This window comes from Lutra lutra, chromosome 11 (genome assembly GCF_902655055.1).
Source record: "Lutra lutra chromosome 11, mLutLut1.2, whole genome shotgun sequence".
NCBI classification, from domain to species: Eukaryota; Metazoa; Chordata; class Mammalia; order Carnivora; family Mustelidae; genus Lutra; species Lutra lutra.
The window spans coordinates 890953-962605 of NC_062288.1; the positions used below are offsets into that span (position 1 = coordinate 890953).

Consider the following 71653-nt stretch of genomic DNA (forward strand, 5'->3'; position numbering starts at 1 on the left):
AAAGAACCAAGATACCCTTCAACGGACGAATGGATAAGGAAGATGTGGTCCATATACACTATGGAGTATGATGCCTCTATCAGAAAGGATGAATACCCAACTTTTGTAGCAACATGGACGGGACTGGAGGAGATTATGCTGAGTGAAATAAGTCAAGCAGAGAGAGTCAATTATCATATGGTTTCACTTATTTGTGGAGCGTAAGGAATAACATGGAGGACATGGGGAGATGGAGAGAAGTGAGTTGAAAGAAATCTGAGGGGGAAGTGAACCATGAGAGACTGTGGACTCTGAGAAACAAACTTTGAGGGTTTTAGAAGGGGGGGTGGGGTGAGCCTGTTGGTGGGTATTATGGAGGGCATGTATTGCATGGAGCACTGAGTGGTGCATAAACTGTGAATTCTTGAACACTGAAAAGAAGTTAAATAAAAATTTTTAAAAATAGAATACATGTGGAAACAAAATGTATTATAATAGCACAAAAGTTTGGAGAGGGAGATGGAATGAATTGTTACAGGTTTTTACAATATAGGCAAACTGGTATCATTTCAGGGTGGATAGTGGTAAGTTAAAGATGCATACTTATGATACTGTGATTTATATTAAGAGATTTATATTTGGTCTTTGTCCCATTTCTTCCACCAAGCTTCTAAAATCCTTGGAATTTCCTAAGTGTTGAGAGTGATAAAGGTGTCTATTGTTATATTAAATCAGGTGACTTTAGAAAGAACCTAAGAATGGGGGCTGGTTGCCAAGAAACCCAGCTCTGTGATTAGAAGGTTTGAATTGACAGTTCCACTCTCCTCAACCTCTGGAGAAGGATGAAGTGCTGGAAGTTAAATACATTACCAATGACCATTTGATATAATGTCTGTGTCATGAAGCCTCCACAGAAACCCAGAAGGAGAATGTTCAGGGAGATGCTGGGCTTGGAGGGAAACCCTGTTCCCTTTCCATATAACTTGTCCAATTTCTCCCATTTGGGTGTTCCTGAGTTCCTTTTATAATAAACCAATGATAAGTAAGATGTTTCTCTGAGTTCTGTGAGCCACTCTAGCAAGTTACTTGAACCCTAGGAGGGAGTTGTTGGAGTCTCTGATCTATACCCTGTATGTCAAAACTACAGGTGACAACCTAGGCTTGAGACTTGTCTGAAGTGGAGGGGAGTGGTCAGTCTTTGGGGACTGAGCTTTTAACAGGTGGAACCTGACACTATCTCCAGGGTGTGTCAAGGATACCCAGCTAGTGTGAGAATTTCTTGGTGATGTTGAAAAATTCACATATCTTAATTGGTATCAACTGTAATAATCTAAATTGGAAAGCAACCCAAAAAATGGTATAAATAATAATTATAACAGAAAAAATGGATAATAAAGTATTCAAAAGAATACAGGAACAAAGAAGAAAGAAAAACAGATAGGACAAAGAAAGATGATATACTTAAAATCAGACATGTCGATGTATTTATATTAAATGTAAGTGTTCTAAATACTCCCAATTAAAACATGGACAACATGAGACTTAATGAAAATCAGAACCTATCCATATATATAGGAAATGCATTTTAAATCATTTGACACATGTAGGTTAAGATTGAAGGATGGATGGGGCACCTGGGTGGCTCAGTGGGTTGAGCCCCTGCCTTCGGCTCAAGTCGAGATCTCAGCATCTTGGGATCCGGCCCCTCATTGGGCTCTCTGCTCGGCAGGGAGCCTGCTTCCCCCTCTCTCTGTCTCTCTCTACGTCCTTGTGATCTCTCTCTGTGTCAAATAAACAAATAAATCTTTAAGGAAGAAAAAAAAAGACTGAAGGATGGAAAAGAAGATAAACCATGCAGATTCTAAAGTAAGATAAGCTAGAGTGGCTTAAATGGATATTGGACCAAGGAGTCTGCTTGATACGGAATACTACTAAAGAGAAAGACAAAATGTTCATAATGATAAGATCAGTTATCTTATCTAACATAACCTAAATGCATGTGAATCCAATAACAAAAACTTCAAAAATATATGAAACCAAAATTGTTGATGTGAAAGGAAAAAATAGAAAAATCCACACTTAGGATTCAAGATTTTAACAGTTCTCGCTTCTTTCGGAAAAGACTTGAAGATTTGAAACTTGAAAAACTTAAAAGTTTTTGGTAGAAATACTGCCTTAAACAGCCACAGACATCAAAGAAGCTCTGCCATAGTGTATATTTTTCATGTGATTATGGTTCTTTTGAAAGAATTTGCACCACTTTAGAAATGTTTTAATTTGCAATCCAAAGACCAGCTTATTTTTCAGCCTATTCAGTTACAGAGATTATTGCCAAGTAGTGCTTCATTACCAAAGATTATCCTAAAGTCAAAGCAATACACACCCAGAGTCAGAGAGCAATCAATCTACATGCGTACACAGTACTATTTATTTGTTTACAAATGTGTGTACACATTTGTTCTCTATGTTATGTGGAGGCTTACATACTGAATTTCAGTTATTTCACACTCACAGAGAAATGAATCAACATTACACTTCCATTTATACTTACTACATAAAGGTTTTTTTGAAGTTTCACAGAGAAATAAACATAACACTGATGTGAACAGAGATTTCTGCCCGAGTTTCAGAGATTTATTTCTTTTTCTTCCAAATAACATCAAACAACATGTGGTTCTGGAGTGCTCCCTCTGGCCCACATGTGAAGGAAGGGTGGTGATCACAGCCCTATGGGCAGACGCCCCTTCCTTCTGGGAACTCTGAAGGAATATCGCCGCTTCCTGTGGAGGTGCTGGACCATTTGTTTCTGATGATTATCTGATATTTCAGAAGATACCATCTCTTCTCCATCCGCACAAATTTTTAAACAAATAAAGCAACAGCATCCTTTAAACTGTTAAAATGCATTCCCGTCCATTAATTTCACATTAATCTTGCAATTAAAGATCTGTACAAATGTACTACTCTAATTTTTAAAAGTTGAAACTGGATGCTTATGGCTTCCATTATCCATTATCAGGAATATGAAGGGAGCATTAATGAACAGAATTTAATGTTCAGTTTAACCAATAACTGAAGAATAAATCTGCGCTGACTCATATCTGTAAAGCAACATGGCTTCTTTAGAAGGAGGGATCCGTTGCTTTGGTGTCTTTCCACTTTGATTGGCCTTCACATGTCTGCGCTGTTTTCCTCCTACCACATTTTTGTGGTGTAAGGGCATTAGAATATTCTGTTGTGCTGTAGGGTAAAATGTAAAGGGTGAGTCTGTCTATAAATAAAAACAATTACTGTAAAAAAAGCCAAGCTTTTCTGAGGCCTACAATAGGAGGAAGAGGTACAGAGGTGGGGTAAACCCCCCCTCCTGCCCCCAGCCCACCTCCCCTCTACTGGAGGTAAGAATCCGCCTCTGCTCTCTCTCTGTTCTAAACCTGGCGGAGGATGCAACCCTTCGAGACCAGGGCCTATCCTATTTTAGTTCCTAATATCTAGAAGTAAATAAACTGTCACCCAGAAACCATCAAATAGAAAATAGGAAAGCTTGTTACACATTAAATTGAGGCTCCTTCTGAAAGATATTAAATGTCCTAATCTCCAATACCTGTGAATATGACCTTATTTGGAAATAGGATATTTACAGATGATCAAGTTAAGATGAGGTCATTGCCATGACCAACCTGGAGCAGGTTGTCTCTCAACAGCCTTCAAAAGGAACAGACCCTGCTGACACCCTGATCTTAAACTTGTGGCCTCCAGGACTGCAAACCAGTACATTTCTGTGGTTTAAGCTACCTACTCTGTGATACTTGGTCATGGTAGTCCTAGCAAACTGATACTTAGCTACATGATGCATTCCATCCTACCAGTAAAATAGGAAAAAAATAAATTAATCCATATGGCTTTTTTCTTACTGCAAACCTAGAGTCTAAAAATACAGTGGGGGAAGCTGACGTAGGCTTGGGGAGTGGGAGGGAGGATGCTACATCGGCTTTCAGCACCTGAACTGTAGCTTGTTAGAGAGTGAGTGAGTCTGCACAGTGAATACTATAAACGGGGATTACATTGTTTACAGGTGCTTATGTCCAACCGTGCCTCCATCAGTCCCACTCGAAAATAACAAGTGTGCCTAGAGTAAATGTTGTGTCTATACAGATATGCAACCATGACAGACAGTCACTCTTTGCCACCAGCACAGCGAATCAATGTCAGATCTTCTCCACTCGTTTGTTCTCTGACCTTGGGAAGTCAGCTAGAGACATGATCTCTTAGAAGTAGTTCTAAGAGGAAGAAGAAGTTGTTTCTTACATGTCATCTTCTTTTTGAAATATATTAATCTTTTTGTCTCTGAAAGTAAAATATTTAAGGATCCTTCACTATTTAGGGGTCGAACCTAAAATAATAAAAAACAAGATTACCGTCTCAACGAATACTTTTTAAAATTAAGCTGTAAATCTGTTTGCTTATATATAAAGCATTAGTTATTAAAATATTCTAAGCGCTCCCCTCAAAATATTCTCAAAAACCAACGAAACAAGTAAAAAAAAAAAAAAAAACAGAAAAATACCAGTCGAAGGGATAAAATTTCAGAAATATGAGTATCACAGATTAAAGAAATCTGAATATTGGTAACGTAGAAATACATTCAATTTTTAAGCTAACTTTTTAGAAGTTATTAGTATTAAGGTTATCTTCAGAAGATTCATCTGCCTAAATAAATTCATTTTATCAAATAGTTAATGTTACTCATTCACATTTAGAATGCTAAAAAATTTTCATGTTTTATGTAGTCAGGTAGTCCTTGTAAAAGCTTTTCCCACAGCTGATACTGTTTAAAGCAGGACAAAATCTCACATAATTTGGACTACTTTCTTCATCCTATTCCTATATAAACTTTTTTTGATACATAGCTCATCTTATGTATAAATATCCCCAAATTTATTCTTTAATCTTCAGTGACCTTTTCTTACAAAATGGCAGTCTTTTATGTTTAAATTTTTATTTGTGTTTGAGATTATTTGTAGTAGAAATATACTTTTTTATTATGAATTTATAAAATTCTAATTGAGAATCTTAAACAGAGCTTTGGTTTTGGGGTTTTTTTTTCTTGGTCTGTAAAATTTTCTTTTTCAGGATACACAAGTATACTAAGTGAAAATTAATAACAAGTAAAAGTAAGTAAATTGAATGTGGGTTGTAGCATCTATAGCATATGATATAAATGAGTACATATAAATGTACTGTTTGATCATAACAATGCTACTTTAAGTATGAATCACAAAATACTTTCGTACTAATAATTAAATTAACCATTTGGGGTTTTGATGAGGATTTTCTACTCTCAGTTCAGCCCCCAAATTAGCAGATGTACAAATGAATATTCCTGCTTCCATTTTCAGTCAATAATTTTCATTAGTCACATGATCTCAATGTCAAATCACCTTCTTGAGAGGGACAGTCTGGATCCATTCCATGGAGTTCACATTAAAGATGTCCACTGCATTTTCACTGTACACGGAGAGATATGGGGCATTGTAACCTGGGAGATGGGGAGCAGGTGACAGCAAGTGTGGGCTTCAGGATTCACTTTTTAACTGGGTTTTTTATTAAGATAATTATAAATTCACATGCAGTTTTAAGAATACAGAAAGATCTCTTGCACGCTCTGTCTAGTTCAGCCCAGTGTAACATTTTGCAAAACTAGGATACTGACATTGATAGCATCAGCCTACTCATCCTGGGCAGATCTCCCCAGTGTGTGTGTGTGTGTGTGTGTGTGTTTGTGTAGGTCTGTACAATGTTATCACCTGTGTAGGTTCATGTATCTATAACTATAGTCAAGATACAGACTATTTACACCACCACAAGTATCCCTCAGGGTTCCCTTTTATAATCCCACCCACATCCCCCTCCTTCCCTCACTCCTGAGAATCAATAACTTGTCTTCCGTTTCTAAAATTTTGTCATTTCAAAAATGTTGTATGAGTGGAATCACACAGCATTCATGATAAATTTTATCTGCTAAGCCTTAATACATTTAAAGAAAAAGAATCCTTCAAATTGGAAACCTAAGAGAATCTCATACCATTATAATAGTCTAATTATCATATTGCTGCCTCAAATATTTTTAATATGGTTAAGTAAAAATATAAATGCTGATGTATATGGTTTACATTTTAGAATACGACACAGTGAAAGTCTGACAAAATGCTTTCTAACATTTTCATCTAATGGAAGCTTTACTAAGTAATTGCATAACATTTCAAAATCTGTGGCTCCTAAACTAATTGAGCTCACAGCAAGAATATAGTAGAAGATAAGAAAAGTATATGTGGAGAATGATGTTAATGAACAAAGCAGTGAACACTTGCAGCCACTGTTTTTGGAACTTTCTACATTACTAAAAATAATTTACAATTATGAAATTTTCATATGAACGTCTCTCCATGAAAACAACAGCAATGTAACAACCCTTCCTCTGCTGCAGTTGTGCCATCCTTCTCCCTTTTCTTAGAGCCGTGCTCTTAAGAGTGCCAGCCACTTTTCTTCCCCACTTCCACACCTCAGTCCAAGCAGTCTGACTTGGGCCCTCACTCCTGCATTAAACTGCTCTCATAGCAAGTCATCAACCACCAGTCATTGCTGAAGCCAACACACAGGTTTTAGTCTCTCTTACTTGACTGCTCAGTGATGCTTGCCTCCCAGGATTCTCCTGTGTGGGCTTCTTGCCTCCTGACCATCCTTCTGATATTTGTGCTGCTTGGTTTTCTAACCTGTGCCCTCTTACCTATTTACTGTCCCACTGGTGGTACACACTCAGCATGTCCAGGGAATCAGGCTGACAACATCAGAAAACCAGGAACCCATTTTAGCGTTGCCATGAGTAGCTGAGCAGACATCACGTGCCCGAATGTGCTTCAGTGGGACATGTACAACACTATTAATGAAGTGTTCTTCATAATAGTCTTTAGAGCTCATTTTCAGTTACAGGAAATTTAGAATATAAAGGAAGAAGCAAAGCACCATGAGGAAGCATCCAGATTGTGGAATATGCTGCAGGACAGCAAGTCAGCGGCATGGAAGACCACTCAAGATTAGACAATATCTAAGATGTAGCAATAACAAGGAATATGTGGACCTTCTTCAAATTTTGATTCCAAGAAATGCATTGTCAAAAGAGACATCTTTGTGATAATCAGGAATGTTTGAATATGCATTTGATGATAATAAGAACCATGGGTAACTTCTTCAGGGGTGATAATAGCAATGTGGTTTTATGAAAATGTCCATATTTTTAGAGGTGTAATGTAAAATATATAAAGGTGGAATGATAGTGACTTCTGGGATCTGATTTAAAATATTTCCACACAACAAAAAAGAAAGAAGTTGAATGAGCATAACCTTCTTCCTGTCAGAATCCACTCTTCCTTTGGTTTTATTAGGAAATATTGGCATCCACTCATTTGCTCAAGTTCGACATCTGAGAATCATTGCTGATTCTCTTGACCCTCAGCTTCCACTTCCAACCAAGTGTAAATTTTGTCAGTTATATCTTCAGTATCCCTCAGATTCTCTCCTCTCCACCGTAACTGCCTCTGCCTTACACAGTTTTAATCCACAATTTCTACAATGACCTCCAAGTTGGTCTCTTGGCCTCCAGTCTCACCTTGCATCATCTTTAATCTAACCATTGGAATCTAGGGGTTTTTCCGAAATTGCAAATCTAACCCTGTGCCTACAGAACACCTTCCATGGTGTGGCTCATGAAGACCCCTCCAGCCCTGTCTCTTGAACTGTCATCTTGAACTCCATATCTGAAACACTGAACTTAGAGTTCTTCACAAGTGCAGTGTGGATGGCCTGTTCCAATTAAGACAGAGCAGCTGATACTGGACATACCCTGCCACCATCAATAATTATAAAACTGGAAAAATATATATAAAAAGTAACTTTTTAGGTATTAGAATACAGCACAAGATTGCCATTCCTAAAAAAAAAGAGAAAGATGTGAGGTAGATCCTACATTCCCCTAGCTTTCTACTAGGGAAAATTTCCAAACTGCTATGCAGAAAAAATGGAGCCCAAGCAGAGAGTGAAGTTTTGCTGGGCAGAGGAAACAGATACTAATGTGTCTGGAATTTGCAAGGCAGGATACACAGAGGAAAGAGCCACAGAAAAGTTGTCACAGGTATGTGTACTCTGTTTCCCTCAAAGTCCCTGGCCAAATCCAAAGCTGCTCATGGACAGAGCAAAACTCCTTGAGACCTGCTCAGAGTCTTGAGGGATGAACAAAAATGTTGTAAGTAGTACTGTGCTGAAGAGACATTAGATTTCTGACATAGACAAAGTGGAGAGACAGTGGCAGAAACCCTGGGCACTCAGTTGAGACCCCCAAAAGGCCATTATTTAGGAGTAAGGACTAAAAGGCCAAAATAGGTCCATCCTAAGAAAGTCTAAAGTCAATCCTCAGCAAAAGCAGGGTGACTCGTCCATCAGATTAATTGCCTGTCAGAACAAAACACAGCCCTCCATGTTATGCATAGTACAGTCCAGAGTCCCTGTGTCATAGCATCCATAACATCCAGCAAAGGACAAAAAAAATAAGATGTAAAAAGGCAGGAAGATATCCTTAATCCAGAAGGGAAAAAAAGTCAACAGAAACACCCTCAGAGGAGCCATATGTTGGAATAATTATAAATAATTATTGTAAGTAGTTCAGGACTTCATGAAAACATAAACGTATTAGAAGATAGGACAATTTCACTAACTGGAAATTTCAAAAAAAGTTGAAATTATAAACAGAAGAATACAGTATCTGAAATGCTTAATTCCTGGATAAACTAGGGAGAAAAGGTCAGTGAAATTGAAGATTGGGGGGTCAGTAGAAATTATCCAAACTAAAGGAGAGAAAAAAAATATTTTTAAAAAAGTCTCAGTGACCTATGAAACAAAATCAAGAGGTCTGGGCACACCTGTGTGGCTTAGTCAGTTAAGCTTCTGCCTTTGGCTCAGGTCATGATATCGGGGTTCTGAGATCCAGCCCCGATTCAGGCTCCCTGCTCAGTGGTGAGCCTCCCCCACCCCACCCTGTTGGTACATGTGCGTGCATGCTCTCTTGCTCTAAATAAATCCTATTTAAAAAATGAAGAGGTCTGATAAACATGTATTTTGATCTGCAGAAAAGAGAGTAAGTTAGAAAAATTTGCAGAAATTTAATGCCTAAAAATTTTCCAAAATTAATGAGAGATATCAATCTTCAGATCCCAAAAGTTCTGAAAACCCCAAGGAGAATAAAAAACAAAAAAACTGCATGTAAGCCCATCATAGTCAAATTGCTGAAAACCAAAGATAATGAGAAAATCTTAAAAACAGCTAAATAGAAGACATGGAGGGAACAACAATGAAAATGGTTGCTTTCTCATCAGGAACAGTAGAAGTCAGAAAACAGTGGAATGTGTTTTTGAAGAGTTGAAAGACAAAAACACTTTTTATTTCTTTAGCTGGCCTTCCCTGACCTACTGTGTTAGATTAGGCATCCCTCCTGTGTGCTCTTGTAGACTGGTCTGCTCCCCTGTCACAGCACTTGCTTGATTATTGGTCTCATGTCATGAGTATAATCTCCATATGGACACAGACCAGCCTGTTTTATGTTTAATACTGTGCCCTTAACCCTTAGAAGAGTAAGTTGCTTACATTAAGTTCTCTGTACTATTCTCTAAGTGAATCAAAAGGCTGTATTTAATTTATAAAATGATGGCCTGTACCAATAAAATATGAAATAAGCTAAAATTATTTAGGAGCATTACAGGTACACTTTACATAAACTAAATCCAAAAAGCAAAAGATAGTAACTGTTTCTTATGGCTTATTAATGTGTATGTGATTTTCAGTTACCATGAAGATAACCTGTTTAGGAGCTTACAGAAAACAACAATTTGGATTAAGGATATAAGCAGCGTAAATTTTCCTATGAAAAAGTAAAAGATAAAGGCTAAGTTATCACATGTATGACCTAGATATAACTTCATTACAGCTGTTCTACTTGAAAAGACTTAGAAAAATCAGCAAATATCTTCAGTGATGTTGTTTTCAAAAATAAAACCTGTCACTAACAACAGTTAGCGGAAATAGAAGTAGAATTAAAAAGGCAAGAAAGATACAGAAAGACAAGGGAACAAATTGTAAGATAGCCTTATGGCAGTAAGTTGGAGCTGCTGGCCACATCAGTTCAACCGACCTAGATCGGAGGCCCCTGCTGTCAGTGTAAATGCCAATGCTCTTAAAACAGAGCAGATATTCAATACTGGAGATCTCGACAGCACAGAGAGCGTCCACAGGCTTGTGTGCAATAAACGATAGTGTCGGGTCCTGTGAGTGGAGCATCCTGTATGGGACTCCTTCTGTCCTCAAGGGGCATCTCAGGAACCCCGACTGGAATCCTACACAAAGCTGCTTGTTGAAGATGGCCATCCACTGGACATTGGTTGGGATCTGGAGCTCTTTAAATTTTCTGTGAGAAATTTTCTTGCTCTGAAACAGCTCATAACAAAAGACTTGGCTTTTCCTTGCTACACAGAGGCACGTGTGGGCCCCTTGGCACACTGTTCTGGAAGTCATTGTCTGACACCCTTTTGTTTCTGCTAGCTTGTGAATGTCAGTCTTCCGTCCATCCAAAGCTGACATAGGAAACAGCCACACGTGATGACTTCTCACGGAGATCACTGCAACCATCTGGCCATGGGGAATGAGCTCAATCTGATGAATCTTCTTCGTGTCACCAACCCGAATAATTTCTACAAAAATCAACATGGTTATAAGTCATTGTCAAGTTCAGAATAATCTCTGTTTATTTTGAATGTTCTTTTCAGTTTTACATAAAAACAATTGAAAAAGGTCAATAAAAATTATCTAATAAATATTAATGTTCTGTGAATACATTCTTTACAAATAAAATGGCCACTCACCTGCAAATTAGCAATGTAACTTATTTTTTTAAAAATTTTAATGAGTTATAATTGAGGTATACCATTATATTTCATGTGTACAATAGAATGATTCAGTATTTGTATAAACTGCAAAATGATCACCATAATAAGCCTAGTTAACGTCCAGCACCATACATAGTTAACATTTTTGTTCTTATGATGAGAACTGCTGAGATCTCTCAGCAACTTTCAAGTATACAGTAAACTATTATTAACTATAGTCACTGTGCTATACATCATGCCTCCAAAACTTATTTATTTTAGAACTGGAAACCTGTACCTTTAGACCCCATACATCCATTTTCACCCTCTATTCCTCGCCTCTAGCAACCACCAATCTGTTCTGTTATCCATGAGCTGCTTTGTGTGTGTGTGTGTGTGTGTGTGTGTGTGTGGTTTTCTTGGCTTGTTTTTTTTTAGATTCCACATTAAAGAGCCATCAAAATTGATCTTTGTCTGATTTATTTCACTTAGCATAATACCCTTGAGGTCCATCCATGTTGTCACAGATGGAAAGATGTTCTTTTTATGGCTAAATAATATTTCATTGTATAGAATACCACATTTTTTAATCAATCCATCCATTGATGGACACTTAGGTTGTTTCATATCTTGATTACTGCAAATAATTCTGCAGTGAACGTGAGGGTGTAGATATCTTTTCTAGTTAGTATTTTTTTTTCCTTTGGATAAATCACCAGAACTAGAATTGCTAAGTCATATAGTAATTTGAGGAACTTCCATACTGTTTTCTACAGAGGCTGAACTAGATTAGATTACATCCCCAGCAATACAGTATGTGAGTTCTCTTTTTTCCACATTCTTGCCAACACTTGTTATTCCTTGTCTTTCTGATAATAGCCATTCTAACAGTTAAGAATGATATCTTATTGTAGTTTTTATTTGCATTTCCCTGACGATTCAGGATGTTAAGAACCTTTTCATGTCATGTTGCTGTTGGCCATCTATATGTCTTTTTGGAGGAAAAAATGTCTATTCAAATCCCCTGACCATTTTTAAATTAGACGGGAGATTCTTTTTTGCTAGTGAGTTGTAGGATTTCTTTATATATTTTATATATACCCTTATAAGATATGATTTTGCAAATATTCTCTCATAATTCAGTAAATTGCCTTTTCATTTTCTTGAAAATGAAGACTTTTGAAAAATGGTTACCTTTACTGTAAGGAGAATGTTTTCTTATTTTTAAATTCTCTCCCAATTACTATTCTAATGGATCTAAGTCAGGCTCTAATAAAGTCACAGACATAATCTCAGGATAGATTTGAGAGGGCTAGAAAAGGATAGGAAGGAAAGGATAAGAGATCAAAAATCATATAGGTTCAAAAAAGTAATTACTCCAAAGATAACAAAATTACCTTAATAATAAAGTTAACATAATAAAGCATAATAAATAATTATTTATTTATCTTATTCAATAAATTAGCTTAATAAACTTAAACCCTGATATTCTAGGCAGCAGGCCAAACACCATTCAATGTCCAACAAATGCTAACATACTACTTTTTTAGGGGGGAAAAAGTGTCCTTTTTTCTTCTGGCACTACATTGAGTCCTTGATTACACAACTATGTGTCGAGTGGCTCCTGTGTGCCCAGCACTGTTCTAGGTGCATGGAGTGCATTGCCACACAAAAAAGAGACCCGTTCCTGTTCTCATGCTGGACTCCTGCTTTCATGGCCCTCCTTGGCAGGACTGAGTCACCCACACAGCACGGGAGGCCTTCAACGCAGGACACAGTTGATGTCCTTCAAATGTGGGTTCTCCTCTAGCTAAGCCACCAGACAGGCACCAGACATTCACGGGGACAGTGATATAGAACAACTGTTTAACTTCATCTAGTCCTTCATGTCCCCTTCAAACAACCCTGAGCACCCAGACGAGGACAAAGAACTCTGCTGTCTTCTCCAGGAAATACCCAGTTATATGCTGTTGCTCACTGTGGTGCCAGCGGGGGTGGGGCAGGGTAGCAAGCAGAACCATGTTTTGGGTTTTTTTTCGTGTGCCAATTTGAAGACAGTAAACTGAGTTCTTACAGTAGACTCATTACATAAAATCACCCGTGAAGATACTTAGACTCTGGGAAGATTATGGATCTCCAGATATTAGAAAAGTCATCATTTGACTTAAAAATATATCAAACCAGATCTGGAAGATTTCTTTTACAGAATGAAAGGACAAATCTGATACTGTATTTTCAGAGCTACGGCAGAACAGTAAAGACTCTCCTTACCACCGATGGTGACATGCACGACAAAGAACCCTTCTTCATTTCCCAGAGCGATTCTTCTGTGATCTGTGTTTGACACATACATATAACGTCAGGGTTTTTTTTTGGGGGGGGGGGTGAACATTAAGTAAAGCTATTAGAATAAACTGGACAACTTTATCAGTATGAAAAAAGTTTTAAAAAGTCAAATTAGATACATATTTAGCATATATAAAAATGAAAAACATAATTTGCACCATTTTGCTTTCAGCTTGTAGAAGTAAAAATAAAACACGACTTTTCTCAACAGAAAGATCATTACCTTTATGAATACTTGAAAATATAGTATTTAAGTCATGGTATATTTTTAAATTTGCTCTCAATAAGTAACTGTCTCATGAATGAAACAAACTGTGCATTTAATTTATCAGTGCTCCTAGCCTGAACTGTAACGCAGCGGTATGCGTCAGGACGTAGCTAGGACTAAGATTCAGAGCGGAAGGTCAGCACTTACTGAGCAACTGCCTTGAGTGCAAAGCACAGAACTACACACCGGCTCACTTAATCCCCTTCATAGCTGGAAAACAGGAACCGTGTACCCTTCACGCCTGGGCACGGTGGTAATGGGTTCCCTCTTACACAGCAGTAAATAGCAAGGTGGCTCTAAGGCAAAAGAACTCTTTGGGCAATAAAAATATCCTTGTTTATTCAGTATTGATCTTGGCAATTCATTCATTTGCTCACTTATTTTTCATTTGTTTACTGAGTTCTGGGCATTGGGAATGCAGACGCGAAAGACAGTCTCTGCCCTCGAGGTAGGTGGTAGTGCGCAGTGAGTACACAGGCTCACGCTGTTGGTGTGTTGGTGCCAGCTGGGTTTGGGAACTCAGAATTATTCAGACTCAGGAGAGGTATTACTGAATATTAAAGAGACATCATTTCGCACGGGGCCTGGGGAACCATCATAGAATCAAGTATACTAATGTGTTTGCAGAGTATTAACAGCAGATGGGCTGTGGGGAGACCCCCCCAGCCTTGGTCAGGTTTGGCTAACACATGAGTCGTGAATAAAGTTACGGTTTTCGGATCTCGAGCTGGACACTGGGGTGAGGCGCCCGTGTGGCAGGTCCGTACCGACGATCGCAGCCGTCCGGCTGGTTCTGATCAAGGGCAGGCTGCTGTCGCAAGCCTCGTCCAGCACATGGACTGAGCGGTCTCTGAAGGGGCTTTTTCTCAGCATCTTGTGCAGGTCCCTCAGCACTCCCACCCACTCTCACTTGTCGTTCTCACTGTATGCTAGGATGGGCACTGGGTACGGGTTACCAGGCACCAAGAGCTGCGAAGCCGTGACCTGCCATGATTTAAGGAACATCTCAGTTATCGAAAGCAGAACTCTTCATGCCAGCCCGTTCAGCATTTTTCATCAAAATCACCATTGGTAGATGTCACTTCTAATACCGTTACCATCTCCCTGGTTAGTAGAATAAATGATGTGAGCATCAGAACCCAGGCCAAAAGCAAAATGTCAGAATCACCTCTACTGTGATCCTCATAAGAACACTGGATACTCTGTCTAAATAATACTGAATTTCATGAGTGATAATAGTACTGTTTATTGAGTGTTGACTCCACTGGGAACTGCTCTAAGAAATCCACACGTGTTAACTGATCTAATCCCCATGGAAAAACTCAGCAGGTAGACACCACCGCTCTGCCCATTTTCCAGGTGAGAAGACAGGCACAGTGGGGAAAACTGCTAGCAGTGTGATGCCAGAACCCCCACTCTGAGCCTCTCTGCTTCTTCACTCCAGACATAACTTTGTACATTTTGGTGTCTTCTTAATTGCAGTGAGGCAATGTGTCTTAATCGCAGTCATCATAATCAATTCTGCTATTATGCAGCATTCAGGGGATCTTTGTTGTTAAGTCGCAGATACTTAGAAGCGCTTATGCTTTGCTGGCTGCTGCGTGCCTGTAGCGTACATCATTACTAGTGAATGGCAAATAAAATTTAAACTTAAAAATACATACTTAGCCTAGCAGCGCTCTAAATTTATATGTAAAACCTGCTTTTGTAAACATCAATTAAGCAGCAGTAGCGTGATAAATTCCTGCTTCCTAAGTCAGTGCCAATGGCCAGGCCATTGTAGGGTTTCTTGGTGGCTGAGTAGAGTCTGCATGGACGTCTCTCCCAGGACTAAGGAACCAGGAACACCTTTGTGCAGCCTTCGTTGAATACAAGAGTCATGGATTGACTGTAATCACCTGGGCCACAAGGGGACTGCAGTCCTTTCCTTTCTCTGTCATTTTATGGATAAAGAATCACTTCCAAGATCACTTTAATTTTTTATATGAATTCTAAAGAGCAGAGTGTTCATTTTTTAAGAGATTGCAGGGGCAACATGTGTTGGAGGGGATATGGAGAAAGGGGAACCCTCTTACACTGTTGGTGGGAATGCAAGTTGGTGCAGCCACTTTAGAGAACAGTGTGGAGATTCCTCAAGAAATTAAAAATAGAGCTTCCCTATGACCCTGCAATTGCACTACTGGGTATTTACCCCAAAGATACAGATGTAGTGGAAAAAAGGGCCATCTGTACCCCAATGTTCATAGCAGCAATGGCCACAGTCGCCAAACTGTGGAAAGAACCAAGATGCCCTTCAACGGACGAATGGATAAGGAAGATGTGGTCCATATACACTATAGAGTATGATGCCTCCATCAGAAAGGATGAATCCCCAACTTTTGTAGCAACATGGACGGGACTGGAAGAGATGATGCTGAGTGAAATAAGTCAAGCAGAGAGAGTCAATTATCATATGGTTTCACTTATTTGTGGAGCATAACAAATAGCATGGAGGACATGGGGAGTTAGGAGAAGGCAGTTGGGGGAAATTGGAAGGGGAGGTGAACCATGAGAGACTGTGGACTCTGAAAAACAATCTGAAGGGTTTGAAGAGGTGGGGGGTGGGAGGTTGGGGGAACCAGGTGGTGGGTATTGGAGAGGGCACGGATTGCATGGAGCACTGGGTGTGGTGCAAAAACAATGAATACTGTTACGCTGAAAATAAATTTTAAAAAAATGATTTAAAAAAAAAAAAAGATTGCAGGGGCGCCTGGGCGGCACCGTTGGCTGAGCATTGGGCTCTTGGTTTTGGCTCAGGTCATAGTGTCGGGGTTGTAAGATGGAGCCCCGAGTCGGGCTCCCCGCACTCAGCAGGGAATCTCCATGTCTCGCTTCCTCTCCCGCTGCCCTCCCAGGTGCAAGCACTTTCTCTCTCTCCCGCTAAAATCGATCTGTTTTAAAAAGAGAGATTGCAAAAGGACATTCTTGCTTTTATATTTTGTACTCTTGGTTTGAATTTAAATGGACTTCAAAAGGTTGCCTCAAAGGAACAGTTTTACAAAGTGCTGCTTGTCTCTAGTTTGGGAAGCTGCACACTCCACTGCTGCAGGTCCACGACGAACCACTGGTCATGATGACCTTGGAGGAGGTCATCTCTCTTTCTCTGTCACTGTTCCCCCTCTTCATTCGTACTCTCAGTACCGCTCCGCTTAGCCTCTGTTTCAGCCACAGACCTGACACCTGTCCTGTTGGCTTACACTGTAGAGTAAATGGGCCTCCTCGGGAACATCTGCGTTTTCAGGCTCAGATTTAACTGTGGGGTGAAACGCTGTGGCTCCTGTAAAAAGCCCTTTCTGTTATCCCCAAATAGAAATAGGGGAATAGATTCACTGTGGCCAGTGGGAGGTAGGAAGGGGGACATGGTCCCCCAGCACGTCTGAAACCTCAGCCTGCAGGGACCTTCCGCAGCGCACAGGCTGGAACAAGGGTCACCCCCTGGAGACCCAGGGCAGTGGTCGCTTACGGTAAACACACGAGGCATTTCCTTTTCTCCTCACAGGAATAAAGTCAGAAGGGCAGGCAGAGCTGACAGAAACCGCTCCATCCCTGAAGGAAAGTCAAGACACCAACAGTGAGTGGAATCACCTGCAAGTAGGAATATATAAACGTAATCATCCATTTTAATTTCGTCGATTTTTTATTTTCTCTCCTGCAGTAAATGATCGCACTCAGATTGTCGCATCAGCAGTGCTTGGCCAGAGCGTACTGGAAAACCCAGGCAGGGGCAGCCGGTGGCTCAGGTGGCTGAGTGCTCTCTTTTGGGTTTGGTTTAGGTTGTGATCTCAGGCTTGTGGGATTGAGCCCCACAGCAGGCTCCCCTCGCAGCAGGGAGTCTGCCTCTTCTCTCCTCTGTCTTTCTCCCACTCACACACTCTCTCTCTCTCTGTCTCTCTCAAATAAATAAATCTTTAGAAAAAAAAAAGAAAACCTCAGTAAACTCTAAGTTTGACCCCAATTCAGACAGTCCTTAGGACTGGAATGGGAGCACCTACTGGCTCCAAAGCCAGGGCCTAGAGTAAGGGCCTTGTGCCCTCAGGGTTGCTGATTGGGTAGTTTTTTTACCTTTTACCTGGCCTGGAACTGCACATGTGTTCAAGTGGACAATGAGAAAAGTTTGGTGTGTGTGTACACCTGTGACGCCATCACCACAGTGAGGAGCATGCCCGTCGCCCGAAGAAGGCTCCTGGGACTGCTTTGTAATCCCTCCCCAGTCAGCCTCTGATCTCCCTCCTTGTTGCGGCCGGCGTGACGACACGAGCAGGGTCGAGAGGGTAAGAGAATGGAAAAAGAATAAGACTTGTAAAGAAATGAGGACAGGAGGGACACAGTGGATGATGTCCAAGCAGTGCCAATTTTATTCAAGGCTGTGAGGCATAATATAGCTAACAGAAACAATTATAAGGAAGGATCTATTTTCGGTTGATTGCTCATACACAGGTAACATTCACCTGAAACCCCTCAAGCTTTTACGAAGCCCATTTCCCAAGCGCTGGAAGCGGATCTTCTGACACCAGTAACTTTTGTCTACTTCGCTAATCTTTAACTAGCAATTCACGAGCTTACAATGGTGCAATTTATAATCCGTGCGAGTACAGGGTAATCTTGTAATAGTTAAATGTACAACCCAGTTTTGCCTCCTAATACATGCAGGCAGTCACGTCAGTGAGTCTTCAGGTCCATGGCTCAGGCTCTTTCTCAAGCGCAGCTCAACTGATATTCAGGAGTCAGGGCCTGGTTTGATCCCTCGCTTCTAGCTGGGTCCGTGGCTGCCTACTCCTCCTGCTGCTGTAGTTGGAATTTTCTAGCATTTTCTATAAATGGAGACACACGATATGTAGTTTTCGCGTGGCTGTCGCTCATGTTGTTGCATGGATGAGTCTGCGTTTCCTTCGCGGGTGAGCAGTATTCCGTGGTGTGGCCAGGCCACGATGTACCCACTGTCCCCGTGCTGGCGTCGGGGGGCTCTCAAATGTGGGGCTGTTGTAGGTACAGCAGTTGTGACTATCCAGGGACGTGTGATTTCTCTTGGGGAAAAAAATTCCCCGGGGATATTTCCAGGTATTCAGCCTCCCCGGAGAGATGGGATGCTGTAGTAGGCGTGCGGTTAACTTCACGAGGAGCCGCCAAACGCTTTTCCAAAGTGGTTACTCGATTTCCAAAGCAGAGCAAGAATGTTCCAGGTCCCCACATTCTGCCAGCACTGGAAATGCTCAGGGTTTTCAGTGTTAGCCTTTCTTATGGATGTGTGATGGCATCACGTGGTGGTTTTATTTGAATTTCCCTAATAATTACGGATGTTAAATATTTGTTCACCTGTTTACTTGCCGTGTGTGTATCTTCCTTGTTAAAGTATCTTTTCAAATTTTTGCCCATTTTTTGAAAGTTGAGCTATTTACTCTCTTATATTGAGTTTTAAGAATTCTTTGTAGCTTGTGGACATGCGTCCTTGTCAGGGCTGTGATCGCCCCCACGCCGCAGCTCATTGCTTCTCACAACAGCGGACTTCAAGAAGCCGAAGTCTTAAATTTTGGTGTCATCCAATTTATCAATTTTTTTTTCTCATACGTGTTGTGCTTTGGTGTTATATCTAAAAATTCTTTGACTTATCCAAGATCAGAAAGGTTTTCTCTTATGTCTCCTTCTGGGTACTTTATAGTTCTAGGTTCTCCATTTGGTTCTGTGATCTATTTTCAGTTAATTTTTGTATATGGTAAAAAGTATGGATCAAATGGTTTTTTTGCATAAATATCTAAAATTCCAGTACCTTTTGTTGATAGACTTGGCAACTGTTAGAAAATATTGTATATAGTTCACCCATGAACAATGTGGGAGTTAGGGGCACTGACTATCCCTGTGCAGTCAGAAATCCCTATGTAACTTTTAACTCCCCTAAAACTTCATTGCCAGTAGCCTACTGTTGATTAGAAGTCTTACTGATAACAGAAACAAATAGATTAGCACATATTCTGTATTTTATAAATGTTATATACTACATTCTTACAATAAGAGAAAAGAAAATGTTATTAAAATCATAAGGAAAAGCAAATTCATTTATAATACCGTATGCTGGACTCTTCTATTTATCAAAAAAAATTTGTGTGTAAGTAGACTGCATAGTTCCCACCTATATCGTGTCAGGATCAGCTGTCTATTCATAGGATAGAGAATCCAGAAATATACACACAAACCTATTGTGTACACATATGTAAGTATATCTTGTATATTTGCAAATACATTTTGTATGTATGTTACAAATGTTTTATATATGTATGTATTTGTGTGTGTATTTCTGGATTTGTTCTTCTTTTCAAAGTTGTTTCATCTCTTCAACCTCTTGGCATTTCCCTATGAATTTTAAAATTAACTTGTCAATTTCTACCAAAAGTGAAAATGCCGGCTGGGATTTTGATTAAGATTGTGTTGAAAATATAGATCAACTTTGGGAACACTCACATTTTAAAATACTGACCTTTCCAGTGCATGAACACAGTCACTCTCCGTTTATTTAGGTCTTGGTTAATTCTTTAATCAATATTTTATAGTTTCAGTGTACAAGTCTTACACATCTTTTATCAGATTGATTACTAACTTTTAATATGTTCTGGTGCTATTGCAAATGCTCTTGCTTATTTAATTTCAGTTTCTGATTACTTGTCCTTGTACAACGAAGTGCATCCATTTTCGTATGTTGATCATGCGTCCTGCCAACTGGCCAAATTCGTGTGTTAGTTCTAAGAGCTATTGATGGGTTTGGATTTTCTTCATAGATGTTCATTTTGTCTGTGAATAACTTTGCCTCCGTTTTTTCCAACCTGGATGTCTTTTATTTCTTTTCCTTCCCTGGCTGGGATTTCCAGTACAATGTTAAAGAAACCAGGGTGGTGAGAGTAAACGTCGTCGTGCTTCTGCTCTTGGAGAGAAAGCCCTGAGTCTTTTGCCGCTGATTATGATATTAACAAGGTTTGCGTAGATACTCTTAGCAGGATGAGGAAGCTCCCTTGTTAAGAGTTCATCAAGAATAAGTGTGATTTTGTCCAGCACGTTTACTGTATCTGTTGACATGATCCTTTTTCATTAGTTAAAGTAGTAAATTGATTTTGGAACATAATCCGGCCTTCCTGAGATACACCACGCCTGTTCATAATGCGGTGTGATTTTTACGTAACACTGAATTCGATTTACTAACGTTTTGTAAGACTTCTTGCACCTAAGTTTACAATCAAAGAATATTGGTTTGTGTTTTTTTAATATTTTATTTTATTTTATTTCATCATGTAAGTGTACTCTTAAATCCCCATCCCCCATTTCCCCCATCCTCCCACCCTCCTCCCCTCTGGTAACCGTCAGTCGGTAGCTAGGGTCTCGATCTTGATTTCTCTCTCTTTCCCTTTGCTCATTAGTTTCTTAAATTCCACATATAAGTGAGATCATATGGATTTGTCTTTCTCTGACTGACTTCGAGCTCTGACCATATTGTTGCAAATGGCAAGATTTCATTCTTTTTTATAGCTGAGCAGTGTGCATGTGTGTGCACGCACACCACATCTTCCTTATCCATTCATCTATTTGGGCCGCTTTCATAGTCGGGCTATTGTAAATAATGTGGCAGTAAACATAGGCATGCGTGTATCCCTTTGAATAAGTGTTTTGGGGTAAATACCCAGTAGTGCAATTACTGGATTGTAGGATAATTCTATTTTTAACTTTTTGAGGAACCTTCATGCTCTTTTCCACAGTGACTGTACCAATTTGCATTCCCATCAACAGTGTAAGATGGGTCCTTTTTCTCCACATCCTTGACAACACTTGTGGTTTCTTGTGTTTTTTATTTTAGCCATTCCGACTGGTGTGAGGTGGGATCTTTAGACTTGCATCTTCCTGGTGATGGGTGACGTTGAGCATCTTTTCATGTGTCTGTTGGCCACCCGAATATGTCTCTGGAGAAATGGCTGTTCATGTCTTCTGCCCATTTTTAAATTGGATTATTTGATTTTGAGGGGTTGAATTGTATTAGTTCTTTATATGTTTTGGATACTAACCCTTTATCACATGTGCCATTTGCAGATATCTTCTGTTCAGCAGATTGCCTTTCAGTTTTGTTGACTGTTGCTCTTGCCATGCAGAAACAATTTCTATAACAGTTTGTTTTTGCTTTTACTTCCCTTGCCTCAGGAGACATAGCTAAAAAAGAGTTACTTCAGCTGACAGCAGAGAAATAATTGCCTATGCTCTCCTTGAGGATTTTTATGGCTTCTGGTCTCATGTTGAGGTCTTACATCCATCTTGATTTTACTTTTGCAGATGGTGAAAGAAAGTGGCTCATTTTTATTCACTTTTCCCAACCCCATTTTTTGAACAGTCTTTTTCCTGTTGTATATTCTTTCCTACCTTGTCAGAGTTTAATTGGCCATATAATTATGGGTTTATTTCTGGGTTTTCTGTTCTATTGATCTGTGTGCCTATTTTTATGCCAGTACCATACTGTTTTAATTACTACTATCTTGTAGTATAACTTAAATTCTGAAATTGTGATACTTCCAATTTTTTTCTTTTTCAAGATTGATTTGGCTATTTGAGGTCTTTTGTGGTTCAAATTGTAATATTGTTCTGGTTCTGTGAAGAATGCTGTTGGCATTTTGATAGGGATTGCATTAAATCTGGATTGCTTTGGGTAGTATAGGCATTTTAACAATATTTGTTCTTCAGTCCAAAAGCATGGAGTATCTTCCATTTCTTTGCATTGTCTTGAATTTCTTTCATCAGTGTTTTTTCTAAGGGTACAGGTCTTTTACTTCTTTGAATAAGCTTGTTCCTAGATATTTTCTTGTTTTTGGTGTAATTGTAAATGGGGTTATTTTTTTTCATTTCACTTTCTACTGCTTCATTTTTAGTGTATAGGAATGCAACAGATTTCTGTACATTGATTTTGTATCCTGTGACTTTACCGGATTCATTTTTGAACTCGACCAGTTTTTTGGTGGAGTCTTTAGGGCTTTCTATATATAGCATCATGTCTTGTGCAGATAGTGAGGGTTTCACTTCTTCCTTACCAGCTTGGACAGCTTCTACGTCTTTATGCCATCTCATCGCTGTGGCGGGGACTTGCAGTGCTGCGTGGAGTAGCCGTGGTGAGAGTGGACGTCCTCGTCTTGGTCCAGGCCTTAGGGGAGAAGCTCTCTGTTTTTCACCATTGAGTGCGATGTTGGTCATGAGTTTTCCATATAAGGCTTTTACTCTGTTGCACTATGTTCCCTCCAGACGTATTTTGCAGAGTGTTTTTTTATCACGAATGGACATAGTACTTTGTCAGATGCTTTTTCCGCACCTATTGAAATGATCATATGGTTTTTACCCTGTTAGTGATGTGACATATCATGTTGGTTGCTTTGTGAATATTGAACCACAGTTGTGTCCCGGAAATAAATCCTACTTGATGTGTACTGTATGATTTTTTAATGTATTATTGGATTTGATTTGCTAATATTTTGTTGAAGAATTTTGCATCTATGTTTGTGAGAGATATTGGCCTGTAATTCTCTTTTTTTGTGGTGTCTTTGTCTGGTTTTGGTATCAGGGTGGTACTAGCCTCGTAGAATGAATTTGGAAGTTTTCCTTCCTCTTGTATTTTTTGGAACAGTTTGAGAAGAAGGGTTTGTACTTTTCTTGTAATGTCTTTGTCTGGCTTCAGTATCAAGGTGATGCAGGTCCCATAGAACGAGTTAGGATCCTGCTCCTCAGTTTCCTGGAAAAAGTTATGTAGAATTGGTATTGCATGTTCCTTAGACGGTCAATCATTAGGAAAAAGATACCTTGGTGAAACTATTTGGACTTGGAATTTTCTTTGTGGGATCATGTTTTATTAAAATTCCACTACGTAACAGATATGGAGTTACTCAGTTATCTCAAGGTTTGCGTTCAGCTGGTTGGCACAGACACTCTTCTCTCCAACCCTTCAGGTGGTTCTCTCACTGGCCTCTGGCGGTTTCCTCACATACATACGCTGACCGGTCATCTGCTGACTCCTTGAATGAGGTCTCCTCCAGATCCCCAGGGAGGTCTCTCTCTGACTCGGCGCCATGTCTTCAACCCTAGGAGTCCACCTGGCTCTGCCTGGAATTCCACTTCCTGTGCCATGTCCCTGAAACTCTCACAAGGCAGTAATTTGAGGCGAATATACAGATCACCTCATTTGTTTCCACCTTTTAGGGATCACTGCCTTTTATTATCTGATGTCCAGCACCTTAAATCAGTTTCTTGGTTGTTTCAGAGGGAAACTCCCTGTTACTCCATGTTTAAAAAAAAAAAAAGTTATTTCTAATAATGTTTACACCTAATATAGGGCTCAAACTCACAACCTGAGAGCGAGTCCCGTGCTCTTCTGCCTGAGCCAGTCCTGCACCCTGAGCCCCTGTTACTGCATTTTGGTTGAAAGTAGAAGTCTGTGGGATCCAGCTCACTTGCTGAGTTTCTGCTTCCTCAGCATCTAGAACACACTTACATCTTCCCCGGTATGATGGTTCTCCCTTACAACTTACTGCCGTTCCCCTTTCTTAGTCTTCACGACTGAAAACCTCAGAACATCTACTCTTGTTACCCTTTTCTTCACTTTCCTTTCTCTGTGCGAGCACCTCGGGCAGGGTTTCTTGTGCTATCTCTTCTTCTGTAATTCCCAGAGCCGTCGCACGAGTGCAGACACTCATTGAGGCTGAAGAGTGCACGACTGCCAGCGGGACTCGACGGCAGCATTGCTTTCATTTCCTGTCCCCACCACCCAACGCGCTCACTCTCTCCCTCCCTCGCATAAACAAATGTCTACTGCCAGACTCATCTTTCAGAGTCCCCTTCAAGGTCACCTGGTTTCCTGTACCAGTTGCTCAGGTACCATCACATTTCTGACAAGGGTGACACTCACCAGTACGGAGAATATCGAACAGAGTTTTTGGGCAACGTATCAAAATACGATAGGATGACATGGAGACCCAAATAACCTGTGATAGAACGTTCAGGCAGGGCACGTCGTCATGGTGCAGGGGACACCTGGAGCCACGGGAAATGATGGGAAATGACGAGATCACACTGGGTGTGTGCAGAAGGGGGAGGAGTAAAAGGCCAAGGACAGTTGCCCAGATACACCAGGAGGGATGTGTAAAGGGGCTTAAAAGATTCAGAACAGGCAGGGGCGAGGAGAGAACATATTACTACATTTCTTTCAGTAAGATACACTTGCTCCAAGTTCACTGATTCAGTGTTACTTAATAGTAAACGCTTAGAGAGAGAGAGACATCTGCAAAAATGGCAGAGTAAGGACCTCTGAGGATTCTCTCCTTCATAAAAAAAAAAGGGGGGGGGACAGTAAAATTCAGCAAAATCAACTTTTTAAGAACTGTACGAACTAACCAAAGTTTGTGGCAATCCAAGGAGGATTTATTCAGGAGAAACAGCTAAATCTTGGCAGGAACCATGAGCTTGTGCTGATCTGACTTGCCCTGGTTGCACGCTCCATTTTCTAACTCCTCAACAGCCTTGAAAATGGCAGCCTGCACTTACAGAGCGTCCTAGAAGCCAGGGGCCGCTGGGGAGCGGAAAAGAGGAGGAGGTGCGGGAAAGAAACTGCCCTATTGGACTTAACTCAGAACTCCCACGTTTGAAAAATCTTTCCCCAGGGGGCATTTATAGAAAACAACAGCCTGGAAGTATCTCAGCCACACAGCTGCCTCGGCTGCGTTTCACAATTGGGGGAAAAAAGAGATAAGTCACAAATGTTGAAAAGATAAGATAGGATGTGAGATGTCCATAGGGCCTTTGAGCAGCCTGGGCATGCTGCTAGGAGTCAAGAAGTCGATGCACACGTGCAGGCCTGTGAACATTCCTGGGGCTGTGCTGTTCTCAGGAAAGACCTGAGAAGGCCCTAAGTGCTCCCTTCTTGCTGACGTGGATGTGTAGATTAATGTTTTACATTAAATTGGGAAAGTTTCCAGCTATTACTTCTTCCCTTGTTCTTGAGGACTTGCACGGGTAGAAAGTAAAGGCTAAGACAGTGTTGTCAGCTGCTTGAGTGAGTGCTGAAGGAGCGCCCCAATTTGCACACAAGCCCTTCAGCAGAGACTGGGAGATATACCCCATCCAGATGCTTAAAAAAAAACCTCTGTACAATCATTAGGTGGCCACTAAGCTAACGAGGTAGAGACTTCAGTGACCTCATAGGACCAAGAGTAAAGACTTTACAGATGAGTTCAGAAAAGTCACCAAAGAAACAAACAACAATTACAAGTGACATCATCAACAAATCCTGGAGAGGAGGTGGGATTTGATTACCGGAGCCACCAGTTTCATTATTTGAAATGTCCAGAGTTTTTTGGTTTGTTTTTTTTTTTAAGATTTTATTTATTTATTTGAGAGACAGAGATCACAAGCAGGCAGAGAAGCAGGCAGAGAGAGGGGGGCGGGGAGTAGGCAGAGAGCCTGAAGCGGGGCTCGATCCCAGGACCCTGAGACCATGACCCGAGCTGAAGGCAGAGGCTTAAACCACTGAGCCACCCAGGCGCCCCAGAATGTCCACTTTTTAAGAAAAATTTGTAAGACATGGAAAGAAACACAAAAGTATGAAAAATACACAGGAAAAACATAGCCAGTAGAAACTGTTCCCCAGGAAACCCAGATGTTGAATTTATTGAACAAAGATTTAAGTCATCCATTTTGAATATGTTTGAAGACCTAAAGGAAGCCATGGCTAAAGAACTAAAGAAAATTATAAGGATGTGGGATGCCTGGGGGGCTCAGTCATTAAGCGTCTGTCTTTGACTCAGGTTATGATCTAGCGTCCTGCAATCGAGCCCTGCATCTTGGGCTCTCTGCTCAGTGGGGAGCCTGCTTCTCCCTCTCCAGCTCCCCCTGCTTGTGTTCCCTCTTTCGCTGGGTCTCTGTCATAAATAAACAAAACCTTTTTTAAAAATTATGAGAATGATGTCTCACCAAATAGAAAGTATCAGTAACGAATTTGAAATGGTAAAAACGGAACCAAATAGAAATTCTGAAGTTGAAGAGTGAAATAATTGAAATGAATAATTCACTAGTGGGGCTCGAAAATAGTTTTGAGTAGGCAGAAGACCAAATCACTGACCTTGAAGATGGGCCGATTAGTATGATCCAGTCTGAGAAAAGGAAAGAAAGAACAACGAAGGAAAACGAACAGAGCCTCAGAGACCTGTGGGGCACCATAAACAGTGCTAAGATACACATCGTGGGAGCCCTAAGCAAGGGAAAGGACGAAAGGGGACAAAAGAAATAATTGAGGATCTCAACTCAATAACCTAACTTTCCACCTTAGTAAACTAGAAAAAAAGAAGAGCAAACTAACCCAGAATTAGCAGAAGGAAGGAAGTGACAAAGAATGGAGTGTGGGAATTAAAGAAACAATGTAGAAAAAGAAGAGAAAACCAAGAAAAGCAAAAGTTGGTCCTTTAAGAAGATTAACAAAATTGGTAAGCTTTAGCTAAACCAAGAAAAAAATTAGAAAAGATTCAAATTACTAAAATCAGAAATGAGAGAGGGCACATAACTAACTGACCTCTCAGAAATTAGAAGTGTAAGAGAATATTATGAGCAATCACTTGCCAAAAAAATTAGAAAATCTCAAGGAATAGAAAATTTCCTAGGAAACACAAAACATTAAAGCTGACTTAGGAGGGTATGGAAATCTGAGTGGATTTATAACAAGTAGGGACTGAGACAGGAATCAGAAAACTTCCCTTTAATAGAAGTTCAAGACCAGATGGCTCTGTTGGTGAATTCTACCAAACATATTTAATACCAACCCTTCACAAACTCTTCCAAAATAATAAGAGGGGAAAGAGTACTTTCCAACTCATTCTGAGGCCATTATTACTCTAACACCAAAGCCAGGCAAAAATATATAGTGAAAGAAAACTATAGACCAATATTCTGTATTAATACAGACAGAAAAATCCTCAATAAATTCCAGCAAATCCAATCCAGCAGCATTTAAAAAGGATATTCCTATTTTTTCCCACACCATAACCAAGTGGGATTTATCCCAGGAATGTAAGGTAGGTTCTGTATCCTAAAAAAATCAGTGTAATACAACATGCTAATGAAGGAGGGACCATATGATCCCCTCAACAGTCACAGCAAAAGAATTTGCCAAAACCCAACACCTGATAAAAACACTTAACTAGAAATAGAAGGGAATTTCCTCAACCCAAAGAAGGGCATAAGCCATGAAAAGTAATGAAATAGGCTACAGGCGACGTGGAGGAGGCTGGCAGACAGCACGCTCAGTGCGGGAGGCCTGGCAGGCTGCCCGTGTGAGTGCAGTTACATGCCATAGCCGGGGCGGCGGATCCAGACACGCAGAACTAGCTCCCCGCTTGTGGGAGGCTTGGGGCAAGGGAGAATGGAGATAAGGCAAATATGGTTTGTTTTTGGCCTGACGAAAATGCTCTAAAATTAGATGGTGGTGGTGGATGTATGAGCTTGTGAACATGGGAAAACCAGCGAACAGCACACTTTAAAATGGTGACATTTATGGTGTGTGAATTACATCTCACAGGAAGTGTCTGGTTCTGAGATGCTGTCTCTTCCCTTGCCACACGTGCGCACACACACACGTGCACGTGCGCACACACACGCACACACCCACACACACTAAGATAACTTCTGAGTAAAAACCTTACAAATACCACACTGAATTATCTATACCTTAGGGCTGGTGATATAAACTTTGGCAAAAATCTTCTGTTTTGAAGTTTACATGGCAATGGAGAAAATTAGGAAGTTTAACATAAAGTTAAATGTTAATGACAGCATTTTTTAAAGAAAATATCAGAAGCCATCTTTATTCCCATTTTTTTAATTAAAAAATTCTCTCTTTCAAAGTTTACCTCATGTCAATCACTTGACTCACGACAACGTTGGGTTTGGAGTCTTTTTCTTCATCCATGTTGTACAGGAAGAGCTTGAAGTCACAGATGACAGCCAGGGCTCTCTGCCATCCCTTCCTCGCCTCTGCCTTCTTTGGGATCTTTAGTTTGGATTTAAAAACATCAACAAATAAAAACAGTATGAGCTAAAACATCACATGCTATCCAATTATTACACACACAATTAAAATAATAAACATGTTATAAATTGTCACTTTTCTTATTAAAGATGTGGGACAGAGCTGTATATTGAAATTGCAAAATAACAGGGGATTCCTGTGAAGACTGAGCATCTCTTCTAACATAAGACGTGCCATTTCAGTTCACACTCGCAATATAGTCAAATAATTTCTTTGTCCCTGGCAACATTAAATTCAAACTTGGTAACACCATGCCTCAAATTCAACTCAACTTTAAATATTTGTCAAAAAAGTTATTTTATTTTAGTGTTAAAATTTGTAATTGCGGACTGGAATTCAAAGTTCCATCACTAGTTTCCAACATTTATTCATCACAGGGTGAGGTTTGAACAGAAAACTTTGAGACATTTAAAAATATCCTACTGACGGGGCGCCTGGGTGGCTCAGTGGGTTAAAGCCTCAGCCTTCGGCTCAGGTCATGATCTCAGGGTCCTGGGATCGAGCCCCACATCAGGCTCTCTGCTCAGCGGGGAGCCTGCTTCCCCCTCTCTCTCTCTCTCTGCCTGCCTCTCTGTCTACTTGTGATCTCTCTGTCAAATAAATAAATAAAATCTTTTAAAATAATAATATCCTACTTGGGACAACTGAATTTTGTTCTCAAACTGTCTTCTCAGGATGGAACAAATGTTCATTTGCACATAATTTGCATTGCATAATGTTATAGATATTATATATATATATATAATATTTTTTCCGAATGTGCTCACAGAGTGCGAGGTGATTGATAAACTTAACGAGAGTTCATCTAAACCCCAAATATCGACACTTACCCAGACACGGCCTTCATAGGCTGTTCCCATGCCTGCCGGTGCGTCTAGACAGAGGGCACCTTTCTTCTGCTGAGAAGGCACTGGACAAGCTCTGGGAGCCTTTTCTACACAGCTTGTGTGACATGAGAACCCACATGCTTTTTGGAGGGAATAAAGAGACGTGACGGCAGGAGACACATGGTTTCCCTCCCTCACCCTCCTCTGCAGTTCGGTCCGCTCTCAGAGCATCAGCAGGATGACAGTTGCACTTCCAGCCTCCCTTGCAGCGGAGCTGGGCCTGCTGGAAGTTCCACCAGCAAGAGGACAAGAGGACATCCTGTGAGACTGAGCTGAGCAGGCTGGCTGGGAGCGGTGCCGGCTGCCGACCGCCCGCTGGACTGCGTGGACCCTGCCTCAATGGGGGTGAGGTGCCAGCTGCAGGACGGAGGCTTTATTCTGAGGGTGTCCTGGTGCTGCAGACAGGGCAGGGCCTTTCCTGATCCTGGCAGAAGCAGCGGGCGCGGGGAGTGCCGCCGTGGTGGCCACTTGCTGATCCTGACCTCTTTTCTGACCCCGAGAGCCGCTGAAGCACTCTGCTCAGAGCCTGCCCCATCACCCCGCCCTGGGAGGATATTATAAGCCCCGAATTCCCCATTTTAGATCCCGTTTTGTCTCATGCACCAGGTTGCATTTATGGTGAAGGGGGCTGCGATCGTGGCAGCACTGAGGGCAGGAAAGTTGTCCCGCTCAGCACCGTGTCCTGCAGTGAGCGCTGGACAGTGCTGGCAAGGGAACCCGCCACGGCACAGGGTCTATTGCCTAGAAGTTTCCCTCATTCCTTGTCCTAGAGCACAGTGACCCACGGTCTGATATTTCCAAAATGCAACAGATTCCAAGAGATTTTTAGCAAAGGGATCCCTTTCCTGCCATGCTTCTGCAATTCAGAGACAACAGAATGTTTGCTTAATAATGTATTGCGATGGTCTTCCATCTTTTTGTGTCTTCTTCAGTTTCTTTCATGAGTGTTCTGTAGTTCCTCAAGTAGGATCCTTTACCTCTTTGGTTAGGTTTATTCCCAGGTATCTTATGGTTCTTGGTGCTATAGTAAATGGAACCGATTCTCTAATTTCCCTTTCTGTATTTTCATTGTTAGTGTATAAGAAAGCCACTGATTTCTATACATAGACTTTGTATCCTGCCACGTTACTGAATTGCTATATGAGTTCTAGTAGTTTGGGGGTGGATTCTTTTGGGTTTTCCATATAAAGAATCATGTCATCTGCGAAGAGAGAGAGTTTGACTTCTTCATTGCCAATTTGGCATTCCATGCTCTTGGATTGGAAGAATAAACATTGTTAAAATGTCTATACTGCCTAGAGCAATCTATACTTTTAATGCCATTCCAATCAAAATTCCACCAGTATTCTTCGAAGAGCTGGAGCAAATAATCCAAAAATTTGTATGGAACCAGAAGAGACCCCGATCACTACGGAAATGTTGAAAAACAAAACTGGAGGCATCACGTTACCTGATTTCAAGCTTTACTACAAAGCTGTGATCACCAAGACAGCATGGTACTGGCATAAAAACAGACACATAGACCAGTGGGACAGAGTAGAGAGCCCAGATATGGACCCTCAACTCTATGGTCAGTTAATCTTCGACAAAACAGGAAAAAATATACAGTGGAAAAAAGACAGTCTCTTCAATAAATGGTGCTGGGAAAACTGGACAGCTATATGTAGAAGAATTAAACTCGACCATTCTCTTACACTGTACACAAAGATAAACTCAAAATGGATAAAAGACCTCAACGTGAGACAGGAATCCATCAGAATCCTAGAGGAGAACATAGGCAGTAATCTCTTCGATATCAGCCACAGCAACTTCTTTCAAGATATGTCTCCAAAGGCAAAGGAAACAAAAGCAAAAATAAACTTTTGGGACTTCATCAAGATCAAAAGCTTCTGCACAGCAAAGGAAACAGTCAAGAAAACAAAGAGGCAACCCACGGAATAGGAGAAGATATTTGCAAATGACAGTACAGACAAAAGGCTGATATCCAGGATTTATAAAGAACTCCTCAAACTCAATACACACAAAACAGATAATCATATCAAAAAATGGGCAGAAGATATGAACAGACACTTCTCCAATGAAGACATACAAATGGCTATCAGACACATGAAAAAATGTTCATCATCACTAGCCATCAGGGAGATTCAAATTAAAACCACATTGAGATATCACCTTACACCAGTTAGAATGGCCAAAATTAGCAAGACAGAAAACAACATGTTTTGGAGAGGATGTGGAGAAAGGGGAACCCTCTTAAACTGTTGGTGGGAACGCAAGTTGGTGCAGCCTCTTTGGAGAACAGTGTGGAGATTCCTCAAGAAATTAAAAATAGAGCTTCCCTATGACCCTGCAATTGCACTACTGGGTATTTATCCCAAAGATACAGATGTAGGGAAAAGAAGGGCCATCTGTACCCCAATGTTTATAGCGGCAATGGCCACAGTCGCTAAACTGTGGAAAGAACCAAGATGCCCTTCAGCAGACGAATGGATAAGGAAGATGTGGTCCATATACACCATGGAGTATTATGCCTCCATCAGAAAGGATGAATACCCAACTTTTGCAGCAACATGGACGGGACTGGAAGAGATTATGCTGAGTGAAATAAGTCAAGCAGAGAGAGTCAATTATCATATGGTTTCACTTATTTGTGGAGCATAACAAATAGCATGGAGGACATGGGGAGTTAGGAGAAGGCAGTTGGGGGAAATTGGAAGGGGAGGTGAACCATGAGAGACTGTGGACTCTGAAAAACAATCTGAAGGGTTTGAAGAGGTGGGGGGGGGTGGGAGGTTGGGGGAACCAGGTGGTGGGTATTAGAGAGGGCACGGACTGCATGGAGCACTGGGTGTGGTACAAAAACAATGAATACTGTTATGCTGAAAATAAATTTAAAAAATGATTTAAAAAAAAATAAAAAAATAACGTATTGCGATGGACTGAATGTCTGTGTCCCCCCCGAAATCCACATGTTGACATTGTAGCCCCCAGTGCAGTGAAGTTCAGAGGTGGGGCCTGTCCGTGGGAGGCGCTGGGGAGCCGTGGGCAGAGCCCTCATGCTTGGGATGAACACTCTGATGAGGGAGGCCCCTTCACCCTGTGGGGGCACAGGCAGAAGTCCGTGCTCTGCCCCCCTGAAGACCGCTCACACCAGAACCAGACTTCCGGCCTGTGAGCGCCATGTCTGTTTCTACCACCCCCCCACCCTGGCTGTGTGCTTCGCTGTGGGAGTCCCTGCAGATGAGGGCATGTGAGGATAGAGATGCCGGCCTTGGCCCCTGCTCTTCCCCGGGTCTTACCGTCACAGGCACAGCCTTGTCTTATCAAACCCACCATCAGAGATGTGCACTGGTGACACTTGGTGGGGGCCGTGAAGGACATGAGGAAAAACCGGTGGCTCTTACTCTACAAGACAAACCAACCAAGCACGGGAGGTGAAATCACGCTGAAGCGGTGGTTCTGGTCACAGATACCATTTTATGTACGAAGAAAAGCAGCTACCCGACTTTCTCACCATAATGGAAGATCTTGTCCCCTCATTCCTTCCTAACTATGAAATGTTAAGCAAGAGATCCCAAAAAATTACCAAGGAAAGAAAGAGGAGGAGGAAGAGAATCATCTCATTGGTGATCACACACTCATTAATACTGTTTGGAACCGAATAAATCGGGCCGGGCTTTTCTTTGGTCCAGTGTATCCTGAACCTTGCAACGATGCTGTCTCAACTGACAGATGATCTGTGGGCGGGTGGGACAGCCTCTGCGTGCACACTTGAATGAGGAGAAAGCAAGAAGGAACACGGTTTTTATACCTTCTGTGGAAGGAAAGAATAATTTCAAAATTTTCTCTCTAGCAAATCATGTGTTTCATTTCCTACCAATAAAAAAATCTTGAATTGGAGGGTGAAGTGAAGCAGGCTGTGTGGCTGTGGGACAGAGGCGTCCTGAGACTCTGAACCACAGCCCCACCGAGGAGAGCTGCACCTGCCATCACCATGAGCAGCAAGTTGGTGACCCGCCGAGGGTCGGCCAGTCCTTGATCAGTCCCCTTTGTCCTCAAAATTACTGTTACCCTAAACAGGCAACATGGGAATCCTAACAAACTCTGGCTTCTCCAAACACCCATCAGCAAGTCTGCCGTCCTTCGTGTATCTCCTTCCTCGTTGTACCGTGGACAGAAGGGCAGAGTCTGCAGGCCCTGCCCAGGACCCCGTGTGGGGTGGGGCTCCCCGCACCCCCTATTCAGGTCTTCAGTTTGCCCCCTTCTGCACAGCTGCACAGCACCCTCACCTCCTGGGGGACCGGGTGTCTCCAGTCCCTGAGTGCTTCTGGGCTTCTCAGGGACCCGCTGCCTGGTGACTGGTCAGTAGGCGTCCCTGTCACTCAGCGTGAAGATCCCTCAGCTCTGCCCCCCTCACCCACACGCTCACCTCCCGCCTGAAGCTGACGTCTGCACCTGCTCTTTTTCTCCCTTTCTTGGCTTTCGTTAGAAAGCAGAGATGTACGCCTTTTCTAATACACTGCGATGAACCGCAACAAAGGAAGGAAAACCAGAAAGAAGAAAATAAAATACTTTTGATGTTCAGATTGATACTGCCTTATATTCATTTTGACAGAACACTCACGTGTTTTATTCTTAGTTTTCCTTAATGTATATTTTTGTTGATCTCGGCATAGAAATATCTTCTATTTCTTTCCTAGATATTCATTATATTACAGAGATAACCCGTGTTATTTTATATATTTACCTTATTTTCAAATTACCTTATTAATTTTAGTAGGTTATTTTTCTAAACCAGAATCTCTTGGGTGTTGTGGGCAAACAGTCATACCGACCTTGTGAAAGACCGTTATGTTCCAGTGTTTATTCCAGCCATTTTATTTTCATTTTTATTGCATTTCCTAGAAATGACTGAATACTAATGGTGATATGGGGTAATTCTGTACTGTGTCTGGTTTTAATTGAAAAGATTTAGTGTTTCATCATTTATGATAGTATTTGCTATCAGGTTTGGGAAAACAGGTTTATTCTGTTTACGAATTTCCTTTTTATTGCTATTTGTTATGGCTTCTGGTTACTTATTGCTAATAAAAAGGAATGCTTTGAATATTTTGGTCATTTTTAATTATTTGTTAAATAGGCAGTACATTGATTCAAAAATGAAGGCTTTCCTCCAAAATTATAAGACTTTCTAATACATTTCTAATATGTGGTTTCAGTTTTACATTTGAATTACAGCTGAATTTGGAATTTATCTGGAAGTAAGTTATGAGATACAGGATACAGATCCCTTGAGTGGATTTCATGGCAGAACTCAGTTAATTAGTTTACCATCATCTATGATTTCTAAATGAGACTTGACAGGCACTGCAAAGCCCATTTAATAGAAAAGACATTCCCCTGAAATAGTCAAAATGTCTCACCCTGTGCTGTAATCAAACCTTAAGAAGATTTTTATAATGGAATTTTCTGTTGTGTTAATTTTTTAAATCTGATTGGAGGTTTGATGAATGTAACTGCAAAAAAAGTTTTGGTAAATACCAAGGCAGTAACAGCAAAACCAGTTTATTCTCATTTTGAAAGGAACCCGCTAAGCTTATAATTAAATCGAGTACCTTAGTTGGAAGGCGGATGCTACTGTGATATTCCTTTCTCTTTACTGTTGGAGTGTGGACCGGAAGATGAGCAGAATCTACAACCTGAACCTGGGAAATGAACATAAACAAGGGCACATTACACAGATCTCCAAAACTGTGAGGATAGAGTAATTCCCCAAGTGAGGCAAAAGAACTATACTGGTTAATAGACAAAAACATAGTAAAATTAAAATTCTTACAGTGGGGAAAAGATATTTCAAGTGATTTAGTATCTGCTTCCCTTCCCACAAACAAAGTGTGTGTTTGTCTTATACAATGTGTTGCAGGTTGGCCATTTCAAATAATATGTCGTAGCGCGTGGACCGCATTGAAAGAACACTCATCACAAGTGTATTTGGAAGGGACTTTTAATTAGTAGGTATACGATCAGAGTCCTCAAAAGACTCTTTGAAATACCTGTTTTGTAAGTGTGAATGAGAATTTAATGGCTGTACATCTATGGAAATATATTAAAATCAATTACAGAAGGTTCAGCAAGATTGAGTTAGTACTAATTATCTAAAAATATTCTTAGGTAATCTAGATCACCTTTATATAGTTAGACTTCAACAACTATATAAAACTTTGCTGTCTATATGACATACAATATTTCTTTCCTGGGAACTCAGAAAATATTTCTTGAAGTGGGAAGAATTGGATGCTTATGGCTGTTACTGGGGAGTACACTTAGTTGTAAGGAAGATGTCAAATGGTTGAGCAGAACATGTAAGTGTACAGACTTGAGGAATGTCCCTCCTTTCAGGATGGCACATACCGTGGAGAAAACCTACAAGTTTGGTAGTAAATGCAGGAGACATGGGACATTTGCCAAATTTACAAAAATACTTTTAAAAAGGCTCAAAAAAATGAAATCTTGCCATTTGCAATGTTGTGGATGGAACTGGAGGGCATTATGCTGAGTCAAATAAGTCAATCAGAGAAAGACAATTATCATATGATCTCATTGATATGAGGAATTTGAGAAACTAGACAGATGATCATAGGGGAAGGGAGGGAAAAATGAAACAAGATGAAACCAGAGAGGGAGACAAAGCATGAGAGACTCTTGATCTCAGGAAACAAACTGAAGGTTGTTGGAGTGGGGTTGGGGTTGGAGGGATGGGGTGGCTGGGTGATGGACATTGGGGAGGGTGTGTGCTGTGGTGAGCACTGTGAATTGTGTAAGACTGAGAATCACAGACCTGTACCCCTGAAACAAATAATACATTATATGTTAATAAAGTAAAAAAAAAAAATCAAGGCACGTTAAAAAAAAAAAGTTGATGGAGATTCACTGTGCTATTTACTATGTGTCCCATTAAATAGACTTTTTCATATGAATTTATAAAAATGAATATGATAAAGATTCCCTCTTAAAAATATTATTTATTGATGAATTACCCTTGTTTTAGTTTTCTTTTGTTTAAAAAGAGACCATCTTCAGTCTAAAGAAGAGATACCACATCATACCAGTTGATGCAAAAAGCGTTTGACAAATTCAACATCCATTCATGATTAAACTCTCAACAGACTGGGAATAGGAAGGACTTCCTTAATCCAATGAAAGGCATTTACAAAAAAAAACAAAGGCAAGCATTACCACTCAGGGTGAAAAATTGAATACTTCCACCTAAGAATGAAAACAAGGCTAGAATGACCACTACCACCACTTTAATTCAACATCAAGCTGAAAATCCTAGCCGGTGTTCTAGGCAAAACTGGGAAAGATAGGTATACATGTGGGGAAGAAAGCAAACTGTCCTATTTGCAGATGGTATGATTGTGTGCATAGATAATTCCAAGGAATGTCAAAGGAAAAAAAGCTTGAACTGGTAAGTTTGGGAAGATCATAGGACACGGGGTTAACACAAATTGATCATATTTCTGTATAACATCAATAAATAATTGGAAACTGATTTTTTTTACTAAGACAATATTTCAGAACAGTTTAAGGTTCATAGAAAAATTGAGGGAAAGTACAGAGATTTCCCCATTGTCCCCTGCCCCCACACATGCACAGCCTCCCCAATTATCAACATCTCCCACCAGAATTAGAATCCGTGAAATACTGACACATCATCCCTCAAAGTCCATAGTTTGCGCTAGGGTTCACTCTTGGTATTGTACGTTCTGTGGATTTGGACAAATGTGCAGACATGTGTCCACCAACATGGCACTGAATGGAGTATCTTCACGGCCTTGGAAATCCTCTACGTGTCACCTGTTCACCCTTTCTCCCCCGAACCACGGCGAGCGACAATCGCTTCACTGGACCCGTGGTTTTGCCTTTTTCAAATGTCGTGTGGTTGGAATTGTACACTATGCAGCCTTTTCAGATGAGCTCTCTTATGTGTGAATACTTTAAGGTCTTTTCATGGCTTTTCATGGCTTAATAATTTGTTTCTTTTAAATAGTGAGTAATGTCCCATTGTCTGGATGTACCATTTATCCGTCACCTGCTTAAGCACATCTTGGTTGCTTCCAACTTGTGGCATTTACGACTAAAGCTGCTATAAACATCCGTGTACGTAATTCGATACAGGGATTAGTTATCATTTTATTTAGGTACAGATCGAAGAGTGCAGCTGCAGGGTAGTGCTCACATCTGTAAGACACTGCCTGACAGCCTTCCAGGTGGCTGCACCGTGCTGCACTCTGAGCAGCGATGGTCGGAGTCGCTGTGGCCACACTGGCGTGTGGTGGTGTCAGCGTTCCAGGTTTTGGCCAGGCTGACAGGCGTGGAGTGGTGTCTCGTTGTTGTTTTAAGTTTTGCACTTCTCTGATGACATTGGATAGAAAATCCTCTTTTCACGTGCTTATTTATAATCCATGTATCTTCTGTATTGAAGTACCTGTTTAGGTCTTTGGCTCATTTTTAGTTGTTTCGTTTTTTTTATTGTTGAGTTTAAGAATTCTTTGTGTATTTTGGATAGCAGTTTAAATTTGTCTTTGCAAATATTTTCCCTCAATCTGTCAACTGTCTTTGCATTCTCTTGACATTGTCTTTACAGAGGAGTTTTTCATTTTAATAGAGCCCAGCTTATCTTTGGATACTGTGTCTAAAAAGTCATTGCCAGGGATGCCTGGGTGGCTCAGTTGGTTGGACGACTGCCTTCGGCTCAGGTCATGATCCTGGAGTCCCGGGATCGAGTCCCGCATCGGGCTCCTGGCTCCGCGGGAGTCTGCTTCTCTCTCTGACCTTTTCCTCGCTCATCCTCTCTCTCACTGTCTCCCTCTCAAATAAATAAATAAAATCTTTAAAAAAAAAAAAAGTCATTGCCAAATTCAAGGTCATCTAGATTTTCTCCTGTAATCTCTTCAATGAGTTTTATAGTTTTGCATTTTACATGTAGATCTGTGGTGCATTTTGAGTTAATTTTTGTGGCGAGTGTAAGCTCTGGGTCTAGATTCACTCTTTTGTAGGCGGATGTCCTGTTGCCGCAGCACCATTTGTTGGAAAGCCCACCTTCGCTCCGTCATTTTGCTTTTGCTCTCGTGCCAAGGATCAATTGATTATATTTATGTGGGTCTATTTCTGGGCTTCCTGTTCTGTCCCATCAATCTGTCTGTCTTTGCTTTTACAATACCACACTGTCTTGGTTACTGTAACGTTATAGTAAGTATCGACATTGGGTAGCATCAGTCCTTCACCTTGGTTCTTCCCCTTTGATAGTAGGTTGATTATTCTTGGTCTTTTGTCTCTGTGTATAAACTATAATATCAGTTTGTCAACATTCACAAAATAACTTGCCAGAGTTTGGACTGGGATTACATTGAATCTATAGGAAACTGATTTCAAAGTACTACTTAAGTACTATTCACAGCGCCTCTAAAATTTAAATACACATACACACACACATATATATAACTAAATAAGTAAATATATATTTACAAACATATGTAAATAAGCCTAACAATACATGCACAGGCTCTGTTGCCTGACAACTACCAAGCACTGATGAAAGCAGTTAAGCCCCAAATACAGGGAATGACATACCATGTTCATGAACTGGAAGATGCCATATAGTGAGTATGTTAATTCTCATTAATCTATTCATTTAATGCAACACCAATCAAAATCCCAGAAAGAGTTTTTGTAGCTATAGATGAGGAGATTCTAACTTTTATATAAATCAAAGAAACATTCTGGCAAAAGCATTTTTTAAAAACTTGTAAAAAGTCTCAGTAAAGAAATAGAAGCTGTAAGGAAGAACCAGTGGAATTTGAGAAATTTTTAAAATGCAGTAATCAGTATTAAAAATTCAGTGGATGGCTCAAAAAAAGAACAGAACAAAGGAGAGAATTCATGAACTTGATAGAACAATATAAATTATCCTATATGAACATCATAGACAAAATAGACAGGAAAAATAGGACTATTACAAAGATTTAACATCAGAGTCCCAGAAGGAGAGCATAAAGGGTGAGGCTGAGAAAGTCCTCAGAAAAATAATGTCTGAAAATTTCCTGAGTTCAGCTAAAGACATAGACAATAGATTCAAGAAGCTGACTGATTTCTGAATAGGATAAACCCAAAGAAATACATCCAAGACAGAATGTAGCAAAACTTCTGGAAACTAAAGGCAAAAAATTAAATTAAGAAAAATAATAATGAAAGGAGCCAGAGGGGAAAAAAATGTATTAAATGCTCATTGCGAAATGAAAGACGCCAATCTGAAAAAGCCATACGATTCCAGCTGTATGACAGGGGAAAGAGCAAAGCTGTGAAGACAGTGGAAAGGCTGGTGGTTTCCAGGATTTGAGGTGGTGGAGGGAGGGAGGGAAGAATAAGTGGGGAACAGGTGTTGTTAAAACAGTGAACTGCACGTTTCTGATACCGCAGTGATTGATCCGTCTGTTACCTGTTTGTCATTTATCCGGTTGTACATCCATAAAGTGTGTGATCCAAAACGTGAACCTTAACAATAGACTTCAGTTAATAATAATAATAATAATAATAATAATAATAACGGCTCATAACTATAACAAATGTGCCTAACTAACGCAAGTTGTTAACAATGGAAATAACTGGGATGGGGGCGGGTGGGTAGTGGTGAGACAGGTAAATAAGAACTTGTACTAGCCACTAAATTTTTCTAGGAATGTAAAACTAGCCCCAAATAAAGTCCACTAAATTTTTCCGAAGATTTTATTTTTTTTTTAAGATTTTATTTATTTATTTGAGAGAGAGACAGTGAGAGAGAGCATGAGCTAGGAGAAGGTCAGAGAGAGAAGCAGACTCCCCGTGGAGCTGGGAGCCCGATGCGGGACTCGATCCCGGGACTCCAGGATCATGACCTGAGCCGAAGGCAGTCGTCCAACCAACTGAGCCACCCAGGCGTCCCCCGAAGATTTTATTTTTTTAAGAGGTTCCTTGGGATGCCTGGGTGGCTCAGTTGGTTAAGCATTTGCCTTCGGCTCAGGTCATGATCCCAGGGTCCTGGGATTGAGCCCCAGGAGCCCTGCTTGGTTCCCTTGCTCAGCGGGGAGCTTCCTTCTCTCTCTCCTCTGCCCCTCCCCACCCCTGCATGTTCCCTCTCACTTTTTCTCTGTCAAATAAATAAATAAAATCTTTCTGAAAAAAAGAAAAGATATTTTTTCTTCCTTTTTTTTAAGATTTTATTTATTTATTTGGCAGAGCAACATCATAAGTAGACAGAGAGGCAGGCAGAGAGAGAGAGAGGAGGAAGCAGGCTCCCTGCCAAGCAGAGAGCCCGATGTGGGACTCGATCCCAGGACTCTGGGATCTGACCTGAGCCAAAGGCAGAGGCTTTAACCCACTTAGCCACCCAGGCTCCTGAAAAGATTTTATTTTTGAGCAATCTCTATACCCAATGTTCAGCTCAAACTTAAAATCCTGAGACCAAGAGTTGCATGATCTACAGACTGGGTCAACAAGGTGTCCCTAAAGCCCACTCATTTTTTAAGTGATTTTTTAAATCAAAACAGTCTCAAAAACTTGGAGAGTACTTGTCTGCAGTATACCTGGGACGGCTGCAGTAAGTTCTCTACACAGAAGGGAAATGAAGGAACCAAAAGGAAGGAAGAACGTGGCAAGAGTGAAAATACAGGTAAATAGGATAGATTTTTTTTTAGAAGCCTCTCAAAGGGTGTCCCTTCCCTTTTACTCCCCCAGAGGAGGAGAAAAATGATCATCAGTGGCAAAGGACAGCTAGGGAAGCAACATCCAGACCCGGCTTTACACTCAGGAAGGGGCAGTGCATCCCCTCCTTGTGGCCTCACGCTCAGGAAGGGGCACTGCATCCCCTCCTTGTGGCCTCATGCTCAGGAAGGGGCACTGCATCCCCTCCTGTGGTCTGGGTGTTCTACACATGGAGAGAAACTTTTCTAGGAACAGACTGTAGAGATGATCCCTGAAAGTATGGTCTTGGTAGATTTTCTAAATTATGTTAGCTGGTTGAAGTGACATTGTAACACTGTTAATATCCCTCAGTGCAGAGAGAGAGATGTAACACAATCCTATTACAAAGGAGGAAGAGTGATGTAAAGGGAGGTGAAGTTGCCACACTTCATTTGGTCAGATAAAGTGTTGACACAATAGAGTAGTAAATTATATATCCATAATGAAATGTCTTAAATAAAATGGACCAGTTTTTCCAAAAGTACAAACTACCACAGTTCACCCAATAGGAGATAAGTAATTTGAATAACCGGAAAACTATTAAAGAAATCAAATTTTTAACTTAAAAATTCCCAAAAAGAGGTGTGACTGGGTAGCTCAGTGGGTTGAGCCTCTGCCTTCAGCTCAGTTCATGATCCCAGCATCCTAGGATCGAGTCCCGCATTGGGCTGCTCTCTGCTCAGCAGGGAGCCTGCTTCCTCCTCTCTCTCTGCCTGCCTCTCTGCCTACTTGTGATCTCTGTCTGTCAAATAAATAAAATCTTTAAAAAAAAAAAAACAGGATAGGGAGTCAAGATGGCAGAGAAGTAGCAGGCTGAGACGACTTCAGGTAGCGGGAGATCAGCTAGATAGCTTATAGAAAGATTGCAAACACCTACAAACCCAAGGGGAGATCAAAGAGAAGAAGAACAGCAATTCTAGAAATAGAAAATCAACCACTTTCTGCAAGGTAGGACTGGCAGAAAAGTGAATCCAAAGCGACTGGAAGATAGACCGCGGGTGGAGGGGCCGGCTCCCAGCAAGCGGCGGAGCAACGGAGCACAAAATCGGGACTTTTAAAAGTCCGTTCTGCTGAGGGACATCGCTCCAGAGGCTTAACCGGGGTGAAGCCCACGCAGGGTCAGCGTGGCCTCAGGTCCCGCAGGGTCACAGAAGGATCGGGGGTGTCTGAGTGTCGCAGAGCTTGCAGGTATTAGAAAGGGGAAGCCGGCTACAGAGAAGAGCCGAGGAGTGAGCTCTAAGCTCGGGGTTACCTTGAATTGGTTGCAGGCTCAGTCAGCTCGGAGCATGGCCGGAGGCCAGGGTGACGGGAGTAACTGGGCGCTGTGCTCTGAGGGCGCACTGAGGAGTGGGGCCCCGGGCTCTCGGCTCCTCCAGGCCAGGGACCGGGAGGCCGCCATCTTCATTCCCGCCCTCTGGAACTCTACGGAAAGCGCTCAGGGAACAAAAGCTCCCAAAAGCAAACCCAAGCAGATTACTCAGCCCGGCCCCTAGTAAGGGCAGTGCAAATCTGCCTGGGGCAAAGACACTTGAGAATCACTACAACAGGCCCCTCCCCCAGAAGATCGACAAGAAACCCAGCCAGGACCAATTTCACCTACCGAGGAGTGCAGGTTCAATACCAAGGAGAGCGGCGGAATTCCAGAGGAGGAGAAAACAAAGCACGAAACTCATGGCTTTCTCCCCATGATTCTGTAGCCTTGCAGTTAATTTAATTTTTTTTTCTTTTTCAATTTTTTTTCTCTTCTTCTGCCAAAATTTTCTTTACCTTTTACCCTTTTCTTTTTTAACGTTTTTTAGCTAGTTTATCTAATATATATATTTTTTCTTTTTTATATGTTTTCTTTCTTTGTTTTCTCTTTTTGTTTCTTTTTTTTTTCTGAACCTCTTTTTATCCCCTTTCTCCCCGCCATGACTTGCGGTCTCTTCTGATTTGCTTAAAGCACATTTTCCCGGGGTCTTTGCCACCCTTTTAGTATTTTACTTGCTCCTTCATATACGCTTATCTGGACAAAATGACAAGGCTGAAAAATTCACCACAAAAAAAAGAACAAGAGGAAGTACTGAAGGCTAGGGACCTAATCAATACAGACATTGGTAATATGTCAGATCTAGAGTTCAGAATGACGATTCTCAAGGTTCTAGCCGGGCTCGAAAAAGGCATGGAAGATATTAGAGAAACCCTCTCAGGAGATATAAAAGCCCTTTCTGGAGAAATAAAAGAACTAAAATCTAACCAAGTTGAAATCAAAAAAGCTATTAATGAGATGCAATTAAAAATGGAGGCTCTCACTGCTAGGATAAATGAGGCAGAAGAGAGAATTAGTGATAGAGAAGACCAAATGGCAGAGAATAAAGAAGCTGAGCAAAAGAGGGACAAACAGCAACTAGACAATGAGGGGAGAATTCGAGAGATAAGTGACAACATAAGATGAAACAACATTAGAATAATTGGGATTCCAGAAGAAGAGGAAAGAGAGAGGGGAGCAGAAGGTATATTGGAGAGAATTATTATAGAGAATTTCCCTAATATGGCAAAGGGAACAAGCATCAAAACCCAGGAGGTCCAGAGAACACCCTCAAAATCAACAAGAATAGGTCCACACCCCATCACCTGATAGTGAAATTTACAAGTCTTAGTGACAAAGAGAAAATCCTGAAAGCAGCCCGGGAAAAGAAGTCTGTAACATACAATGGTAAAAATATTAGATTGGCAGCAGACTTATGCACAGAGACCTGGCAGGCCAGAAAGAGCTGGCATGATATATTCAGAGCACTAAACGAGAAAAACATGGAACGAAGAATACTATATCCAGCTAGACTATCATTGAAAATAGAAGGAGAGACTAAAAGCTTCCAGGACAAACAAAAACTGAAAGAATTTGCAAACACCAAACCAGCACTAGAGGAAATATTGAAAGGGGTCCTCTAAGCAAAGAGAGACCCTAAAACTAGTAGATCAGAAAGGAACAGAAACAGTATACAATAACAGTCACCTTACAGGCAATACAATGGCACTAAATTCATATCTCTCAATAGTTACCCTGAATGTTAATGGGCTAAATGCCCCAATCAAAAGACACAGGGTATCAGAATGGATTAAAAAAACAAAACCCATCTATATGTTGCCTACAAGAAACTCATATTAAACCCGAAGACACCTCCAGATTTAAGGTGAGGGGGTGGAAAAGAATTTACCATGCTAATGGACATCAGAAGAAAGTAGGAGTGGCAATCCTTAGATCAGATCAATTAGATTTTAAGCCAAATACTATAATAAGAGATGAGGAAGGACACTATATCATACTCAAAGGATCTGCCCAACAAGAAGATCTAACAATTTTATTTTTCTTTAAAGATTTTATTTCTTTGACAAAGAGAGATCACAAGTGGCCAGAGAGGCAAGCAGTGAGAGAGAGAAAGAGGAGGAAGCAGGCTCCCTTCAGAGCAGAGAACCCGATGCGGGACTCAATCCCAGGACCCTGAGATCATGACCTGAGCCGAAGGCAGAGGCTTTAACCCACTGAGCCACCCAGGTGCCCCGAAGATCTAACAATTTTAAATATCTATGCCCCTAATGTGGGAGCAGCCAACTATATAAACCAATTAATAACAAAATCAAAGAAACACATCAACAATAATACAATAATAGTAGGGGAATTTAACACTCCCCTCTCTGAAATGGACAGATCATCCAAGCAAAAGATCAACAAGGAAATAAAGGCCTTAAATGACACACTGGACCAGATGGACATCACAGAAATATTCAGAACATTTCATCCCAAAGCAACAGAATACACATTCTTCTCTAGTGCACATGGAACATTCTCCAGAATAGATCACATCCTCGGTCCTAAATCAGGTCTCAACCGGTATCAAAAGATTGGGATCATTCCCTGCATATTTTTAGACCACAATGCTCTGAAGCTAGAACTCAATCACAAGAGGAAATTTGGAAAGAACCCAAATACATGGAGACTAGACAGCATCCTTCTAAAGAATGAATGGGTCAACCAGGAAATTAAAGAAGAATTGAAAAAATTCATGGAAACAAAGGATAATGAAAACACAACGGTTCAAAATCTGTGGGACACAACAAAGGCAGTCCTGAGAGGAAAATATATAGCGGGACAAGCCTTTCTCAAGAAACAAGAAAGGTCTCAGGTACACAACCTAACCCTACACCTAAAGGAGCTGGAGAAAGAACAAGAAAGAAACCCTAAACCCAGCAGGAGAAGAGAAATCATAAAGATCAGAGCAGAAATCAATGAAATAGAAGCCAAAAAAACAACAGAACAAATCAACGAAACTAGGAGCTGGTTCTTTGAAAGAATTAATAAGATCAATAAACCCCTGGCCAGACTTATCAAAAAGAAAAGAGAAAGGACCCAAATAAAATCATGAATGAAAGAGGAGAGATCACGACGAACACCAAAGAAATACAGACAATTATAAGAACATACTATGAGCAACTCTACGCCAACAAATTTGACAATCTGGAAGAAATGGATGCATTCCTAGAGACATATAAACTACCACAACTGAACCAGGAAGAAATAGAAAGCCTCAACAGACCCATAACCAGTAAGGAGATTGAAACAGTCATCAAAAATCTCCAAACAAACAAAAGCCCAGGGCCAGACGGCTTCCCGGGGGAATTCTACCAAACATTTAAAGAAGAACTAATTCCTATTCTCCTGAAACTGTTCCAAAAAATAGAAATGGAAGGAAAACTTCCAAACTCATTTTATGAGGCCAGCATCACCTTGATCCCAAAACCAGACAAGGTTCCCATCAAAAAAGAGAACTACAGACCAATATCCCTGATGAACACAGATGCGAAAATTCTCACCAAAATACTAGCCAGTAAGATTCAACAGTACATTAAAAGGATTATTCACCACGACCAAGTGGGATTTATTCCAGGGCTGCAAGGTTGGTTCAACATCCGCAAATCAAACAATGTGATACAACACATTAATAAAAGAAAGAACAATAACCATATGATATTCTCCATAGATGCTGAAAAAGCATTTGACAAAGTACAGCATCCCTTCCTGATCAAAACTCTTCAAAGTGTAGAGATAGAGGGCACATACCTCAATATTATCAAAGCCATCTATGAAAAAGCCACCACAAATGTCATTCTCAATGGAGAAAAACCAAAAGCTTTTCTGCTAATGTCAGGAACACGGCGGGGATGTCCATTATCACCACTGCTACTCAACATAGTATATGTGCTGCCGAAGCAAGCACATGCTACTCAACATAGTACTAGAAGTCCTAGCCTCAGCAATCAGACAACAAAAGGAAATTAAAGGCATCCAAATCGGCAAAGAAGAAGTCAAACTATCACTCTTTGCAGATGATATGATACTATATGTGGAAAACCCAAAAGACTCCACTCCAAAACTGCTATAACTTGTCCAGGAATTCAGTAAAGTGTCAGGATATAAAATCAATGCACGGAAATCAGTTGCATTTCATACACCAACAACAAGACAGAAGAAAGAGAAATTAAGGAGTCCATCCCATTTACAATTGCACCCAAAACTATAAGATACCTAGGAATAAACCTAACCAAAGAGATTAAGAATCTATACACAGAAAACTATAAAGTACTCATGAAAGAAATTGAGGAAGACACAAAGAAATGGAAAAATGTTCCATGCTCCTCGATTGGAAGAATAAATATTGTGAAAATGTCTATGCTACCTAAAGCAATCTACACATTTAATGCAATTCCTATCAAAGTACCATCCATTTTTTTTCAAAGAAATGGAACAAATAATCCTAAAATTTATATGGAACCAGAAAAGACCTCGAATAGCCAAAGGAATATTGAAAAAGAAAGCCAAAGTTGGTGGCATCACAATTCCGGACTTCAAGCTCTATTACAAAGCTGTCATCATCAAGACAGCATGGTACTGGCACAAAAACAGACACATAGATCAATGGAACAGAATAGAGAGCCCAGAAATGGACCCTCAACTCTATGGTCAACTCATCTTCGACAAAGCAGGAAAGAATGTCCAATGGAACAAAGACAGCCTCTTCAATAAATGGTGTTGGGAAAATTGGACAGCCACATGCAGAAAAATGAAATTGGATCATTTCCTTACACCACACACGAAAATAGACTCAAAATGGATGAAGGATCTCCATGTGAGAAAGGAATCCATCAAAATCCTCGAGGAGAACACAGGCAGCAACCTCTTCGACCTCAGCCGCAGCAACATCTTCCTAGGAACATCGCCAAAGGCAAGGGAAGCAAGGGCAAAAATGAACTTTTGGGATCTTATCAAGATCAAAAGCTTTTGCACAGCAAAGGAAACAGTGAACAAAACCAAAAGACAACTGACAGAATGGGAGAAGATATTTGCCAATGACATATCAGATAAAGGGCTAGTGTCCAAAATCTATAAAGAACTTAGCAAACTCAACACCCAAAGAACAAATAATCCAATCAAGAAATGGGCAGAGGACATGAACAGACATTTCTGCAAAGAAGACATCCAGATGGCCAACAGACACATGAAAAAGTGCTCCATATCACTCGGCATCAGGGAAATACAAATCAAAACCACCATGAGATATCACCTCACACCAGTCTGAATGGCTAAAATTAACAAGTCAGGAAATGACAGATGCTGGCGAGGATGCGGAGAAAGGGGAACCCTCCTACACTGTTGGTGGGAATGCAAGCTGGTGCAACCACTCTGGAAAACAGCATGGAGGTTCCTCAAAATGTTGAAAATAGAACTACCCTATGACCCAGCAATTGCACTGCTGGGTATTTACCCTAAAGAAACAAACGTAGTGATCCGAAGGGGCACGTGCACCCGAATGTTTATAGCAGCAATGTCTACAATAGCCAAACTATGGAAAGAACCTAGATGTCCATCAACAGACGAATGGATAAAGAAGATGTGGTATATATACACAATGGAATACTATGCAGCCATCAAAAGAAATGAAATCTTGCCATTTGCGACGACGTGGATGGAACTAGAGGGTATCGTGCTTAGCAAAATAAGTCAATCGGAGAAAGACAACTATCATATGATCTCCCTGATATGAGGGAGAGGAGATGCAACATGGGGGGTTGAGGGGGTAGGAGAAGAGTAAATGAAACAAGATGGGATTGGGAGGGAGACAAACCATAAGTGACTCTTAATCTCACAAAACAAACTGAGGGTTGATGGGGGGAGGGGGTTGGGAGAGGGGGGTGGGGTTATGGATATTGGGGAGGGAATGTGCTATGGTGAGTGCTGTGAAGTGTGTAAACCTGGCGATTCGCAGACCTGTACCCCTGGGGATAAAAATATATGTTTATAAAGCTGTAAAAAAAAAAAAAAAAAAGAAAAAAGAAAGGATGAATACCCAAGTTTTGTTGCAACATGGACGGGACTCGAAGAGACTATGCTGAGTGAAATAAGTCAAGCAGAGAGAGTCAATTATCATATGGTTTCACTTATTTGTGGAGCATAACAAATAGCATGGAGGACAAGGGGAGATGGAGAGGAGAAGGGAGTTGCGGGAAATTGGAAGGGGAGGTGAACCATGAGAGACTATGGACTCTGAAAAACGATCTGAGAATTTTGAAGGGGTGGGGGGTGGGAGGTTGGGGGCACCAGGTGGTGGGTATTGTAGAGGGCACGGATTGCATGGAGCACTGGGTGTTTTGCAAAAATAATGAATACTGTTATGCTGAAAAAATAAAAAAAAAAAAAAGTTAAAAAAAAAGTTAAAAAATAATGTTCTCCTTTTTATTATTTCATAGTAACGTATTAGATGATTAACCCAGAAAAAAAAGTCAAATGGCAGTTGAGTTAAAATTCATCTAGTTTCTTAGGCTGAACGTTCTGCCTTTGGCAAGTAGAACTCCTCAAGGTCTTCCGTCATCTCGTCAGGACCATGTGATTAGTTTTCCAGCTTCTTATGTTATTGTCAGAGCATGTGTTTGGGAACGGCACCAGGATTTGTCAGGTCGCAGAGAGGACTTTCCTCTAGGGCTCAGGCTGTGTGCTTGGACACTTGGTCTTGTCCAGCTTCTCGGTTTTCCTTGAGTGCCTTCAGATCTCTTGCTGGAGGTTGTCACTGGTTTCCCAGCATCTGCTTTGCATACACGGTGCCTGCTTGACTCTTTTTTCTTAAACTAAGTCAGATACAGTCAGTGGCAGGATTTCGTGGTGAAGGATGGTGGCATTGAATTGTGTTCAGGAGCCATTAGTGAACAAGTAAATCGTTCAGTTTATTTTTCAGAATATATTCTTTCTTTAATTCAGAGCAGTCAACTGAGTCGTGCCTGCATGTTTTATTAGGAGGAACATTTGGTCATAACATTCCTAGACCTGCCACTTCTTCCTACTAACCGTCACGGGGTTGCTTTTGCAGGGTAGGAGGGGACGCTCCGTGTTTGCACAGCTCAGAACGTTTTGGCAAGGATCACGTAAGATGCTGCACGTAGAAACGTTTTGGAAGGCACTCAGCCCTATCCTTATGCTCTAATGAGTGCATAAGTGTATTATTCGTACTTTTAAGAAAAGTTGTCCTTGTCTCCAAGGATTAAAAAGAGAACAGTACGTCACACAAAATACAGAAGCCTTAAGAAAAAGTGTAGTTGGTGGTTTCTAAACTGTTCTGACGTTGGCTATTTTGTAGTCTTTCCTTTGGAAGACAACCAAGAAAGCCAAAATACCTCTTAGCAGAATACAGGAGGAGATACATAAAAGGGAGGGCGAATGGAAAAATTACTATAATATGAGGTTCTTAAATACGTGGGGTTTGGACAACTTAATTAGAAAATGGTGTAACTGCTTTTTTCCTTTTAAAAGAAAGCCCTTTATCCTACAAGTATTGATTTACCTGTATAAACACTTCAACGGTGTATTTGTTTTTCCATGCCGGGCGTTACTGTGAGTATTTCGCAGGCATTGACTCGTGGTTCTGGTGACAGTCCTTTGAGGCGGGTCTGACTGTTCCTTGTTTGACAGAGGAAAGACCTGGAGGCATGCAGCAGTGTCAGGCCTGCCCTGGTCCACACCTGGTGAGGCAGGGGGCCAGATCTGGAACCCCTTGTGATGACTGCCGTGGCCAGGCCCTGCCGTGGGTGCCAGACATCCTGTACTGGCCCCGAATCCCTTCTGTTAGGTTCTGGTTAGGGAGCAGGTGCAAGAAAGGGCCGTGAGTGCTGGGAGGGACACAGAGCTTTCTGGGCATCTCCGTCCGTGGCCTCTGCCCTGCAGCGTGTGTTCCTGGCGGTGACTCCGAGGGTGCGGTGCTGCTCTGCCCGCACTCCGTGCAGATCCGTGGAGCAGCCGACGGAACGATTCATCCACACGGAGGACCGACATCAGGAGCAGGAGAGCACGGCCTGGCGCTTTCCCTGCTGGCTGCCTCCCCTCCCTTGGCTGAGAGTTTAGTCATTGCTCAGAGTAGCTGTCACATGTCAGAAGTCAGGCAGTGCAGCGCACCCGCCTGTCCCAAAACCTGCTCTGCAAGGCTGCCGTTGGCTAAAGCCCAGTGTCTCCAGGTACGAGGAGGAAGAGGCCAGTCTTTGTTAGACTTTCGGGAAAGGCAGGAATCAGTAAGTCGTTGACCTACTGTAGATTCTTCTTAACCACTTTTGGCAGTGATGGAAGAGCAGTTATGAGTGTGTACGACGGTGGGAACGTTTCCAACATGCAGTTTTCATCCACTGCGTAACTAATGCTAAAGCTCTGAAATTAAGCCAAGTTGTTTGACTTTCTCATCGCTCGTCAGTGAAAAAAGGAGTGGTGTAAAGCGGAGTCTACAGAATGATTTAAAGTCTTGTTTTTAGCAAAAATAGTTCTTGTCCGTAGCAGGTGTTTTGTTTTTGAAATGGAGATACTGGAGGAGAGCAGTTCTGGGGCTCATCTGCTCACTGAATCACGGAGATTCGGGGTAGATAGTCCTGATTCAGAGGCCCCATTGTCACGTGCAGAGGGGGACTTGCCTCATTCTGGTCAGAAGTGGGGGTGGCGGGGGCTCGCCTGCAGGCATGGGGCAGAGAGCGCACTGAGGAGGAGGAGGAGCTCCTCGCTCGGGCGGGGGGGGGGGGGGGATGCCCGGTTCTCTAGCGTGTGGCCGCTTCCCTCGTTCTCGTCCGATTTTCCCCGAAACCTTTCACTGGCAGCGCGTGGCAGAGGATGGGCCGTCAGGGTCAGGGTCACGTCCTCTGTGTTGGTGATGTCACGGGTCTGATGCTCAAGACCTAAGCACCTGTGTGACGCCATTTGGATCACATGGGACAGTCATCAGCTTCGTTACCATAAAGTCCCACACTTAGCTGATGTCGATGTCATCCGTGCAGTGACTGAGACCTCTCGGGAATGGACGTCAAACGGCTCTTCATGTGCTTTTCGTAATAGGCTGTGTTGGTGTCCATTTTAGCTGCCAGCGGGAAGAGGCATGTTTGGGCTTTCACGTGCGCATGTCTTGGAGGAACTGTGAGATGAGCTGTTTATCCCATTCCAGTCCGGTCTGATAAAAGAACGGACTTTTAAAAATATGTTTTAAAAAGTGTTTAGGTGAGGGAAGTCCAGTAGTGTTCTCCGTTCATTTGTTAATCAGACGTGCAGTGGCTGTCAGGTAAGGCCGGGGAGTCTGGTAAGCGCAGGGTCAGGGAGGGGGACTGGGTTCGTGCCGCCTGACAGAGGGGCACGGCTGAGAGGCAGGGAGCAGCTGGCGCAGGAAAACTCCAGAACTCCAAGCCCGTAGGAAGAGACGAGGGGCCGGGTCACGCCTGCGGCCTGCCTGCCTGCCTGAAGCAGCGCGGTCCCTCTACTCTGAGACCCGTGCCCCGTGGTTCCTGACCGGAGATGAGCGCGCTTGCTCGTGAACCGAGGGCGCGGCTGGGAACTCGCCGCAGCGTGGCCGACGGCAGCAGGCAGGTGCCCTGAGCCAAACCCAGCTCGATGGCAAGAGACCCGCAGTGCGGAGCGTGAAAGCTGAGCAGCCAAACCCAGCAAGTACGCTAGAGCTCGCCCCGGGCGCCCGCTTCCCGGCCCTAGACGGGGCCTGCGGCACAAGTCTGACGGCTGTCCGGGTGTGAGTCCTGCTCTGGTGAAAAGAGCTAGAGGAAGTCCTCTTCTCTCTGGGTGATGCCTCGTTTTAGGACCACTTCAAAGTCTTCAGGTTCAGAGCCGGTCCGTGCACTGTTTATTCTAGCCACCGCCGGGGCGTGTAGCCTGCCTGCTGGGGCGTGTGGCCCGGCGCCGGAGCCTGCGAAGATGAGCGGCCGTGAGCCGCCGCGATGGGCGGTCCCGGGTTAGCGGGCGCCGTCCGTTCCCGCTGTTACACCCGCGTTCTTCTCAAGCAGCTCTTGTAAACGATGGCATTTCCCTTTGTGCTGCGCATCTCAAGTCCCCGGACACTCACGCGGAGAGTCGGGCGGAGAGCGAGCGCCGCGGAGCCGGAGCAGGTGCACGCCGCGTGCTGGCGCCGCTCTCCGAGGAGGGAGCACCTTTGTCTGCAGGGCCTGCGGGCTCTTCTACTCGTCTTGTCTTTTCCTTTTAAAAGTCGGTTTCCAGTTGTCTCAGTGTCTGCTGTGGTACGTTCTGCTAATGGGAAAAGGCTTTAATACCGTGTCACACGTTAGTAAAGCCTCCATGTGGTTGGTTGAGGAGTTAAAGCAGGTGAAGTCGCTGGGCCTTGTGTGGCGGAGCTAGCGTGGCAGAGAAGCAAGAGCCAGGGTCGCGCGGCCCCGCTGATACCTCATAGGGGCGGCCGGGTAGCTCATGCCGTTCTCAGGCTTGGGGAATCGTTTGGCCGAGAGTCATCTCAGCAGATCCCATATAATGTACAACTCAAAGACGGTTTCATGTGGCCATAAAGTGACAGTATTACTAACTAAACTGCTTGGTTATTTTCTTTATTCTGTACTTAAAGAATGAGATGTTTCATCCACTGAACGTCTTATTGTAGATGTGCACTTGGATTTGGAGGACCGCCTGGCAAAGTTCATGAAGACGGAAGAAGCCATCATCTACTCCTACGGGTTTGCCACCATCGCCAGTGCGCTCCCCGCTTACTCCAAGAGGCGACATCGTGTTTGCGTGAGTAGCTTCACCTGTGCAGCCCGTCAGAGCTCCTCTGGAGCGAACGGTGATCCTCCTGGGGAATGCCTTTGTTAGAGGCTCTCTGCCCTAGGTAATACTGACTTTCTGCTTAAAGAGGAATCTCCACGACGGCATTGGTGCGGTGCTGAGGAGACCGTCACTAGAAGGATGGCGAGAGCATTTTTCTCTTAATTGATTGGTTTTATTTATTAATGTTGGGAAGCCAAACTTACTCCCTCTGTAGCTCTGTGGCAGCGTAGTGTCCTTGAGGGTCCGCGGTCGCTGTCCACGCAGTCGCTCAGCGGAGCCCTCTGTTGCCCACCGCCCCGCCCCGAGTCCTGCTCTCTGCTCACCTTGCTCCGCGGCTTGTCAGGGTCAGAGAAGCCACAAGCAAGTCCGCGCTCGAGCACACGTGCCCTGGCTGTGGGGCGTCTCCACTTGTGTGGAGAGGGAGAGCGGACAGCAGTGGGCTGGACTGGCCCGGCTGGGCAGCCATCTGCCCCCACCGTGGGCACCACCCTCTAGCCCAAGCCTCCGCTGTCCTTTCAGTGGATCATTAAGGGACTTTGAATTTTAGGTCTCAGGTTTACTTTTGTTTCCTCTTTTCCTTCTTAACAGCACAGCCAGAATAATCTTTGTTAAAATGCTCATCGGATGACATCAGGCTTAAGAGCTCCCCTCGCTCCTGAAACGAAGATCCAAGTCCTTACTACGGTCTTCTGCATTCCAGACCACCTTTCCAGACTCATTTTGTCCTTTTCCTTCAGGTGCTCGTGCTGTAGCCTCATTGGCCCCATACGCTAGTTTCTTCTCGCTTTGGGGCCTTTGAACACACCAGTTCCTGTGCCTAGAATCGTCTCCCCGCCCTCCTTGATGCTGGCTCAGGCCGCCCACCCTGCACAGTGGTGCCTCTGCAGGGCCGCCCTCCCTCACCTCGCGGACCAAGCCGAGACCCTGCCACATGCGGGGAAAGTCTCATAGCCAGAGGGCTTTGGCCCTGGGAACCCCTGGTCACACGGGTGCTGCCGGTCGCAGTGCGGCTGTGCCATTTTGCATTCCCATAAATAGTATGACGTGATACAGTTTCTTGACCTCCTCAGAAGCATTTGGTATTGTCTTTTTTTTTTAATTTTAGCTATTCTGATCAGAGTATAGAGAGATTTTATTGTGATTTTAGTTTATATTTCCCATGGCTAATGATGTTTGCATTTTTTGGACTTTGGTCTTCTCATCAGGAGACGAGTCCATAAAATCCCCTGGGATTCCTGCTGGTATTTTCTGGAGAAATCATATAAAATTGTCAACTCCTTAAATGTTTGGTACATTTCTCCAGTAAAGCCAACCAGGCCTGGAAATTTATGTTTTAGAAGAATTTTAATTCTGAATTCGATTTTCTTAGTACTTAAAAGGCTGGTCAGATTGTCAGACACATCATATTGATGAGTTAAGTGGTTTGTGTTTTTCAGGAATTCTCTCTTCTCAGTTGTCAGACTTACGTTGTGTTCTTTGTAATATTTCCTTTTTCTTCTGAGTGTGATGACGCGTTTCATTCCCATCCGGTGCTCTGGCTCCTCTCTTTCCCGTCACTTCTGCTCCAGTTGTTCAGTTTTATTTACCTTCGCAAGGAACCAGCGGTTTGCTTCAGTGGTTGTTCTCCGTTGTGTTTCTGTTTCAATTCTGTCACTTTCTGCCAGTGTTTCCTGCCTTCTGCTCTTCTTTGGCTTCTTTCTGCCCTTTTTCTAGATTCTTTAGTTGGGAATTTTGATTGTTGATTTGAGACTTTTCCTTTTTTCTGATGTGTTAGTGCTGTGCGCTACTTATGTGCTCCTCTAGCCTTGTCCCACACACCTTGGTCTGTTTATTTTCACTGAGTTTGGTATATTTTATTTTCCTTTAGACTCTACTTGACCCACAAATTACTTAGAAGTGTGTTTAATTTCCGAGTGTTGGAGATTTTAAACTTGTTGAAGTTTGCGTCACGGCGCCCGATGTGGTCTGTGTGAGAATGTGTTCCCTGGTCACTGAAGACGAGTGTTTGGCCACTGCTCCGTGATGTGTTGCATCAGCGACACTTAGATCGTCTCAGTTCACAGTGGTGTTGAGGTCTGGTCTGGCCTCGCCGGTTCTGTCTGGTAGTTCTGCAGTTACGGTAGTTGTGATGTGTCTGTGTTCCTTGTCTTACCTCAGTTTTTGCTTCTCAGCCTTTTGTAGCTCTGTCGTTTGGTCCATGTTTTCTTGGTTAATTGATCCTGGTTATCACTGTTTAATGTTCTTCTGTCTCTGGTAATTTTCTCTGTCCCAGAGTCTCCTTCATCAGGTAACCGCGTAGGTTTTCTGCTTCCTCCTGATGAACGTCTGCATGTTGTATTTTCCGTGCGTATCACACATACAGCCACTACCATGTTATTATGTACCTTGTGGTATATTTTCTCACGGGCAGGATATCGTTGGGACATGTTTGATCCATTCTGCCAATCTTTGTCTTTAAATTGTGTATTTTGGCCATTTACATTTAAAGTAATTACTGGACATGTGAGGGCACTTTATTTTTTGTTTTGTATCTGTTATCTCTTTTTTATTTTTCTGTTTTCTATTTCCTGCCTTTCTGGGGGTTCAGTGAACTTGTTTTGGGATTCTAGTTTGACTTATCCACGGTGTTTTTGAGTGTTTCTCATTGCATAGTCCTGTTTGTTTTTAGTCCTTGGCTTTCAGTATGACATTATGTATGCATGTAACACCACCATCTGTTGGTCTCGTCATTTTACCATTTCAGGTAGAGAAACCTTTACCTTCCTTACACTTTTGTACTCTCCTTGTTTATAATTGTTTTCAGTACTTCCTGCACATACGTTGAAAACCACATCAGACAGTATTCTAATTTTTATTTAAATCATCCATAATAATTTAGAAAACTTGGGAAGGTAAAAAAAGCCTAGTGTGTTTGTTCATAATTTTACTTACTCTGTTCTTTCTTCCTCTCTGATAATCTAAGATTCTTTCTTTTTTTTTACTTATTTTTTTCTATGTGGAGAGCTTCCTTTAGCCATTCCTTTTCCCCTGGTCTGCTGAGGTCATCTTCTCTTGGTTTGCCTTCGTTTGCCTTCGTTTCCCCTGTTCCCTAAAGGATCTTTCTGCTTGTCTCGGCATTCTTGTTTGCGAGTTCTCTTCCTCCAAGCATTTGGAATATAAATGTAAATATAAAAACCCCACTTTTTCCTGACCTCCCTGGTTTCTGATTGGTCTCTCAAATTATTTTTCTCTTCTCTGTAAGGTGTCATTTTAGGGCTGCTTTCAAGATTTCTTCATCATCATTCGTTCACAGAAGCTTTACTATCATTTTGGCATTTATTTGTTTGGGTTTATATGAATTTCGCCCAGCTGCTTACCAAATTGGAGGCACCTTCCGTCCTTATTTCTTTGAGTACTTTTCAGCCCCGCTATCTCTCCGTCCTCCAGCCCTCCGCTGCGGCCAGTGTGGCAGCTTTCATTGTAGTTTCGCAGGTCTCTGAGGCTCTGTTCTTCCGTTGTCGCGTGTTTTTCTCTGGTTTCCGTTGCGTAGCTTCTGTTCTGTCTGCCGCTTCTCCCGTTCTTCTCTCCGTCCCGCCCGGCCTGCTGCTGAACCTGTCCCTGTACTTTTCCTTTTTCTCTTCCTTTTTTTTTTTCTTCTGGCCATGGTGTTTTCAGTTCTAGCTTCCCCATGGGATTCATTGTCTCCTGTTTCTATCCTGGGGCTTTCTGCTTTTCCCTTGTTCCAAGCGCGTTCATAAGTGCCCACGGAAGTATTTTTATCATGACTGCTCTAAAACGACTCTCAGATAATCCGGACATCTGTCAACTCAACATTGGTATTTGTTGATTATTTTCTTTCATTCTGTTTGATATCTTTTGATTCGTGGTATGACAAATGATACTCGAAATCGGGACATTTTCCTATTCTGCTATCAGAGTTTATGCTTTATTTAAACCTTGGGGTTTAGTGGGCTTTCTCTGTTACTCTTCCATTAGGGGCGGGGGGCATTCACTACTGCCTCGTGACTGCCAGGTGGAGGTACAAGGCCAGGGTCCCCCTTCCGCCTCCACTGACACCGGGTGGGGGTGTTTTCATCTCCGTCAGTGTTAGTGAGAGTCCTGCTCTCCCCTGAGCCTGCTCTGGCACAGCCCAAGCCAGGAAGGGGAGGCTTTCCCTCCCTGCAGGGGAGCGGCGACGGGGGCTCTCCACGCAGTCTTCACGGACGCCGAGGGAGGGCTTTGTTACCGGCTCGTGGGGTCCAGTCCTGCCTCCCTTCTCTGAGGCCACCGGGGCGGCTGTCGGCGTGCCTCCCAGCTCTGCAGCGGTCCGAATCTGGGCCCCTTGACCCTCGTGGGTGTGGGGGGATGATCCCAGGTTTTCTGTGGTTTGGCTTCAGTCGAGTCATTTCTGCTTGCCGGGCCGCCCCTTTCTTGTCCCTTGGGCCTCAGAGGGCAGGTTCTGTGAGCTTGTGTGCCCGCGCCCCTGGGCACTTGGAGCGGGTCAGCTTTGTCAGCTCCAAGTCAGGGAAGCCCACGAGACGGCGTGTCAGAGGTCGCCAGCCGGCCTGTCATTTTTCTGCACTTCTCAGAGTCGTCTTATGTCTGCTCTATATGTAGTGTCCGGGATTTGGGCTTGTACTTAGAAAAGCAGGGAAAATGGGACTGTTCCATCTTCGTGGCAGAAGCCTCGCACATACTTTAGAGTAATGCAGCTTCGTGTCCGAGACATCCTCCCTCCCTAACTCGGTGTAGAAGTTCTCACTGGAGTTTCAGCCGCCACAGCCAGAGTCCCCAGTCGGTATCACTTCTCACGGCAGAATAAGGGCAGAGTCTGCGCCCGTCCAATCTGAGAGGCCACCGAGGGTGAGGTCACCAGCGTTGTGTGGGTCTCAGAAGGAAGAAATTGCTGTGGGTGGACAGATGCGCACTCTGCCTTCTGAGGGGCGAAACGAGGCAGGGTGAGCTCCGTACGGCGAGGGCGCGTCACTCCGTGAGGGGGACGCTCGGTGAGGCGCGTGGGGGGCGTGTGCGCCTCACGTGTTCCTGCTGACCTGCGTGTTAGCGAGCGCGGTGAGCAGCGCCGGCACGCGAGCGCTCCTTTCCCGAGTGTTGACAAGACCTTTTACAAGCCCAGTCGGGTGGTCTCTCTTCCTTGCAGAGACAGAGCTGCCTGCTTTGCCATTCAGAAAGGATTGCAGGCCTCCCGGAGCGACATCAAGGTGTTTCAGCACAACGACATGGCCGACCTGGAGTGCCTGCTGCAGGAACAGGAGGCGGAAGACCAGAAGGTACGATTATTTTGAAGAAAATTCCACAGTTCTTCTGTGCTTGCCAACCCGCCAAATTACGTATGAAGTGGTAACTTGTCATGGAAACTCGCCTGCGGACCACTTGTGGGTGTGAAGCGAGGGCGTTGCTGCTTATTAAACTCAGTCGGTGCTGGAGAGGCGGGTCCGCCTGTCATCGCCTCCTCGTCGCCGTAATTACTGACGGCAGCTTTGGGGGAAGGTAGCGCGGACAGCTTCCTGGAAGAGGAGGGCAGCGTGCGTGTCGGGGAGCGGGTGTACCCCCCAGTCTGCTGAGGTGACGCGGGATCGCGCCAGCGCGTGTACCTGTGTCCGGGGCGTGTCTGCAGAAGAGAGTCGGACGTGGTCACAGTGTGACGTAAAAAAGGGAGAGAAGGAAAACCGCCCGCACCCAGCGCTGGTGCCATAGTTACTCTGTGGTGTATTCGCAGCAGAGTCGTGTATCTCCACCGAAATCATGTTTTCAGTAATTATTAATTAATTTTTTTAACTCCGGTTCTAACACTATGGCAGTAAAATCCGGATTTGAACAGAGTTTATAAGAAAGACAGCCGCTACCAATGGGTCTTGTAACTACCTAATCTGTTAAAAATTTTGTGCACTTTCCCATTTCTCAAGATTCCTCCATTGAGTATTTTTTAAGTCGTAATAAAAATACTTCATTTTGGAAAGGTAGGGGGAGGCTCGCCTCTCTTCACGTCCTCCCCTGTGACCCCCAGCAAACCCATGGCATTCGGGTCTGAGTCAAGAGTGGCGGGAAGGTGCTTGAGCCCACTTGAGGGCGTGCATTCCGCGTGCTCTGAGCATCACAGCCGTGGGTCCTGGCATGTCCCTCGTTAGAAGCGTAGAGGCAAGAAACCTTTCCATAGGAAGATGGTGCCAGTTCTACCCAAGGATCTCAGTATTTTTCCAGCCTTGCATGCCTGAAGCATCTACAAATTCCCCAGGGTGGGCGGCTTATTACTAGTGACCTGCCGTGAGCGGGGTGCAGGAAGGTTCTGTGTCTTCTGAAGTAGCTTCTGCCACTGCCTCGCGTGTGCCTGGATGAGGTCATGGTGGAGTTTTACTTGACCTGGTGGTTAGGAAGGATTCTATCTGCTGTTGGGGAGGTGAAGGAGAACAGGGTCTGTCTGTTCAGCTTTTTATCATGGAAAATCTCGGGCATATTCAAAGGAAACACAGTGTAAGAAGCCTCGTGCCCTTTGTGTGTCATCAGAGCCTCTGTCAACTCCCGCCCCGTCTGTGATGATTGCCATCATCACTGTAGCTCTGTTTTAGGCAAACTCGGTAGATGTTGGAGGGAACAAATCCTGGCCATACATTTTGACCAGTGGATAATTCAGGTATCATGGCCTCGTTGTGACCTAAAATGTCCCCATTTCCCCAGAAACTTCCTTGGGCTCTCTCAGTCATTCTGGGTGTAGGGGTTTGTTTGTGCTTCAGCATTCTCATAGCACCTAAATAATGTGTGTGTGCGTGCGTGTGTGTGTGTGCGGTCACCTCACGGACTGGGTGAACTGGGAAACGAGGAAAGACAGCACTGTTGTCTCAAAATAACAGGGTATAAAACCTTGAACTTGAAACTCACCCAGATTGTCTGTTGGTTTACTTACTCAGATGAATAGATTTTGTGGGGTGGAGTGCGAGGGGGCATCGAACAGATTCTGCATGTGCAGTTACTGAGATTTAAAATGTCTTCTTTTTGTTTGTTTTTCCTTTTAAAGTATCCTCGCAAGGCCCGGGTCACCCGACGTTTCATCGTCGTGGAAGGGCTGTATATGAACACGGGGACTCTCTGTCCTCTCCCGGAGCTGGTAAGCCAGCGCGCTCGCCGAGCGTGGCAGTACTGGGCCGGGGCGGTTTGTTTGCGTGCACGTCTGTCGGACGCCTGCGCTGTTGCGTGACGGGCTTCACTACCGGGAAGCAGATGAGCCTTACGTGCCCACCCTGGGCTCTGAGCGATAACGAAGACTCCGCTTTGTAAAGCCTCCTGTATTGAGGGGTAATTGACTTGCAGGTGTACAGTTCTTTTGTTTAAAGGCTTTTATTTACTTTATTTGAGAACAAAAGAAAGCACAAGCCGTGGGGAGGGGCAGAGGGGGAGGGTGAAGCAGGGAGCCCAAGGTGGGGCTCAGTTCAAGGACCCTGAGATCATGACCTGAGCTAAAGGCAGATGCTTAACCCACCGAGCCACCCAGGCGCCCCAGAACAGCTCCTTCAACAGGAAGAGCAATCTGCTGGTTTTAGAAAGCACGACTGCGAGATTTCTCCTTCACTGAGATGAAGCGCACACGAGATCAAATTAGCCGTTTTAGAGAGTGCGGTTCGGCGTTTGGCACAGGCTCCGTGTTACGCGGCCGTCGGCGGTCTGGTTTTCTCCCAGTAGCCCGCGCCGCTAAGTGGCCCCTCCCCATTTCCCCCTGCCCGTAGTCCCCAGCAACCACCCGCCCGCTTTCTGTCTCTGGATTCAGCCGTTCTGGAGATTCCCGATAAACGGGATCGTACCGTCTGTGACCTTTTGTGTCTGGCTTCCTCCACTTCCCGTGTTTTCGCCGTTCCTCCGGTGTGCAGCGCGCACCAGTCCTGCGTTCCTCGTAGCGCGAGTCGCAGTCCGTTGTGGGGACGCGCTGCGTGGCTCCTGTGCGGACAGGGCTGGATCGCCGCGCTCTGGCTGCTGCAGGGCGGCCGTGAGCTCGCCTACACGCACTTGTTTGAATCCCCGTTTTCAGTCTTTTGTGTGTGTTCTTGGCCGCACAGTTGCTGGATCAAGTGGTGAGTCTGTGCTTCACTTCCTGAGCACCTGCCGGACGGTTTTCCGCAGCGGCTGCACCATTGTACACCCCTGCCCCGCCCGCCGCGCGGGAGGGCGCCGGAACCCCACAGTCTCACCGTCACTCGGTGGTTGTTTCCGGTTTTTACCCCGCTGGTAGGTGTGAAGGACGTGGCTGTGTTGTCCTTTCCGGAAGACCGACGATGTCGAGCCTCTTCTCTTGTGTGTGCGGCCCTTGGTGTGTCTTTGGGGAAGAGACTTCAGAAGTCTTTCGCCCATTTTCAAACTGGGCTGTTTGTCTTTTTATCGAGACGTCCCAAGAGTCTTCCCATGCCCTGGACACTAGACCCTTACCAGGTGCGCGACTTGCAAGTGTTTCCCCACAGTTCTGGAGGTCGTCTCGTCATTTCTTTGGTTCGTGTCCTTTGATGCGCCGAAGTCTGTGATTTGATGAAGGCCAGTTTGTCTAGTCTTTTGTTGCTGGTGCTTCTGGTGTCCTCGCTGAGAAACCTGTTGTCAGATCCAGAGTCAGGAAGATACACCACTGTTTTCTTCTGAGAGTTTCGTAGTTCTGGCTTTGCTGTAGGGCCCTGATCCACCTTGGTGTTTTGTTTTTGTTTTTATAGATTTTATTTACTTGAGAGAAAGAGAAAGAGAGCCCAGAGGGAGAGGGAGAGGCAGAAGCAGACTTCCCAGAAGCAGGGAGCCCAGTGCGGGGCTTGATCCTGGAACCCTGGGATCATGACCTGAGCTGAAGGCAGACGTGTAACCGACTGAGCCCCGCAGGCGCCCCATCTCATCCATTTGGACTTAATTTGTGTGTGTGTCCAGTTTCGTTCTTCTGCATGTGGTTTCCAGTTGTCCCTGGACCGTCTGCTGAAGGCACTGTTGTCTTGCATTGGGTGGTCCTGGTCTGTTGGCCGTGGAGAGACGGGCTTTCTAGCTTTCGGGACTCTCCTGCCTGTTCATCGTCTGTATGTCTAGCCTCATGCCAGTATCACAGTTTCTCAATTCCTTTGCTTTATAGTAAATTTTGAAATCAAGGCATGTGAGTTCTCCAACTTTGAGGTTGTTTTTGGTTATTTGTGGTCCCTGGAGATTCCTTTTGAAGTTTAGGATCAGCTTTTCCATTTCTGTTAAAAAAAAAAAAATGCCATTGAAATTTGGGTAGGGATCGTACTGAATCAGGGTCGTATTAAATCTGTAGATTGCTTTAGGAAGTATTTCCATCTTAATGATATTAAGTCCTTGAATCCGTGAACACAGAAATATTTCCATTTACTTAGATCTTCTTTAGTTTCTTTCAGCAGTGTTTTGTTTTTTTCACTATCAGGTCTGACATCTCTTTGGTTAAAGTTATTCCTAAGTATTTTATTCTTTTTGATGCTGTTACAAATGCATTGTTCTAGGGATTGTTAACTGCCAGTTTATAAAAATACAACTGATTTTACAGGGTTTTTTATTTTTTATTTCATTGTTATTTTTTTAAGACTTATTTTTAATGTATTCTCCATGCCCAGCATGGGGCTCGAACTCAAAACGGTTGGGTCCTGCCAACTGAGCCAGCCAGGCACCCCTGATTTTGTGTTTTGACCTTGTATCATGGAATATTCTGGAGGTAAGCTCCTGTATTTCTATGCGTAGAGATAGTGTTACCTCTTCCTTTCCATTTTGGATGTCTTTATTTTTCTTGCCTCGCTGTTCTGGCTAGCACCTCCCACACAGTGTTGACTAGGAGAGGTGAGAGGGGGAAGCTTTTCAGGCTGTGACCACTGACTATGATATTAGCGGCGTGTTTTCCATAAATGCCCTTTATCGGGTTGAGGAAGTCCCCCCTTGTCCTGGTGTGTTGTGTTTATACCACGACGGGTTTGGATTCTGTCTGGTGCTTTTTCTGCATCCGTTGGTGAGTCAGTCGTGTGGTTTCCCTCCATCCTGTGAACAGACTCGAGGTTACCCTACAGTGAATCGCCTTTGCATGCAGCCCGTGAGCTGGAACCTGAGTCCGTCAGTTGAGTGGGGACTCAGAATAAGGGTTTCATGTCTTGTTTTTAAAGTTTTCCACTGTTTCTTGAGGAAATCTAAACACGTTTTTAAATATCATGGAAGAGATGTATCCGTCTTCCTCTTACTTTCACACCAAAGGCTGATAGAAGCATATCGGGGTGATGGTGGCCAAAAGATAGCAGCATCGCGTGGTTAGCAGCAGTGGAGAGCAGTAGCGATGGACGGATGCGCCCAGGCCGTGAAACGAAATACACAGTGTAAGGGACAGGTCAGATACACATTAGCATTGAGTATGTAGAGATGACGGGATACAGATTAGGGTTTCTGTTTTGTTTCACTGGTCTGTGTGTTTGTGCATCAGTATTGTCATAATACTATTAAAAATTTTCTAAAACCTGATTTTTAGAAAACTTCTCACTCATATAACATTCCATACATATTAATGGATGGAAACAGTATAGAAAAGATAGAATTCTCCCAGATTAGATTATCCATCGTTAATAAAAACTCACCAAAATTTTAGTGGTTGATAATTACTACACTTTAATTCACTCGTGAAACTGATCACGTTCGTAGTGTTTTGGGGTAAATCAGGTGAACACTGGACGGGGAGAAAGCTGGATGCAGGTGTGCGTGTGTCAGCGTTCCGCTGTGCTAACAAAAAAGTAACATGAATAATAAGAACCTACAGATAAATATACAAATATAAAAATACTTTGACCGCTTTTTTTTACTCTACAGACCCACTTCAAATATTGTGGAAATATTAAAAGATGTAATTCTCCCATTCCGTTCTCGTGTCTCGAATCCCTTTAGTTTGTGTTTTTGAGAACGCTGTGCACTGAAAATGACCTAAGTGTGCTGGGTGTCCTGAGACAAGGGCGGTGTTTTCCATTTGATGCTGTTTCTCAAAGGTTCATTTCAGCACAGAGGAGGCCCTGACATCTGCAGCTGCTCCTGTTCGGGTTCTGCCTGTCCTGTCACTGGGCTTACCTACCCTGCTCTGTGCCGCTAACAGTTTACAGGACCGCTGCGGGTCTGTGTTCTGGGATCCTGGCTTCTCAGCTGGACCCACTGGGAGAGCCCTGGAGACCACATGATCTGCCCACAGAGTCCTACCACGGCCCAGGGTAGTAACAGGAAAGATCAAGGGCAGTGAGAATGCTTAACATTGCTTTCCCTGGGCTCCCTGCGCCCCTCGCTGGGCAGCACTCCACCTCAGCTCCTGGCCACCCACTCCCAGGACGCAGTGGTGGCTGCCGCAAACGAGGGTTATAAGAGCCTTCTGCCCACATGTGACATACATGTAATCTTAGTGAGGCAGTGATGGACCCGGGAAGAAAACAGTATCTGCTGAGAAGCTCTAATGCAGAGTTCCCGCCTGTCCTGCAGCGTTCGTGCGTGAATCTGTGATTGTTCGTGGACTTCCACTCTTTCCATGCGAAGTCAAGGAGACAGTGACGCCCTGGCTAGCCCCCACATGGAGGAGGGAAGAGGTGCTTGTGACTTACAGACTGAGAGAAAGCTCACGAATCCCATGGCTGATGATTTGTGGAATGAGGCCAGGTAGGAAGAAAGAAGTAAAAGAAGGAACAAAAACGGAAAGGCGCAGTGTCCTTTTCTTTCAGACAGTGATGCACTGAGGAGTCTGAAAGGTGGCCAGGAGCTGGCGTCCAGGGCCCAGTGGACACCACGGATCCCTGAGCCTCAGCAGAAGCACAAATCTCAGTTCCGCGTCTGTAATAGACTCCTGCACTGGATATGTAGTTTCCTTCCCTGCAAACAGTGCCTCTGCTAAATCTACTATCCTCGGACTTACATGGAACGCTTTACCCTTTGGCATGGTGTCCCACCCAGTTTGCCCCGGTCAAGGAATGTGTTTCGTAGCAGATGAAGGGCAGCAGTGAGCCCAGGATGGTAGAATTCATGGTCGTACCATGTTTCCCACCATCCAAAGCAACTGGCTTGTGAACAACGAAACGGCCTTTTGACAACTCCGTTACAGAGCTGGCTGAGTGGCAGTCACTTGTAGGCAAAATGTGTCCTGGGACAACGTTCTTCAGGAGACTGGGTATGCTCTGAATCAATGCGCCCATATGTGATGCTCTTTCTCCCACAGTCAGGATTCACGGGTCCGGGCAGCTAGCGCTAGACGTGGAGGGACACCCGTGTCACCCTAGTGATGTCACTAGGAAAACTTTGCTCCTTGTTTCTGTGACCTCACGCCCCGCAGATGTAGAGATCCTCATTCAAAGGGAAGAATGCTACCACCAGGAGACATACTGTGATTCCATTAAAGTGGAACTGAAGACAGCTGCTCGGCCACTTTGGGCTCCTCATGCCTTTGAGTAAACACACAAAATGAGAGATAAGGTGTTTAACGATCCTGACTACGCAGAAAGACGAGGCAGTTGATCCGCCGTGGAGGAAATGGCGGGCACGTGTGCCATACGAGAGATTCCTTAGAACCACCCGGCCCTGGGATGAAAGTCTGTGAAAAACGACAACCGCCCAATCCTACTCTAGAACTAGACTAGAACTGACTGAGAAACATACCTGGGAGGTTTAACTATTTCACTTTGTTTGTACTTCCTTAGCTTTGTAAGTTTGGAATAATCATTAACTTTCTAAGTCCCTCTAGCTGAAGTTAGTGAACATTAATTGAAATGAAGCATCTTAAGATGTTTTCAAAGTGCACATGGCTCAAGCCCACAGAAATCTGAGTTTCATTTGTACTAGGGTCATGCAAGGCAACAATGTATTATGTGGGGGACTGCAGCTGCACACAGAGGACAGAATTCCTGGGAATTAACCAAAATTCCAAGGACAAGTCCAGATTTTTAAAAGCTATGAAACTGATGGAGCCCAACTGGAGATCCCAAGGGGAACAGGTATTCTCTGAGCTCCACGCAGGATGAAAGGCAAATTGACAAAGATCTGTCTCTAGCAGGGTGAGCGGGTAGGAGTGTCAGGCCTGGGAGGGTGGAGGGATGACGGAGCTATGGGCTGGTACTGGAGAGGGGATGTGGTCCAGCTACCTGTGTCCCTTACCTGCCCTCAAGGGCCCTTTGTGACCAGACCACAGCTCTGTGATGTGAGCATGAGGCTTGTGTCTGCACATACACACCCAGGGCTCAGTTGCCTGAGGGCAGCAGTGCGATCAGACACTGACTCTGGGCTCAGTTGCCTGAGGGCAGCAGTGCAATGGGACTAATGCTTTTCAAAGGAAAGAGATGGAGAATTATCTCTTCCCTCAGGAATTCCTTACTGATGGTTGGCTGAGCTCCAGTCCCACTATCTGGGCAGTTAATGCCACCCTTGCCTTCGTATGGGGACTGGGACTCCTCTTCCTCTTACTTTCCTATTTCCAGCCTGATCCGTCCTCACCACCAGGCAAGAAACACAGGAAGAGCAGGAAGGTAAGGAACCCTCGGCCCAGACCCAGCAGAGTGTGATTCTATCTTCTTTTCTATTCTATCCACTTTTCCGAGTAACTGGAGACTCCTGAGATGGGAACGGATAGAATTGTCAGGAGAGGGTAGACCACCATCCATCCAGGACAAGCCAGACCAGGCAGGGGTTAGAGGGACACAAGGATTTCTCCCCGAAGATTTCAGGCCGGAGTCCAGGTGTGGTGGAGGGGTGCAGGACAGTGTCCCAAACACAGTGACCGGTGGCCGAGGACCGGAGGTTAAGAACTACCTCTCTAGCAGAGGTCAGGGCCCTGAGCACCCGGTCACCTGCTGCTGGGGCGGGGGTCCCAGCCTCCCTCTGCTTTCTTATCTCAGTACCAGGCGGAGCCATGGAGAAGGAGCAAGAGGGGAAGGAGCAAGAAAAACCAGACTCTGAAAGGTGAGCGTCTGCCACTCACCCCTGCATGCCCCAGATACACTGTCCCCCCACTCTGAGGGCCCAGCCCCACTACTGTCTCCAGGATACCAGGGCCTGAGCCCATCCCTCCGGAAACAGAGCCCTGGGTGGGGGGTTGGGGGATCCGAGGAGGGAGAGCGGAACCCAGAGCCTTCCCAGATTCTGTGCCAAAACAAAGCCCTGAGGGGCTGGAAACGAGTATTGCTCAGCAGAGGCCCCAGGGCCTGGACTGGGGGCGGGACCTCCTGCTCCAGCTGTGGACAAGCTGTTCAACTCTGCTCAGATTCCTCTGTGAGGCCACGAGGTCCTTCCTCCCCCAGCAAGGTCATGAACGAGGAAACACTTTGGAAAAGACAAAGCAATCGCCATCATGAACCCTGTAATCACCGTGCGGGCACGTGGCCTTGGACAGTGCTGTTTGGGGCTCCCAAGTCCAATCCCCCAAAGGTCTCCTCCCCTAAAGGGACATTGTACCCAGCCTCCCATAAGACCCCTGGGCCCCAACTTCCTCTGTGTCCCTGTCTCCTGTTTCCAGTTTTCAGAGATTGCCTACAGGATCTGGAAGAGGTTCAGGACCTGTTCTCCCTTCTGCAAAGGTAAAGAATCAGCCCCCTTCTCCCCTGGGTGGGCCTCGCCGAGTCTCTGGTGTGACCCCCAGACTGCGGGGAACCGCCTCTGGGGCTGTTCGGGGGGGCTGGGAGGAGCCGTGGGGACAGATTGACCAACGCCCCGGGCTGAGGGATAGTAGGAGCATAGTGATGTGGGTGTGGGGCGTGGAGGGCCGTGGGGACCGCTCCTGGCCCCAGCTGCTGCAGCGGCAGCTCACACCTCCTGTCTCCCGCAGCCACCTGGCGAGGCTCTCTGACCAGGGCGGCTTTCACCTGTTCTTACGTCAAGCAGCCTCTGGGCGGGTGCGCCGAGGGGCGCCAGCTGGAGCCGGTCAGCCATGCAGGGAGCCTGTGGAAGACGCTGCTCCCGCCATGGCCCCATCACCTGCCCACGCTCCACTGACGGGCCCCCCTCGGCCTCTGGCCTCCACCCTGCCATCAGGACCAATGACCTCCTCAATTTCTGTCAGTTCACACTCCTCCCTGAGTACTTCCTCGCCAGCAGAGCCTTTCCTCCCCCCGGATGGCTTTTCACACCAGCCCCTTGCTCTTCCCCCTTCCCCACCATGTCTCCCTCCTTCCGAGGCCTCCCCTGGGCCTCTGACAGCCTCCTTGGCCCCAGAGCGGCCGGACTCTCCTTTGACTCTCCGTCAGTGTGACTCAAGGGCACCCCCACCGTGCCCCATCCCACAGAGCTCAGCTCCGCACACGCCCTGGTCAGCTGACAGGTCAGCTTCTCCTGTCCCAGCCATCTCGGGCCTGGGCCACTCACGCTACCCCATTTCGGCCCTGTCCTGGTGGCAGGTGGCTGCCAATGCCTGGAACCTGTCCACCTCAGCATGCTTGGAGTCCCATCAAGAGCCTCTGTCCCACGCCCCACTAGAGGCCTTGTTCTGGGGAGACCCCACACACAGACAGGGAGAGACTAGGATCCCCCCTTCCATTAACCCGGACATCCAGAAGCTTCTGGAGATACTCACCACCAAGAGAACAGAACTGAAGTTTTGGAAGGAGAAGGAAAAGAAGGAAAGGTCAAAATACCAGCTGACGTCTTTTGGGAGAATGCTCAAGTCCCCAGCTGACGGGCAGGACACCATGGGTTGCCCACCCTTCTGGAGCATGAGGGGCAAAGCGAAACAGCTGCTCGGTCCTGAGAAGCCCCCACATCCCAAGATTCCAGGGGACAATTTGGAGCAGAAATGCAGCCAGCTCTTCTGGGGTCTCCCCTTTCTGCACAGCGAGTCCCTGGTGGCCACTGTCAGGGTGACCGATCCAACACTGGATCTCCCGTCTGTCATATTCAATGAGCTCTCTCATGCCTTGCCGCTCCAGATTCAGGCCAGCCTGGCTCCACGCCTCTCCCTGATCCAGGACTTACAGGACCCTTCAGCCCCGCCCCAACCCTTGACCCAGAGCTTGTCCCAGCCCCAGCCCCTCCCTCTGGATCAGACCCAGCCCCGGCCCCTCCCTCTGGATGAGACCCAGCCCCGGCCCCACCCTCTGGATCAGACCCTGCCCCAGCCCCTCCCCCTGGATCAGACCCAGTACCAGCCCCTCCCTCTGGATCAGCCCCTGCCCCAGCCCCTCCCTCTAGATCAGACCCAGCCCCTCACTCTGACTCAGCCCCAGCCACTCCCTCTGGATCAGACCCAGCCCATCCCTCTGACTCAGCCCCAGCCCCTCCCTCCGGTCCAGCCCCAGCCCCTCCCTCTGACTCAGCCCCAGCCCCTCCCTCCGGTCCAGCCCCAGCCCCTCCCTCTGATTCAGTCCCAGCCCCTCCCTCTGACTCAGCCCCAGCCCCTCCCTCCGGTCCAGCCCCAGCCCCTCCCTCTGATTCAGCCCCAGCTCCTGCCTCTGGACCAGCCCTTGCCCCAGCCCCTCCCTGTGGACCAGCCCCTCCCTGTGGACCAGCCCCAGCTCCCGCCTGTAGCTCAGACCCAGCCCCAGGCAAGCCTTGCACCCTCTATCCCAGTTGGACCGCCTTCTCTGCCACCCGATATGGGGAGCTGCGAGGTGTCTTGCTCTGTAGCCCAGAAGACACCATCTTATGTGTCAACTGCCCTTCAGAACCTGGAATGTCACTTTCTGAAGAAGCAACTAGAAAGAGACAAGGTACCCACTGTGGTGAAAAGATCTCAGGAAGTTTTTAGCCAAGGTCCTCCCGACCTTCCACAGGATGGCCAGGCCCCCGAGGGCCATGGGTCAGACTCTGTCCTTTCTGGGAACTTGATCAACTCTGAGCTCCGGGAGCAACTGGAGTGGCACCTTTGGAAGAGGTTCATGAAGCAAGAAAGGGGCCCGCCCCGCAGGATCCAGCTATCCCTGAAGATACAGCCTCAACAAGAGTTCCAGAAGGTGCCCCAGGCACGCAGCTGGCACAGCCCCACGTCGGAGTCTGAGTCTACAGATGGAAGCTGCCAGGCCATGCAGAAGACTGGGTCCAGGTACCCAGGAAGGACCGTGCCAGGAAAAAGCCTGGGCAAGGATTCAAGGTCCAGTGCAGGGAGGATCCAGAAAGATCTACAGAGGGGTGCAACGAGCTCTCCAGGGAAGGTTCCAGGAAGAAATCATGAGGAGTCAGAAACAGACTTGAAGCCCTCTACAAGCAGCGCAGAAGAGAAACACCCAGCAAAAGACCTGAGAGCCCATTTCAGGAAGTTGGGGCAGTCTGGAGAGGGTCAGGTTCCTTCCAGGCTCGCTGCCCACCACGCCTCTGACCTTCCTGGAAAGCCAAGCCCTCATGGAAAACCTGGAAAGCCAGCACTTTCCAAGTGTTGGGAACCCTGCATGACCACCTCCCACGATTTTTCAATCCTCAGTCCGTATGCTCAGCGGATGCTAGAAGCACATATCATAAGGCTTAGGGTGAAGCACCAGTGGGGCCTCCCCCTCAAGGTTCTCAAGCCTATAAACCTCTTCAAGTTGAAGAAGGGCTTCCTCCTCTCCCGGCCCTCCCTTCCCCACTCAGCCACCTGCGTATCCAAGGCCGGCTCGAGCACCAAGTTCGTGGGAAATCCTCCTCAGCCCTATCAAGGAGAGGTGATGAAAGAGCCTTATCCCACCCGGGGGGGTCCCTTCGGTGCTCCCCAGCCTACATGTGAGGAAATTCAACAGGCTCTGGAAGGGACATCACCTAAGGGTGGCCCTCTGGCTGGACAGGGGACCAGGCCACCTTCTCGGACCTTCACATACAGCTTTGTGGGCAGAATCTGGCACAGTGAGACTGCCTCGAGGACTCTTATGAACAGCACCTTGGAGTCAAGTCCAAGTCCAGCAACGGCCACGAAGGAGCCAAGGAGGGCGAATGGGGGTCGGGCCTCACGGGACATGACTGTGCTAGAGCTCAGCTTAGAGCCCCAGGATTTGAGTGCCGAAGAGCCCAGAGAGGTCGAGGAGGCCCCTGCCTGGGGAGTCACCTTAGAACCCCGTGTGCTGGCCAACAACCAAGGCCTCTGTGGCGAGCTGAGAAGATCAGGGTCTTCAGGGAAAAGCGACAGCCCCCCGCCACCTACAAAGTTGGTCGCCCGAGACCCTGAAGAGCTATGCCTTGAGGCTCGGTGCAGGGGATCGGAATCCCGGAAGTTGATGGAGACAGAGAACCGGCCTCGGGCTGCCAGCCCCACCGTGCTCCTTCAAGACTGTGAGACTGGGGTCCTCCTTC

General features: G+C 44.4%; 2 protein-coding genes and 1 pseudogene across 2 annotated transcripts in view; 1 reads left to right on the forward strand and 2 right to left on the reverse strand.

Moving 5' to 3' along the window:
- Positions 1 to 28492: 28492 nt before the first annotated feature.
- Positions 28493 to 51750, reverse strand: LOC125081280 (serine/threonine-protein kinase MRCK alpha-like). Its single transcript, XM_047695824.1, has 6 exons — positions 51686 to 51750; positions 51431 to 51584; positions 35178 to 35267; positions 32862 to 32967; positions 29506 to 29642; positions 28493 to 28636 (listed from the first exon to the last, which is right to left on the reverse strand). Exons 1-6 carry the CDS (start codon positions 51748 to 51750, stop codon positions 28493 to 28495), a joined length of 696 nt encoding a protein of 231 aa, XP_047551780.1.
- On the reverse strand, positions 41297 to 41588 carry LOC125081583 (uncharacterized; annotated as a pseudogene).
- Positions 51751 to 66523: 14773 nt separating the features above from the next.
- The window catches only part of LOC125080703 (spermatogenesis-associated protein 31E1-like), a 6253-nt gene continuing 1123 nt past the window's right edge, over positions 66524 to 71653 (forward strand). Inside the window, exons 1-5 of the mRNA XM_047694672.1 lie at positions 66524 to 66933; positions 67303 to 67366; positions 67920 to 67980; positions 68229 to 69482; positions 69885 to 71653. The exon at positions 69885 to 71653 is cut by the window's right edge and continues 1123 nt beyond it. Of these exons, the coding sequence (XP_047550628.1) occupies positions 66748 to 66933; positions 67303 to 67366; positions 67920 to 67980; positions 68229 to 69482; positions 69885 to 71653 (3334 nt within the window). The 5' untranslated portion in view covers positions 66524 to 66747. The remainder of the gene's footprint in view (positions 66934 to 67302; positions 67367 to 67919; positions 67981 to 68228; positions 69483 to 69884) is intronic.

Excerpts from the sequence above, each read along its gene's own strand:
- LOC125081280 (XM_047695824.1), bottom strand. The coding sequence starts at position 51,750 with ATGGACACCAACACAGCCTATTACGAAAAGCACATGAAGAGCCGTTTG. Across the intron at positions 51,585-51,685 it reads TTGACGTCCATTCCCGAGAG|GTGCTTAGGTCTTGAGCATC; the intron begins GTCTCAGTCACT and ends GGCGTCACACAG. Across the intron at positions 32,968-35,177 it reads GCATCCGCCTTCCAACTAAG|AGTAAGAGCCACCGGTTTTT; the intron begins GTACTCGATTTA and ends TTTGTCTTGTAG.